Source organism: Phacochoerus africanus, chromosome X, assembly GCF_016906955.1.
Source record: "Phacochoerus africanus isolate WHEZ1 chromosome X, ROS_Pafr_v1, whole genome shotgun sequence".
Taxonomy (NCBI): Eukaryota; Metazoa; Chordata; class Mammalia; order Artiodactyla; family Suidae; genus Phacochoerus; species Phacochoerus africanus.
Window position 1 is genome coordinate 89,071,511 of NC_062560.1, and position 72,089 is coordinate 89,143,599.

The following is a 72,089-nucleotide window of genomic DNA, read 5'->3' on the forward strand; positions in this document are numbered from 1 at the left end:
TGAGAATTGAGTTGCCATAGAAGATTGGCTCCTTGAGGGAGATTATTTTAGCAGTAGAATCTTGTGCTTAGACCCATGCAGATTATCTCTGAGAGGTCTCCAGGAAGTAAACCAAGTAATCAGAATTTGGGTAGTTTGAAGACTGACCTCATGGCTGGTTCGGCAGACTCTTCACATCGGGGATGGGATATATTCCCTTGGTTTAATATAGACACTCTCGGTTCCTGGCTGAGAAGTGAACCACAAACCCTGATCATAGTCAGACATACAAACTCCGATCATAATCCTTCTTTCAGTATTTAGTATTGTTTGTTTTGCAGTTTCAGATATATGATCTTCATCATGGTTGTTGTTCTGTCAAACAATCTCACAAATGGCTAGATAGCAGAAGGAGCAGAAAAACCTGCTACAGAGGTTTAAACAATCACTGTGGGAAACTTGGAGGTTGGAACAACCATAGACAGAAACTTGATATATGACTGTGACAGCTCAAACAACAGTGAAAATCCAGAATGATTACACCTTAGATATTCATGGTCTATTCAAGGAAAACTGAGAACCCAAACTGTCTAGCCCCACACTCCTCCTGGACTCTGAGAACTAGATCTAGGCTTTACTGTCTCTGTTAATATAACTTTGTTATTACTTTGTCGTCATGAGCATCTCTTTATTTTCAGGGCTGTTCTGCCCAGGCAAGTGGCTTGATTGCTCATCATAAGAACTTTGGCAGGATACAGGGTTAATATTCAAAAGTGAATTACTTTCCTATATACCAGCAACGGACAAGTGGAATTTGAAATTAAACACACACATTATTTACATTGGTACCTCCAAAATGAAATACTTAGGTGTAAATCTAACTAAGAATATATATATATATATATATATATATACACACATACATATATATTCTTAGTTCCATATATATGTACACATATATATATGTAAAACTATAAAATTCTAATCAAAGAACATGGAGAGATATTCCATGTTCATGGAAGGAAAACTCAGTATTGTCAAGATGCTAGTTCTTCCTAACTTGATCTATAGATCCAATTCAATTTCAGTCAAAATCCCAAAAAATTATTTTGTGGATATTGATAAACTGATTCTAAAGTTTATCTATAGAGTCAGAAGACCCAGAATAGCCCAAACAATGTTGAAAAAGAACAGAGAACTGATACTACCAGACTTGAAGACCTACTATAAAAGCTACAGTAATCAGGAAGTTCCCACTGTGGTGCAGTGGAAACGAACCTGAGTAGTATCCATGAGGATGCAGATTCCATCCGTGCTTCACTCAGTGGGTCAGGGATCCTGCATTGCTGTGGCTGTGGTGTGGGCCAGCAGCTGTAGTTCTGATTCAACCCAGCCTGGAAACTTCCATATGCCACACCTGTGGCCCTAAAAAGAAAAAAAAAAAAAGCTACAGTAATCAAAACAGTGTGATATTGGCAAAATAATAGACAAATAGATCAGTGGAACAGCATAAGAAGTTCCAATATAGACCCACATAAAATAATCTTTGACAAAGGTGTAAAGGTAATGCAATGGAGAAAAAGGTACTCTTTTCAACAGATGATGCTGGAACAACTGGATATCCACATGCAAAAAAAATTAGTCTAGACACAGATCATATGCCCTTCATAAGAATTTCCCAAAAGACCTACCAGTGCTTCAGTTGAAAGCATCAACGAAGTTTGCACCCTAAGATTCTCTGGATTTCTTACCTCAATTCTTGCCTTGCTGCTCCATCACTCCTGGAGTGTTGTATCATGATTCTTACTCAATCCTAATCAAGTCTCCACACTGAAATCTCTACTTTAAACCAAACTTCCAATGTTATTGAATTCTAGTCTTACCTCTTCCCTTTGAGATGCTGCCAAATCTTTGTGGAGTAGATGTTCTCTCTTGCTGTGATAAGTACACTCAGTGTTCGTTTTATCAGCAGGTTGTACTGGTGATATTTGGGGATCTGATTTTATATATACAACATATTATTCAATATATCTAGATATAGATGAGGATATAGATGTAGATACATATACATACATACTCTGCATCCATCAAACACATGAAAAAATTATGTGTTAGATCATAGCTCATTGGGTCAAGTTCAATACATTTCTCTCCAATAGTAACCAAAATGATAAAGACTGGTTGGCAATTCTCAGTCCCATTCAGTCTCTTCACAACCCTCTTGCAGTCCATCATCTCTCTGGGTGATAAGTTATGCACTGGAGGCAGGTAGGTCACCCCAGGGTTGCCTTCCAGGCCCAGATCCTCAAAGGTCGGGAATTAATATATACATATTAGAATTATTCCATTTCAATTATAACAGGAGGGAGGGACGAATTGGGTAAATGCATTCAGACTAGGTACACCCAAGGGACAAACCAAGCAAATCGAAGTAGGGGAAGAAGGGAGGATACATAGTAGTCATCAACTCCCAGTGACTAAGAACTTGGTAAATATGTACTAGAACATCATTACCATATATTAAAATAAACATTACATGCATAGTACACATTCTCTATGTACTTCTGTCATTAACTATATCTCTATTTCTCAGCTGAAAAATATACTCAAGGGAATCCTTTTAAAAGAAAAACATTCTCTCAGACCCAATCATTTATGTGAATTCCTTTTGTAATACTATCTCTTAAGTATAAACAAACATAAAACTAAATATGGACTCTGCTCTTCATAAAGCTCCTATGCAAATTCAAAGTAAATTTACAAGTTATGCACAAATTAAAAAGTTAATGTGATACATGCTGTTGGTTGAGACAAAACTGCCTTTAGAAACCTGAATATGCTCTTGACCTCCAACATGTTTGTTTGTATTCCTTGTGAGGACTCTCCTTTCCCATCACTTTCCATTTTCAAACTACTAGAAAAATCTTCATTTGTATAGCAAGCCATGAAGTAGGAGGTTCACCTCATTTGTTTTCTCACTAGCTCATGACAATTAAAGTAGTATTACCTTGTGCCAACTTGGTTTTAAAAACAGACTCAAAAAAGTCATAATTATGTGGCAGTTATCATTCAGTGATCCAGATACTACAGAAATATGCTTAAAACTGAATGTAAAACATACTTGTAAGAAAGCTCAGACTGTCATTGGATTCCAGTTGGAAAAACACTGTCCTTGTATAGTGTGTGTAAAAAAGATTTGTTTAAGTTTGATGATTTTTGCCAGCTTCTTCTTAATACTTTCTGGTGCTATTACCTGAGTACCTGTATTTATAATGCAGCACTTGACTCTTGCTTCATTTGGACAATAAGGTCTCTTGTTTGTGGGGACTAAGCTATGGCCTATTCCTTCTCACTTGTCCCAGGCCTTTGGGCATTGGCGCATTGTGAACCACTGGTCAAAACCATCATTACTCTCACTTCCACGATCTTTAAATTAAATGAAAGAAGACAGACATACTCAACATTTAGAGTAACCAAATAACTGAAGCAAGACAATATATAAATTTTAAGGAGTGGTTGAGGAGTTGTTTTCCTTATAGGTTGAATAAATAGGACAAGGCACAGAGTTTAAGACTGAGGCTCCTGTGACAACTCCCCACTTCTCCCAACCCCCTTTATCCTCCTCTTCCTGCTACGTTCTCTCTTCTTCCTTTCCGCTTACTTCAGATCTGTGCTTCCCTCAAAGTTGATTGTAATGTTTTGCCATAAAGCTAAGTATATTTAATGTTTTTATTGAGGGACTATGACCTTATCATTTTATATGAGAATGTGTTTCCTTTTATAAAATAGTAGTAAGTTTAAAAAATTGTCTTTATTTGGCAAAATAAGTAATTGGCAATCTTGTGTTTTCCTCTGACTTATTTTTCAAAAACTTATCTTTTAAGAAAGATCTAGAACCACTTGTCAGAAGACGGAGAAAAGAGAAAGGGATAGGAAGAAAAGCATGTAACACCTATAAGTTGATTTAAGTTGAACATGTATATCATAATATATCTTCTATGAGATCATTGGCAGGAATGCCTGTCTCATTTGGGAGTCAGGGAAGACTTCACAGAGGAGGTAACGTTTGAGCTGGGGCTTTAAGGATTAGCAGTGGAGAAATGGCAGGGCATTCCAAGCAGAATACATAATGCGAACAAGAGCACAGAGCACAAAAGAGCACTACGTGTCCAGCAACTCTAACCAGCCTGGTGTCTGTTGCGCAGAGTTCTCTGGGTTAGGTGATCAAGGGTGAAGCGGAGACTATTTTTCCTACTTGGCCCACTTCCCCTGCAGCTCACTGCACAGTGCTGGGCACACACCCCGCAGGAGCTCAAGAAATACTTGTTGAATTGGGACGGGGTGATCGAGTGCGCTGGGAACCAGAGCCTCCGAATTCTTTCTCACGCACCCTCAGTATGACCTTGGCCAAGTCCCTTTTCTCAGGGCTGCGGCTTGCTGCTTAGTAATCAGCCGAGGGTGAGAAAGCGGGGGTGGAGGTTGGCCTGCGGCACCGAGCCCTTCCAGCGCCTAGAATCCCTGATTTGACGCGTGGAGCGGGGCGGGGCTGGGCGGGAGGCGCGGGCTGCGGCGAACCGAGATTCAGTTCCTCCTCCGCGCCAGCAGGGGGCACAGGGAGCAGCTTCTCGCCGCCCTTCCCCTCCCTGCGGGCGCCCGGCGGACTGCAGCAGTCGCGAGCCGCGAGCGCAGTGGGCGGGCCGGGCGGCGGCGGCGGCGCGGCGCGGCGCGGCGCTGCGCTGACTGGGTTGGGTCGGGCGGCGGCGGCGACGGCTGAGGCGGCTGCAGAGGCCACCGAGGCGCTGACTGGGTGGCCGGCGGGCCCCTGTGGCGTCGAGCAGCCCCTTCGTGCCGCCTGGCACTCCCGGGGCAGCGGTGGGCCGCGGCGCGCAGCCTGCCAGTGAGCTGCAGCGGGCACACCCCGGCGCAGCGGCGACTGCCGACAGGTTAGAGTGGGGGCAGGGACAGGCGCGGGAGCAGCCCGTGGCCGGAGTAGGAGCCCGAGCCAGGCCATCTCCAACCATGTCCGACGAGGCGTCAGCCACCACGTCGTACGAGAAGTTTCTAACCCCCGAGGAGCCCTTCCCGCTTCTGGGACCCCCTCGCGGGGTGGGCACCTGCCCGAGCGAGGAGCCGGGCTGCCTGGACATCAGCGACTTCGGCTGCCAGCTCTCCTCTTGCCATCGCACGGACCCTCTCCACCGCTTCCACACCAACAGGTACGAAGCTCCGCCGGGGCCAGGGGCTGATGGCCCACACCCCTGCCTCCCGGGTGTCCCCCATCCTGGCCCTCCGCCTCGGGTCTGCGCTTCCAGTCGTCCCCTCCCCCACCTTCCTCCGCCCTGCGCTCATTCCCGGGCTCCTTCCCTCTCCCTCTTTCACCTCTGCCCTCCGATTTTCCTTTTGGCCGGCATTTTACTCTCTCTTTACCCCCCTATTCATCTTCTGACCCAGCGACATCTCCCTCCCCCTTCCCGCTCCATCTGGACCCTGAGGATCTCAGGTCCCCACCCTGGATTTTTAGATGCTTCCCTGTTTCCATCAATCCGCCAAAGTTTAACCCCTTCCATTTCCGGTACGTATAGAGTGGGTTTCGGATGGCTTAGAATCAATGCAGGGATCTTCTGAGAGGTGGCATTTTAAAAGCTAGAATCTTCCATTTCGCAATTTTTAACCTGTCTCATAGCCCTATTTCTCATAGCCCCCCCCCCCATTTTTTAGTGAAGCTCTAGGAAACCTGACGACTCTTTTTTTCCTCTCCTCTATGAACTCTTTGCCCTAGCGCTTTGGGCTCTGCCAAGATGTATAAGCTTAAATCTGGAAGATTCCTTCCTGAAGCATATCCTTTGGTTTGCTCCCCCAGTGGAGGGATGGAGCTAAGCTTAGGATGGGCTTGTTTATACAGATTTATTCAGAGGATGCATCCCCTAACTGGTTTTTATTGGAAGGTACAGTGTTCTGGAGAATTCTCTCATGCAGACATTTAAATGTGTGTCAAATGTGGGGGATTTGAAGATGTTTTACACATAGACACAAACCGTGATATAGGTGCATATTACACACACACACACACACACACACACACACACACACGCCTGGGAGGTTGTGTGGAGAACAAGGGAGGAGGGAGGAGAAGAGGAATTCAGCTATAGAAAATACTGGAATTGAGTTAAGGAGTCTAGTTCTGATTTCTGATCCAGTTTACAATATGACCATGAACAAATCCCTCCACATTCTAATGTCTTTTGCATGCCCCCTCCTCCACGCCTTAAATCAGTCTACAGATTTACTGAGTTTATACCAAACCAAGTAGAGGGAATATATAAAATATGATTCTTACCTAAAAGGAAGTTACAGTCTGGAAGCAAGGTGTTACAATTAATCATAGAGAGCGTCACTATAAAACATTTAAAACGGAAGTGATAGTAAATTTGCTACAACTATTCCAAATCCTCATTGCAAAAATGAGGGAACTGAGGCCCACAAAGAAAAGACTGAGTTCAAGGTCATAAAACCGAGTTAGGCAAAGCCAGGATTACTTCTTTGAAGCCAGTGATGAAACTTGGAACGGAACTAATGGCTCCAGTGTTATAAATGGTTGTTATAGTTTCTTAGACTAACTCACAGAAGCTTTTTTAACCCTTGATGTGACTATAACATGAACACAATGTATTTATGAAATCAAGTGTGCTTAAGATAGTTGGAATTGGGAAATAAAAGAATATTTATGCACATATTTGATATTTAGGTTTTGCAGCATTGGGGTAAATAAACACAGGGAAGTTAATGTTCGCAGAAATAGCCTGCACTGACGATGAGGGCAAGGGAGTGGGGACAGGCTGAGGGTAAGCACTGCCAAAATATGTGGGGGGGATGGGAGGTGAAGCACGGCGAATAAATACATATCTTACAGCTTGTCCTGTTCTCTCTCCTCCTCCCCATTTTTCGTTGTGTTTTTCTAACCCTTTTCTCACAAACCTTGGTGCGGTCAAGGTTGTTTCCAAAATGAGGTGGTGAAGATAGAGGGGGAGGTTCAGCCCCAGTTTTCCCAAGTCAAGCATTATTTTTTCTAGTTACTGCCTGCTTTTTAAAAAACCTCCCTCTCCTTCAAGCTTTTCACAAGGCTTGGAGGTCTGATGTGTCCTGCTCTGTACCCTTTTCAGCAGAGATTATGGGAAGCAGAATTAACAATACTTAAAGGCAGATGATGTTTCCTCCCTAGGCTACTTTGCTTTTTAAATCTTTCCTCCTTCTGGAATGTTCTGCCTTCTTACCCCCTTCTCAAGATGGCGTTTGAGAAGACCATATGCTTCCAGTCATTCCTTTTCAGGAAGAAGCAGACAGCTAAATCATGTATATGGGCAAAGTTTAGATTAGGGAGTTCTTTTATTTTGGAGTTGTATGTGTCACTTTTTTCTTCACATCGCATCATTTTCCAAATCAAGCAACAGTCGGATCTGAATAGCAGAGTACTGATATCCTGCCTTGGGTTTAATCATTATAAAACAAGTTTTCATTGAAAGTAGAAAGCTTGTCGGAGGGTAGGTACTTGATTTACCTTTATATTTTGCTTCTTCCTTGTTGCCTGGTAACAAAACTGTGAAGATTGTTTAAATAATACCGTTGATAAGGTGCTTGTGATGATGAGTTTTTTGACTGCTTATATACTGGTCTCTGGGCTGTATATGCAGTCTTCATTAACCAAGAGCGTCAAGGCACTCTTGCTTTTTTTAAAATTTAGTTTTATTGAAGTATAGTTGATTTACAATGTTGTGTTAATTTCTGTTGTGCAGCAAAGTGATTCAGCCATACATAGACACATATCCATTCCCAAATAGGTTATCACAGAACATTAAGTAGATTTCCCTGTGCTATACAGCAGGTCCCCGTTGATCATCCATTCCATATACAAAAGTGAAGGCACTGTTACTTACGATCCCTAAATTTGAATGTTCGTGTTGTGTTCAGATTAGAATCACCCAGATTGGTGACGTAGATTGGTGTGTCACCCATCTAGGTTCAATAGAAAATAAATTACATGAACATAGCCAGCTTCATAAGAATTCACACTTTTCTAGGAGTATCTTTTAGGGTTTTATGACCAAGTTGGATTTGTATAGAATTTGGGGGAGGGGTAAAATAAATTTCAATAAGCCAAAAAATGTAATTATTGTTAACAGAAACATCAATATGGAATATATATATATTTTAAGGCTTTTTTGGTTCATCAGAGACAGGGTTTTTCTGATATACTTGTGGGTTTTCTCTTAGCATTTGTCCACTGTAACCTCCACTGTCATAAAAAAGGATATCATTTAGCAAGTTGAAAAATGTATAATGATATTAGTAGGTCCTATAATTAAGTTGTGAGATAATGGGGGTTAATATGAACTACTCAGTGTGTTGTTCTCTTTATCTTTCATGAGTACATCAGTACTTTGACACTGAACAATTGTGAAAAGCATGTGGGAGGACAGTGCCTCACTTTTGTACACCCTATTGGCAGGATACAAAATGAACTGCATATTGTATAAAACAGTTACTCAGTTTTGTGACTTCCGAGCCCCATTTTCAATCAGTATTAACTACAAAAAGCCCAAGACTACCATGCGCTTTTTGTTCCACCCACAGTTTTCCTATCTTGATAGAGAATTAGAGGTACAGAAGAGCTGTGAGTTGCAGGTAGAAGAACCTGCAACTTTCATGAAGTGAGATGGGTTACTGGGGGAGGGGAAATTTGGTTTGGGGACCTGTGACAAATTGAGAATGGGGATCAGGCTTTGGAGAACTGTCCTGGCTACATCTCTAGATTTGGGGATAATCAGAACAGAAATACCAGTAGTGTGGTAGAAGCAGAACTGTGGGTTACGAAGGTTGAGAGAATAGAAGAAACATTTCAATAAATTTAGTAGGGAAAGGAAGGAGAGATGTGGTAATTTGAAAAAAAAAAGTGAAGGCCTCTTCATTTTTTTTTTTTGCCTTGTTTAGTTTTTATTTCCCAAGAATAGATATTTTAAGCTTTTTTTTTTTTTTTTGCTATTTCTTGGGCTGCTCCCGCAGCATATGGAGGTTCCCAGGCTAGGGGTTGAATGGGAGCTGCAGCCACTGGCCTACGCCAGAGCCACAGCAACCCTGGATCCGAGCTGCGTCTGCAACCTACACCACAGCTCATGGCAACGCCGGATCATTAACCCACTGAGCAAGGGCAGGGACCGAACCCACAACCTCATGGTTCCTAGTTGGATTCGTTAACCACTGCACCACAAAGGGAACTCCAGATATTTTAGCATCATAGAAGCAGCCCACAGAAAAGGGAGAAATTGAAATTACGAGAGCAGGGGGGATGACAGGAAATGGATGGCATTTACTCAGAAGCCCAAATGAAAGAATTAGCCTTAGAAATGACCTGGAATGTTGTTTACTTCCCAGACTGTAGAGGGGTAAGAGGGATGTAATGATCCCAAGACAATTGAGGTCTCTGGGAAGAGAGTTGGAAATTTGAATGGCATAGGGGGGTTGTGTCTGCTCTCTAATTTGGGGCCTTGATGGTCAGTTGGGCTCCAGAGGAGTAGCAGAGGTCAGGGTGGCTGTATGGGGATTCTGGCAGGGAGTCAGTGATGAATTACAAGTGATAATAGGGAACTGTTACCTGAGAATGAATGGCATGGATTTGGAATTGCTTTCATTAACTTGACTGTAGGACTTTATTCCACAGTGCTCATTGCCTGGATTCTCATCCTGAAGGGTAATGAATGGTTAGGTCTACCTGAGAGAGAAAGGGCTGCAGAAGAGTGTATAAGTGTGCACATGCTTTTATTAATTTTACGAAAATACCTTCAAAAGCCCTTCATATGTGTATTCTTGCTGAAAAGCCTTGCAGATAAATGTTCTTGGCCTTCCTTTTTTTTTTTTTAATTAAAATTTGGGCAGCAAGCCTAGTTCTTGAGTTAAACCCCATTTTGTGGATTCTTTTCAACATTTTTCTTTTAAGATATGGAAAGTCTTCTCTGAATAATTTCATGGTTATAGCTAGGATCTTAATGTTAGGTAGTTTTCTCTTAGTGGAATAAGATGTACAGCTTTTGTAAATTTGAAGAATTCAGTGATGAGCACACATATACAGTGGTCTTGCATAACACATTTGAAACCAACAGAACAGCCTAAAAGAATCACTTAGGGAGTTCCCTGGCGGCCTAGCAGTTAAGGATTTGGGGTTGTCATTGCCATGGCTCAAGTTAGATCCTTGGCCCGGGAACTTCCAAATGCTGTAGATGTGGCCAAAACAAAAACAAAACCAAAAATCCACTTAAATCTCTATTATAAAAGCTCATTATAGAAAATTGTGGGCATATACAAAACTATAAAGACCACTTATTATCTTTTTCACTGAAGATAACAGCTGTCAATATTTTGATGTTACTTTTAAAGTTCTTTCTACACACATATATAATTTTAAAAGTCAAGATCAGTCTCTGTATAATTTCTGACCAAGTTATTTGCAGTTATATTTTGTTTTCTTTTTTAGTAGTCTGAAAAGTATGATTTTTCAGTAATCTGAAAATATGATTTTTTAATGATTCTAAAAACACCATTATTCAAATATTAATATATCATTTAATTATTCCCAATGTTCTGGGGCATTTGCTTTCCCTTTTTTTTTTTTTTTTTTTGCTATTGCAGTATTGTTTAGACATGTTTGTACATACATCTTTTTCCCAAATTTCTATTTGGGGAAAGGAATAGATTCTTAGAAAGGCAATTACTGGATCCAAAGGCATGAACCTTTTTAAAGCTCTTTATACAAAAACTACTAAATTGCTTTTCAGAAAGATTATGCCAATGCCAGTTTAACGTTCCCACCAGCAGTGGATGAAAGCACTTCCTACTTTGTTTTTAATCCATGTTGTCTTACAATAATGATAAAACATTTGCTTATTAGAAAAAATTCTATTACAGAATTTTTTAACTCTAAAAGTTTTTCTATTTTGTAAATGATTGTTTCAAGCATGAGGCCAGTTTCCTTGCTGTTGTTAATTTTTAAAAAGAAGAAAAAAGAACAAAGAGCTAAGGCTTCTAAGAATACCCAGAACCTTGTTATATCTGTTATAAAGTTATATATTTGGAAAACTGAAGAACATCCTGATTTTGCCCTAAGGTAAGAACACAAAACGAAGCCTATTCCTGATTCCTTTGTCAGTGATTTAATCATTAGATTGTTAAATATGGCGTAGTTCTTTTAAAAAGAGTCATCATTACTCATGAAAAAGAAGCACGTTTCTACTGAATTTTTGGAAGCTGAAAAGAAATTCTCATTAAATGCTTTTTCTGGTGCATGACCAGGATTTGGCACATTGAAGATACTGACTAAATGTTGAGTGTGTGAAAGCACAGAACTTGTAATTGCTGTTCACAGCTTTATATTGCCTTATTGCATGACCTAGGCAATTTGGTTAATTCTACTAAGTTTGTTGATTTTTTAAAAACAAGGATACTGCTTACCTAGCAAACATGTGATGAAACTAAGTAATATTACAGGTATTCTAAGATGCTTCAGATGAGTTTTAGATTTTTTCCTTTTTGTAAAGTTTGTTGACATCTACTTTTATATGTACTGAACTATAATAGTTTAGAGTGTGTGTGCGTTTCAATGCTTTAAAATACTCTACCTTTAGCACAAAGGTAAAAGGTGCCATAAAATTGTCAGGTTGCCAAATTTTGTAAAGCAAGAACTTTGGAATTAAGATTGGCTATATAAAATAAGAAGGGAAGTTAGAAAATGAAACAAGCAATTCAAGAAAAACCTGGATTTAATGAAGGATGAGAAACAACCTAATAATAGGTAAATAACAGGCTTTTCTTCAGGAAGTCATTATTTCAGTACCTTATTAGTGTTGGGCATACTAAATCATTGTTTAAGGATTAATTCTCTAGGCTACTGCCAAAGCAATGAAGATTATCTTGTTAATAATATCACGCTAGTGGAAATTTATAAAAGAAGACAGATTTGTAGATTTCAAGACCAAAAAAAAAAGAAAAATATATAACCCTGCAACAAGTAATACAGATAAAATGTTAATATTCTTAATAAAGAACTCTTATAAAATCAACAAGGAAAATATTAACACATCATAAAATGCTATAGCAAAATAGCTAATACATATTTTTAGTTTTGTTCTTGCCAGTAATCAAAGAAAATGAAATTAGTATAAAAGTGTTTTTCTCCTATCAGGTTAAAAAAAAAATTTAATGAGAATGCCAGTGCTTTTAAGGTGTAGTGAAATGAACACTTTTATATACTGCTTTGGGGAGTATAAATTGGTGCAGCCTTTTAGAAAGGTACTTGGGTTAAGTATACCATCACTCTTAGAAGTATTCATATTCTTTGACTCAGTAATTTACTTTCAAGTAATCTGTCCTGAGAGATTATATGTTTGGATCAATAATTATAAACAGAAAGGTTCATCTCATTATTATTTGTAATACCCCCAAAATTGGAAATAGACTAAGTATATGTTATTGAAGGAATAATGTTAAATATATTATGATACATTTAATCAATGGAATACTATACAAGCGTTAAAATGTTCTCAAGTAATATACTTGGGTAAATGTTCAGTATATAATGTTAGATGAATAAAAGCAGGAGGCTAAAATATATATGTATATTTCATATATATGTATACACACAGAATGCTGATTCTGTGAAAAAATAAATATATGCATGTAGAAAAAAGTACCAAAATACTATAGATTAGTTACTGCTGGTTAGTGAAATTTGTGGTCATTTTAATCTTCATCACTCCTTTTTTCCAACATCTTTGCAATGATCCTGCGTATCAATGATATGTAGAAGTTATTTAAATATAAGAAACATTTTGAGCTTCTGCCCTTTGTACTTTGTTGGTGCTTTGCTCTGCTTCGCAATGGCTACCCTCTTCCTTTAATGATAATAATAGCTGTCATGTATTGAGCACATTTTATATCTGCTGAATCTTCATGCATTCTCATATAATGTTCACAGTAACTGCATTTTAAAGCTGAGGTCCCATGGAGTTCCCACTGTGGTGCAGTGGGTTCATGATCTGGCTTGTCTCTGTGGAGGCACTGGTTCGATCCCGGCTCCTGACCTGGCATGGTGGGTTAAATAAGGATCCAGCATTGCTGCAGCTGTGGTGTAGGTCAAAGCTCCAGTTTGGATTTGATTTCTGGCCCTAGGTACTTCCATATGCCAAGGCTGTGGCTGAAAAAGGGGGAAAAAAAGATGAGGACTCAGGCTTAGAGAGGGTGTGTTTTGCTTAAGATCAAACAGCAAGTAAGTGAAAGAGCAAGAATTTGAACTCAGTCTGGCTTCAGTCAGTCAAATATGCAAATATAAAAGTAGAGAATAGTGTAATGAACTCCATATACCCAGCATGCAGCTTCAACAATTAATACATCACTGTGCTTTATCTATACCCCTACTGATTCCTCAACCTCTTATTATTTTAAGGCAAATTGTGGACATATTTTATGCATAAATATTTTAGCATATATCCTTAAAAATAAGGGCTCTTTTGAAAATAATCACAATATCATTATATTTAAAAATATATTCATATTCCTATAAATGTCATAAATATCCTATCAGTATCTTAAAATCGTGTATTTTGTAGTTTCCATTGTGATTTATTTTGTGTGTTGCTTTTAAGGTGGAACTTAACTTCCTGTGGAACAAGTGTGGCCAGCTCAGAATGCAGTGAGGAGCTGTTTTCATCGGTTTCTGTTGGAGATCAAGATGATTGCTATTCCCTATTAGATGACCAAGACTTCACATCTTTTGATTTATTCCCTGAGGGGAGTGTCTGCAGTGATGTCTCTTCTTCTATTAGCACATACTGGGATTGGTCAGATAGCGAATTTGAATGGCAGGTAGGTTTTTGTTTTCCTTATATTGCCATTGTTACTCCATAAGTAGAAATATGAATTTCTGTTTTGGTATTTTCATCTCCCTCAACGTAAATTTCTCTAGTGTTTAGCTAGTCCAAGAGATTCTCTGACAGCATTAAGAGTTATATGAAATATGTGTCTTTTATTTTTGCTAATGAACCTTTTAAGGCTTCTCATGCTATAGATACCTTTTGTACATTTTCATGTAATTTAGTACTTGTATAAAGTTGCTGTTACATATCATCAGTACCTTTTTGTTCATGAATCCAATCAAATTTACTCTTCACTAATAAATAGCCTTCATGTTCTTATAAGCATATACCTTTACACAGGGTCACATTATACATCTAAGATCACAAACCACTGTTATCATAAATAATTTTTCATTATGATCAGAAATATAATTTCTCATTTTATAATCTTATTTTCATCACATGTAGAGATATTTTTCACCCAGTTTTTTTTTCTTCCGTGGCATGTATACCACGTAAAATGGATTTGTGGCAAATTGCACTCATCATAAGGCAGCATTTCCAGACAGTCTTTCAGAAAATAAAGATCATGTTATTGCAACATCCGTTTTCTGATTGTAAAGGAAAACAACATTTGAAGCTAAAATATACAGTAACTGTTACTGTATACAAAAATATACAGTAACTGTTGTATTCAACCAATACTTGAATACCTACTATGTTTGAAAGCCATCTAAATATTTGAAGTTGTTTTCTAAAAGAGGAATCAAATATTTTATTTCAGTTTTTATTAAAATATCAAACAATACAGAATGACACAAATTAAAAATAAATCTCCAAGTCCCACTCTGCTGTGATTACCATTGGTAAGAGCTTGTGCAGATAAAAGTAGGTTTGCACAGTATTAAAAAGACACACAAAAATGGGAACATACTTCAACCACTGTTTGGCCCTCTGTTTTTTTCAACTAATACATCCCATTCTTTGTGATAGTTGCATCATAACTTAATTAATTCCCTATAATGAATATTTAGATTGGTTTCAGTTTTTTCTTGTTATAAACAATGCTATACTGAAAATTAAGAGGTTTTTAAAGTAGAAAAAATAATCCGTCTATTTTTATATTTTATATTATTTCAAATGCTTCTATTTCATATATAGTTATAAATAGGATTTAGATAAAAATTATCAAAAAATTTTTAAGTTGAGATAAAGTGCACCATTTTAATAATTTCAATATGTGTAATTCAGTAATTTTTAATATACTTACAGTGTTGTACAGCCAACACCACTATCTAATTCCAGGACATTTCTACCATGCCAAAAGAAGCCCATATCAGTTAGCAGATAGTACCAGTCCCCCCATCCCCATCACCTGGCAACCACTAATTTACTTTATGGATTTGCCTTTCTGAACATTTCATATAAACGTACTCATATAATATGTGGCCTTTTGTGGCTGGAGTCTTTCACCTAGCATAATGTCTTTAAGGTTCCTCCATGTTATAGCATGTAACAGTATTTCATTCCTATCTTAAGTCAGCTTAAGCTGCCATAACAAATACTGTAGACCGGGTGGTTTAAGCAACAAACACTTATTTCTCACAGTTCTGGACCCCAAAAGTCCAAGATCACAATGCCATCCTGCTCAGGTTGTGGTGTGTACCCTCTTCCCGGTTGGCAAATGGCTGCCTTTTGCTGTATGCTCACATAGAGATGAGGCAGTGACCTCTGGTCTCTTGGTCTGCTTATACGGTCATCAGTCCAATCATGGAGGTTCTACTCTCATACTTCATATAAACCTAATTACCTCCCAGAACCCCACGTCCAAATATCATCACACTGGGGATTAGGGATTTAAGATGTGGATTTGGGAGGTGACAAACATTTAGTCCATAGCAAGTTTTTTATGGTTGAATATTCTATTTTATGGAAAAATCACATTTTATTTATTCATTCATCAGCTGATGGGTTTATGTTCATTTGGGGGCTGTTACAAATAATACTGCTATTAACAATCAGGTAGGTTTTCATATGGATGTATATTATTATATACACTGGAGTTTCTGGGTCATGTGAGAACTTTACGTTTAATTTTTGAGGAAGTGCCAAAGTGGCTGTACCATTTTACATTTCCACTAGCAATATATCAAAGTTCCAGCTTCTCCACATCATTGTCTTTTTTATTATAGCCATCCTATTATGTGTAAAGTGATAATTCATTGGTTTTGATTTGCATTTCCCTAGTGACTAACGATGTTGATCCTCTTTTCATGTCCACTTGTATATCTTTTTTGGGAAAATGTCTATTCAAATCCTCTATTCATTTTTGAAGTGTTGTCTTTTATTGTTGAATTATAAGAATACTTTAAATATGATGGCTACTAGACTCTTATCATATATGTGATTTGGAAAAACATTTCCCATTTGTCTTTTCACTGATAGTGCCTGTTCACTTGATAGTGTCCTTTAATACACAGAAGTTTCAATTTTCAAGACGTCCAAATGATTTTTTTTCTTGGAATGTTTTGCTTATAATGTCATATTTTAAAAACCATTGATTGATCCAGGGTCATGTAGTTTTTCATCTGTTTCCCTCTTAGCGTTTTAGAGTTTATTTTCCTACATCTAGGTCTTTGACCCTTTTGAGTTACTTTTTGTACACGGTATAAGGTAGGAATCTAAATTCATTCTTTTTGCATGGAGATATCCAGTCGTCCCAACACCACTTGTTGAAAAGCTATATTTTTTTCCTCATCTAACGGTCTCAGTACACTTGTGGAAATGAATTGGTCATAGACATGTGTAGGTTTAGTTCTGGACTCTCAGTTCTATTCCATAGATACATATGTGTGTCCTTAGGGCAGGATATCCTTATCCTTATGTTTTGTTTATTCTAGCTTTGTAGTAATATTTGAAATCAGGAAGTGTGAACCCTCCCACTTTGTTCTTCTTTATCAAGATTGTTTTGGCTATTTGAGGGCCTCATTTTTAGAATCAGGTTGTCCATTTCTGCAAAAAGGGTAGTTGAAATTTTGATGGGGATTGCATTGAATCTATAGATGAATTTGGGGAATATTGCTATCTTAACAGGATTATTAAATATTCCAGTCCATGAACATGGGATGGAATGTCTTTATTTATTTAGGCCTTCTTTAATTTCTTTTAATGTTGTTTTATAGTTTTCAGTGTTTAAGTATTATAGCTCCTTGGTTCAGTTTAATTCCTAAACATTTTATTCTCTTGATACAGCTGTAAATGGATTTATTTTCTTAATTTCATTTTTGGATTATTCATTGCTAGTGTATAGAAATACAGTTGTTTCATATAATGATTTTATATCTTGCAACTTTGCTGAACTCCTTTATTATAAGCTTTCATAGATTTTTTTTCTTCCTTTTTTTTTTTTTTTGCTGTTTCTAGGGCCGTTTCCACAGCATATGGAGGTTCCCAGGCTAGGGGTCTAATTGGAGCTGTAGCCACTGGCCTTTGCCAGAGCCACAGCAATGCAGGATCTGAGCCACGTCTGCAACCTACACCACAGCTCACGGCAACGCCTGATCCTTAACCCACTGAGCAAGGCCAGGGATCGAACCCTCAACCTCATGGTTCCTAGTTGGATTCAATCACTGTGCCATGACAGGAACTCCAGATTATGTCATTAGTGAATAGAGGTAGTTTTCCTTCTTCCTTTCCAATCTGAATAGTTTTTTTTTTCCTTGCTCAGTTGCCCTGACTAGATTTCCAGTACAGTGTGAAATAGAAGTGGCAAAAGCAGGCATCCTTGTTTTTCTTTTCCTGATCTTGGGGGATAAGCTTTCAGTCTTTCACCATTGAGTGTGTTAGCTGTAGATTATTCATAAACGCCCTTGATTATCATATAAAGGCATTTCCCTTTTATTTCAGCTTTGTTCAATGTTTTTATCTGAAAGGGTGTTAGCTTTTGTCAAATGCTTTTTCTGCATTTGTTGAGATGATCATGCAGTTTCTTTCCTTCATTCTATTAGTATGATGAATTACATTGATTGATTTTTGTATGTTGACCCACCCTTGTATTCCTGGGATTAATCCTAATTGGTCATGGTATATAATCTTTTTAATGTGCTGCTGGATTTGGCTTATTAGTATTTTGTTGAGGACTTTTGCATCTGTATTCATAAGGGATATTGGTCTGTAATTTTCCTTTCTTGTGATATTGTAGTATCATTTTGGCCTCATAGAATGAGTCAGTGTTCCCTTTTCTTCTGGATAAGACAGTATAATAAAATTTCCTCATTTAACATATAAACTTTTTCATGACCTTCAAATTACTCATTTAATGAGTATATAATATTCCTGGTACTAGATGTTCCAGAACCTATGAAGACATTCCCCTATTTACATCTGTTTAATTTTTTTCTATTATATATAACACAGCAGTGAGCATCTTTGTGTGGGTACCTTTTTATTCTTCAGTGCCTCACTATTTTAAAGTTCACATTTTGTATTTAAAATCAGACTATAAGGATTCTTAATAAAGTGTAATCGGATGGAGTTCTGCTCATTCTGAGAAATATTTTTTTCTGCTTATTTCATGTGACTTATTTAGAGTTCTTATCCATAGTGTTGCAAAGTCGCAGGCGGTTTTTAACTTTAATTGCTGACTTCTTCACTCATTTTATGTGTAGAGTGGAAAACTATCCCCAACCACTCACCATTAATGCACATGACTGACTACAACATTGAAACAAAAATAAGGCCTGCCTTAGTAATGTGTTTTCCCGCTTCTGAAATTGGAGTGTGGGTACTCTGTTGCCATGGATATTTGCTATTTAAGTATGCTGAAAGGTTTCAAATGCTCTCTTGTCTTTGTGGGGTATCATAATGATGAACAGTAAATTATCCCAGAAGGTAATTACAAATTATGTGTTAGAATTAATATAGGCTAAAAATTGTTGACTGTAGTTTAAAAATTCATATTATCTCTGTTGTGATTAAAATATGTATCTGTTTAAATCTTTCTTTTAAACAGATGTTTTGGTTACTACTAAAGTAAATATAAATGATTCATATATTCTCTGGGAAAAGAAATGCTAACTACTTGATAAGGCAGGATTTTAACCTTGGAATGAAATAGCATTTTAGCATTTGAAGTAGCATCAAAGCATTTTGCTTTGCTGATAGTTTCCTTTGCTTGCAGTCCTTTTATTATTAAAGATATATTTGACTAGTCTTAGAGCCTGAGAAATTATTTTATTGTTGAGCAGGAAAGCATAGAAAATTTAAAGAGTGAGTAATTCAGCTGTCATGCTTGAAACCTAGAGGTGCAATTTGAAATTGCACATCAGCTGTTATAGAAATGAGCTTTCTCATAAAATTTTGCTGCATACTGCAGAAAATATGGCAGAGGTTTGATTTAATTCTCCTTACTTGCACAATTACTGATTATAATATAAATATAGCAAATATTGTTGTCCATGAAAAATATGAGAGGAGAATTATTAAGCATTTTTATCCTGAAATATATTATCAGTTATAAAATGGAAAATCACTGATCTAATAAATACACAGGAGCCCTTATAATTAATTCTCCTGTACATCTGCAGCTCTAATCCAATATCTCCAATTGACTACTTGGCATTTCCACTTGAATGACCTTATTATTTAATGCTAACCCATTATCTGATGCTGAATCGTTGATCAGTAATGTAACTTCAAATTAGTGTTTTCATGGGGGAAAAAAAAAACACTGCTTTGTGACATGTCTTCTGGTGTATTGAAAAATGACTATTGTCATTTTAAAGGACACTTGTGCTTTTCTCATTATCACTACAAACTCTCCATTTTCCAAATTGCGTTCTTCTCTCATTCCAAACTACGTGGAGGGCAAGACGGCCCAACACAGTTCTGGACTATGTGGATTGGATTTGTTTTCTGCTTTGGATGCTGCCTGTAACCATGTGACCCTCCCTGGATATCATTTTTCCCTTATTTGTAAAATGAGGTGTTGGGCTAGAACTATAGAACATTGCTTCAGGTCTCTTGCTATAGAAAGTGAAGTCTTCAGGGCTTGTATGTTAACCTAGATGGGTTATGGTCAAATGGCATATGGTCATTTGACTGTTATCCATATCCATACAGTCTTGTAAATTGTACTTCATTTGAAATTTTCCTTATCTATTCTCATTATTCTTTCCATTTCTGCTTCTCTTAGTCCAGGCCTAGATCACAACAAGAGCTTCCTAATTCTGGTCTTTCCTCACTATTTTGTCCCCATACTAATTTTTTTGTTTTTTGTTTATTTCTTTTGGGGTTTTTTTTTTTTTTTTTGGCCCAAGGCATGAAATTCCTAGGCCAGGGATTGAACAGCAGCCACAGCAGTGACAGCACCAGACCCCTGACCATTAGCCTACCAGGGAACTCCCCCATACTGTTTTTTAACTCATCTTCCCTCAAGACCAGTTTCATCATTACCTCTACTTAGAAAATGTTTTTGGTCATATAACAGTTCTTTTTTTTTTTTTTTTTATTAAGCTTTCAAATTCCTAGCATTGATTTTCTGTTTTAATTATATTGGTTTCCTTAACCTCATCCTAGGTTTTTTCCCTCCACCTCTAGGTTTTTGTTTTTTTATTTTATTGTATTGGAGTTTAGTTGACTTAAAATGTTTTGTTGGTTTCAGATGTACAGCAAAGTGAATCAGTTTTATAGATTTTGTGTGTGTGTGAATGTGTGTGTGTGTGAGTGTGTGTGTGCATGTATCTCCATTCTCTTTTCCCATATAGGTTTTACAAACTACTGAATAGATTTCCCTGTACTATACAATAGGTTCTTGTTAATTATCTGTTTTATAAAGTAGTGTGTATTCTCCTTACCTGAATGCCTCTTCCTTTTCCCCATGCCATCATTCCAAGAGACTACCTTATGAAACTTAACCCAGCCGCTTTAGCAACATGTAGTATTCTCTAAGGGTTTATGATACCTTTTTTAAAGGTATAAAGCCATGGCAAAATATAGAAAAAGGGAGATACATCAATTTATTGTGTGTCACCTGTGTGCCAGACGTTACCTCATTTAAATATCTCAACAGTCCTTTGAGATGGATGACAGTAACTTACTGAAGATTCTGAGGCTCAAAGAAGCAAGCTAAATTCCACAAGATCACATGGCTAGTGAGCAGTGGGACTGGGATTTGAACTGTTTGGTATCTTTTAACTTCTCCCCAGGGAAAATATAGCCAAAGAACTGTTAATTGCCTGTTTTTTTACCACCCACCTCCCAACAAACACATAAACAATTAAAGGCTGGAATTAAAGTGCTTAACATATAGTATGGCATTTAGCAGATATTCCCTAAAGGTTTAAATGAAGTTTTTTCTTAAATATTGAGAGTATAGATATTTTGAGAGTTCCTTTCTCTACTTAATTTATCAAGGGAGCTTGCAGTAAGGTGAGGCCTTTCATCTGGTAAGGAGTATCTTGTTTTGTTATAGGAACCCCAGGGAGATCTTTAACATTAGTAATGTTGTGATTTGAAGTTTTTCAAAGGGAAAATAGCAAAATATTTTATTGACATTAAAGGCTGGAAAAGAGATCGCCTTCATTCATATGTGTGCATTGGCAATCATTCTTTTATGACGTTGACTAGATGACATTTGTGCTAAGGGTGAACAATTCAAGCAGTGTTAGTTAATGCGATTTTAAAGGAAATAATACAGATTGTTGGATGTCACATATGCACTTGGATTCATCAATGACTGTCAAAATGAAAATGCAGTTTTTAATAGTAATAGCTGATTTAGATAACTTCGGTCTAAACATGGTCACTTTGCATAGTGATCAACCCCATTTTGTGGCTTCAGTCATCTCTTCTAATGCAGTTGACTCCCCAGTGCCCACCCCTTTGTAGTTCTCTAAGCTTTAATCTTGCAACTTTAACTCACTGCTAGGTATTTCCATTGGTGCCTTGTCATCTCAAACCTGTATTCATTATTTGCTATGTTGTTTAATTACAGGTTTGTGCTATTGTATTATCTTTCCAAGTAGAATATAAAGTTCTTGGAGTTCCCGTCGTGGCTCAGTGGTTAACGAATCTGACTAGGAACCATGAGTTGGCGGGTTCGATCCCTGGCCTTGCTTATTGGGTTAAGGATCTGGCGTTGCCGTGAGCTGTGGTGTAGGTTGCAGACGCAGCTCGGATCCCGCATTGCTGTGGCTCTGGCATAGGCCAGTGGCTACAGCTCCAATTAGACCCCTAGCCTGGGAACCTCCATATGCCGCAGGAGTGGCCCTAGAAAAGACAGAAAGACAAAAAAAAAAAGAATATAAAGTTCTTGTGTAAGGACCATGACTTATACTCCTTTGAAATCCTTATACCTATCATAGTGCTATGGATACAATAGGAGACCAAGTACATGTGATTGCAATAATCTTCATGGCTAAAGTGGCTTTTCTTTTTTGGTAACTTCAAAAACCTAGTAATCATCTAGAGTTCAGATATAATTGCAAAGTCAGTAGAACCAAAACAACAATAAAAGGTACTGTTTTGTACCTTGTAAAAACAAAAGCAGAGTTCCCGTTGTGGTGCAGTGGTTAACGAATCCAACTAGGAACCATGAGGTTGCGGGTTCAATCCCTGCCCTTGCTCAGTGGGTTAATGATCCGGCGTTGCCGTGAGCTGTGGTATGGGTTGCAGACGCGGCTCGGATCCTGCGTTGCTGTGGCTCTGGCATGGGCCGGTGGCTACAGCTCCGATTGGACCCCTAGCCTGGGAACCTCCATGTGCCACGGGAGTGGCCCAAGAAATACCAAAAAAAAAAAAAAAAAGCATTATTTTTGAAAATTGTTATGTATTCCTTGTAGAAGAAAATATTTTATTTTTTTATGAATGACTTAAAATTAAATCCATCCTGGCAATGAATATGTTTATTACCTTCATTGTGGTGATGGTTTCACAGGTGTATGCATGTATCCAAAGTCATCAACTTGTATATATGAAGTATGTACGGTCCTTTGTATATCAGTTGTAACTCAATAAAGCTATAAAAAATTAAATCCATTCTAACTGGCTTTTAATAGGCAGTATAAAACTATAGCACATCTTTTTGCTGATTTGATTTTTTTGTGTGATAGCCTTGCTTGCTTTCTCCCTTATTGACATGTTGTCTCTTACCATTTTTTCTAGTTTTTTTTTAAATAATACTTCTGGTCCTTATGTGTTTTTCTTTATATTAACAACATATTTTAAACTATTTTAATTGTCTCGAGGTTATTAATACTGACTTGACAGGGGCCATGATTTATTTGTCCTTATATTGGCAGTATGTCTAGCACAGTGTATGACAAAAAGCCAGGTAGTGGCAAATCACTCAAGTCTCCTGAGATGGAGACAGGAGCTCCATGTTCATTATGCTGTGTTAGCCTTAGTGTACATTCGCATTACGAATTTAAAACCTTAATGATGATTGACTCAAGTTAGCATTTTAACAAGTCTTGATTGTGATTTTAAGCTTTTGGAAAATACCTCTCATTGAGTGAGTGACTATATATACAAAGAACATGTTGATGTTGTTACTTTGTCTAAAATAGGAGTGGATCAGAGTTAATGTCTTCTGTATTTGGCATTAGCCTTTTATTAATTTTTAATCAATACGAAACATGTTGTGGCATTAAATTTTACTTTTTAAAAATTTCACTTTCCCTACCCCCTTCTCTTTATTTTTATAAAGTTACCAGGCAGTGACATTGCCAGTGGAAGTGATGTACTTTCCGATGTCATACCCAGTATTCCAAGTTCACCGTGCCTGCTTCCTAAAAAGAAAAACAAGCACCGGAATTTAGATGAACTTCCTTGGAGTGCAATGACAAACGATGAGCAGGTAGAGATCTTGACATTCTTTTTTGTTTGTTTGTTTTTGGTCTTTTTAGGGCTGCACCTCTGGCATATGGAAGTTCCCAGGCTAGGGGTGGAATCAGAGCTATATAGCTGCCAGCCTACGCCACAGCCATAGTAACGCTGGATCCGAGCTATGCCTGTGACCTACACCACAGGTCACGGCAACGCCAGATCCTTAACCCAATGAGTGAGGCCAGGGATTGAACCTGCATCCTCATGGATACTAGGCAGGTTCGTTACCATTGAGCCATGACAGGAACTCCTCACCATTCTTAATTATAGGTGGAAAATATATGAAGCTTGATTTATTGCCTGTTTAAAGCTACTGGATAAATTTGGATTGCTTGGTAAATATGAATTTGAGCTTTAATTGTTTTGCACGGAACAAATACAATATTAAGTGCTTCTGATATTTAAAACATTGTAAATTACTCACTAAAAGATGAAAGGTTTTGGCATTGATCTTATTATAATTTTTCATCATATAGGTGGAATATATTGAGTATCTGAGTCGTAAAGTCAGTACTGAGATGGGTCTTCGGGAGCAACTTGATATTATTAAAATAATTGATCCTTCTGCTCAAATCTCCCCTACAGACAGTGAGTTTATTATTGAACTTAACTGTCTCACAGATGAAAAACTGAAGCAGGTATGTAAAGAAAATACAGATTGTACAGCTATTGAAAATACCATTGTTTTATGTCATGTATACTTGAATAGTCATATGTAAATACATAGATCATTAAGGTCAAAATCACTGCTGTGAAATGTAAATACATAGATAATTAAGGTCAAAATCACTGCTGTGAAATATTAGAACATGGGGTTTTAAGATGCTCTATGTACCTCTCACCTAGCAGTACCTTTCTGAGATCATGGGCATCTAAAACCTGCTTTTTAGTTGTGTAGATTTTGAAACATAATTTCACAATTTAAGGGGTGTTTATGCTAAGGTATAGATTTATTCTAACTCAGCTTAAAAAAGACCAATTGACAGAATCAAAATACTGATTTTTGAGAGCTGTGCTTGAGTGAACATCTGAGCTGGGGAATTTAAGTAGGCTTATGGAGTAATTGAGCCTGGCTAATTTTCCTTCTGCTATTCTGAAATACACATTTCTAGTATCTTCTAAATATAGTCTTTTTCTCTGGTACATAGCTGAATGTTCTACTTTGGTTTTGGTTTTTACAATTTTTTTGCATTTATCATTTGTGAAAAATTTCTCTCATTTTGGTATTTCTCTCAACAGACATAACTATAATTTTCTACATTCCAGCCCATTTTTCATTAGTATGGTAAATTGATTCCTTGCATTTGAAGACAGGTACTGTGGGCCCCTAGCTAAGATCTGAGAAACACCTTAATCTTAGATGTAATCAGCAATTTACTTAAATCAACTTAAGTGGTGGCCTTAAAAAAAAACCTTATCTCATCTATTTTTATTGTTAGTTTCTGTTTTTGAGTGGTATTTTCTTAAAATCCTAAATTCTGAAGACTAGTGGCCTTCCACTTACTGATTATACTTTATTTCCTTTAAAAAAATCTAGCTTCATAATCTGTATTCTAGAATTTTGAAAATTGTCAATTTTTCTGGTACTTGTTTGGGCATTTAGAGAGTCTTTATATTCTGCCTGTGTACATCTGTAGCAGTTTTGACAATCTTTAATATATGTACAGTATTCTTCTTTCCTCCAGTATTTTGAGGGCAGAACATTAGGGAACAACACTAACCAGTTTCTGTCTGTCCTTTCCAAGGTCAGAAACTATATCAAGGAGCATAGCCCTCGCCTACGGCCTGCAAGAGAGGCCTGGAAGAGAAGCAACTTTAGCTGTGCAAGCACCAGTGGAGTGAGCGGTGCCAGTGCCAGTGCCAGCAGCAGCAGTGCCAGCATGGTCAGTTCTGCAAGCAGCAGTGGGTCCAGTGTTGGAAACTCTGCTTCAAACTCCAGTGCCAACATGAGTCGAGCACACAGTGACAGCAACTTGTCTGCAAGTGCAGCAGAGCGGATTCGGGATTCAAAAGTAAAACGTCTAATCAATACAAAACTTTACCTTTCAATATTAACATTAGTATTCCTTCATATAAATTTCTTGGAGAGTTAAAATTATCCTGCTGTCTAGATGCCTGTGGGTTTTGGTTTTAATTGAACAAGCAGGATTCTCTGCTATTGAACAAAGCCCTCTAGGCTGAGTGCTTTGAAAAGCTGTTTTGACCCACAGCCATATCACCTTCAATTTTATCTGATTTTTGTGTCTGTTTTAAGTAAGATAAATTGATGGAAATAATGAGTGAGTCTCAAGATTGCAATACTGACTGCAACTTACTATTGAGCGGATCTTACTATGTTGCTGATGTTGCTGTCTATTCGCTCCTAAAAATGTTCCGTATATGTCTTTTGTGTGTAAGTGTTTTCTTAATGTTTTAATCTTGAATGTTTCTTCTTAACTCGTTTTAAAATGTAATAATGCTTTCTCTCATTTCTGTCTATTTTCACAGTTGAAAAAATTCTGTGTGATATTATTGGGAACATTAAAAAATAGGAAGTTTAAGTGTATAGGGAATGGTTCTGTGATGCTTAGCAGGGGAGTTTGGTTCTTTGCAGTGGCCACAGTCTAGAGCCAATGTATGGATATGATAAGAGTATCTCTATAACTCTTTGGGAACCCAGTGGTGACTAGAAGATAGACAGTGATTCCTTCCCTGGTTCTTACCGAAGTAGCAGAAACATTGCCAGTTTTCTTGGTTGCCAAGGGTTTCCTCTGGATATGTGGTCATTCATTTTTGGCATCCATTCACCAGTGACGAGGAATAGCGTACCCACTGAATTTCTAATGGGCTTTTAAGATGGTATTTGCTTAATATGAAAAAGACATGGTTCTTTCCTAGCCATTATAAAATTGCTAGTGCTTTTGGGTGCAAGGCCCCTTTAAAAGCATAAGTACTAGAGATTTTGGTGGAGTTCTCTGCATTTGTTCACTACGTGTTTATTACCCTGCACTGACACCAGTGTGCCTTAATTTGATATTTAAAAAGTCTTAGAAAATGATTGGTTATCCATAATTGGTCAGATGATCAAGGTTCAACCCTTCCCTCTCAGAAGAGTCACTCATCAAATACCATATATATAGAATCTTGAATCGTTTTCAAGTCTAAGCTTTTGGCTCACTTACTGGAACCAGGATGTACTGCAGAGGAATTTGAACATTCCTAATCTGAAAGTGTAGAATTTGATCCATAAAATACTTTGGGATGGATATGCCTGAACTGAACTTTACTGATTTAGAAATTTTTATTTTGACAGAAGCGATCCAAGCAGCGGAAGTTACAGCAGAAGGCCTTACGCAAGAGGCAGCTGAAAGAGCAAAGGCAGGCTCGGAAGGAGAGGCTCAGTGGGCTCTTCCTTAATGAAGAAGTGCTGTCCTTGAAAGTGACTGAGGAAGACCATGAAGCAGATGTAGATGTTCTGATGTAATAAGGGTGACTTTATCAGTGTTCTTTCTAAGCATTAAAGTATTCTATCCTTATTTGTTTACATGCATCTTGACCAAACTTTTGGTTAGAGCTGTGCTTATGTACCTTTAATAATTTAGGTCAGTGGTTCTCAGCAGCTGGTCCTTGAGTCAGCCGCTTCAGCATCACCTGAGAAGTTGTTAGGAATGCATATTCTTGGGCCCCACCCCAAGACCTAGTGAATCAGAAGTTCTGGCGGAGAGGCCTAGCATTGTGTTTTAACAGGCACCAGATTATTCTGCCACACACTCTAGTTTTAAGAACCACTGATTTAGTAAATGTTTTAACTATTTAAACTTTAGGGTGGTTAAATGGGCTTTTTCAGACTAGTACTTTTACAGTTTAGAAGATTTCAAGGTATTGCTGACAAATAGTGTATTATGTCAGTATACATGTGTGGAGATCATTATTCAGTTTCCTTCTTAATGTTACAATTACTTAGTTTTTTTAAAGGGCCATAGTGTAATTCTAAATTTCTAGTGGACATCTTTTTTTGCAGTTGTGGAGGTGAAGTGTGGATTGCTGTTTACAATAGTGCCTTCATTAAGTTTAGTTCTATCTGTTTTCATTCATTATTAACTCAAAAGTGTAAAAAAAAGGCCCTAATATCTTTCTTGTTTTGTTTTTCACTTTATGTGAATTCAGAATCTTTTCTGTAAGTGATGACTACTGAGAAAATGTTACTAGTAGCTGAATTTTAGACTTGATACTATGTTGATTAACATTCAAATGGAGAAATCAATTAAGCAAAACAACCAATTCTGCTTTTCCACTGCTTTTTGAAATTTTAGGCTGTGAAATTGTCTTAAAGGCAGAAGATATCTCTATTAAGTTCTTTTTGTAGGTCTTTTTATTTTCAGCACAGCTCTAATTTTAAAATAATTGCTATAACAGCTTTTGGCATGTGAATAGGTTAATGTTCAAAATTAACTAAAGAAAACCCTTACAGTTCTGCTAAACTCAATAAATCGCTAGATATACACTGAGCAGTGAGATGCAGAAAAAAAAAATTTAGCTTCTTGGCTACTAATAGAACTCTAATTTTAAATGTGAAATCATGGAGTCTTTTAAAGTATTTTCATGGAGTTTGTCATCATGAACATTAGAAGTAGTGTGATTCCTTTTATTTTCCCACACATCTTTAAACATTCACATGGATTAAAGAAAATGGAAACTGATACTACTGACAATCAAGCTGCTTTCTGACTTTCATAATTTTCTTTTTATTATGGAAACTTGGGAGGTAATCATGCTTTTGTAGGAGGAGTTGCAATCAATATTTTTTTAAACTCTGGAGTCAGATGTTGATAGATTCCTACTTTTTTTCACATTGTATCATATCAATTGTTAAAAAGATGAATAACTTAAACTCTTAATTCTCATTTGATATAAAGGCTTAACCTTTGCTTACAATCATGTGTTTTGAAATTTTGATTCCATTTTGGTTTCTAAGGTTAAAGAATTGAAACTGAGGGAAAGAAATTGATACATTGCAGCTTTGCTGAGGTCTGTGGTATGATTGTAACATTTCGAAGACTACTAAATTCATACTTTAAAATTTTTAAAGTATATATGTGTATATGGTTATCAGTTGGAGTAGTCCTTCTTACTTTCCTCTTACCCCCTCTTTGGTGCTCCTAACTAGCTTAGAAGGCCCAAAGAGAGCTTGGGGAAAGATCCCAAAATACTCTTAGGAAGATGGAAGGGGTCCACCTTGTTGTGTTTTCCCTTCAAAATCTAGGAAGAGTAAATGGAGAGAAAAGCAAATACAGCTGAATTCTCTACCTGCTCTTAGCAACAGCAAAATTCCAGAGAATGATTGCCTGTTCTCTTTACCTACTCTTCAAGGGAAACAGGCCACTTTTGGAGACCATAGAGCAGCATTTATCTATTAAATACTTGGTGATAACTTACTTGACAGTGATTAGTAAAAAAATCCTAAACAGGGTCATGATGTAATAAGACCAATTCCTCTACTCTCCCAATAGTCACGCAGTCTTATTACCCTAGATTTAACTTAAATCACTATTGAACAAGCTTACCAAAGTGCCACAAAGCCAGTCTTTAAAGTTTATAACGGTTTGAGTGTTTATAGTAAAGTGCGCCATGAAATTTTGGTAAATCTGGATGCACTGTCTTTATGGTACAGTAAATTAGAGATAGCTCATTAAGTTGGCTCAGAAGAGATTGAAAGAAAGAAAATAAAAAAATTTAAATAACTTGGGTTTCTTATGATCAAAGAGGGAGATTACAAAGTCTTCTATCCCCCCCTGCTGCAAAAAAAAAAAAAAAAACTAATAGCAAAAGACAAAAAATTCTCTTATCTTTGTTAATGTGCTATTTTTTTATTTTTGGTTTTAATGTCTCATGTAGATCAAGTTTGAATTACTTCTTTCTTAGAATAGGTAATACAGTCTGGTCTCTTTTCTGAGTTCATTTAAAACAAATCCAACTCAATATTTTTTACTTTTTAAATACAAACCCTAACAAATTATAAAAATGTGAGACTTGGAGTTCCCTTTGTGGCTCAGTGGGTTAAGGACCCTACCTTTTCTCTGTGAGGATGCAGGTTCAATCCCTGGCCTTCTGCTCAGTGGGTTAAGGATCTGGCATTGCCACAGCTGCAGCCTAGGTCACAGGTGCAGCTCAGATCCGGTGTTGCTGTGGCTGTGGTGTAGGCCTCAGCTGCAGCTCTGATTCAACCCCTAGCCTGGGAACTTCCATATGCTGCAAGTTTGGCCATTAAAAAAAATTGACATTGGAGCAAATGAGTCTTTCCTATTAAAAATAAGCCTTGTTAACTGAGGGCATGGTAAAATTCCCTCAGATTCATCCAGAAACATTTTATTAGAAATCTTATATGTATGTCAATTATCTCAACAAAACTGGGAAAAAGAGATCTTATAGAGGTCTGTCAGTCCCTACCCCAGTTTTTAAAAGTGTGACCCTTGAGTTTAAACAAAATGGTACGTGTTTATCTACAGTTTTGCAACCGAATTAAAGTCAGGCCATGTAGTCTAATGTATAATAGAGTGTAAGGGGCTAATTCATGCTGTCCCAAGAAGAACTGACAGTAAAATAACACTTTTTTTTCCCTTGAGATTTGTCTCATTTTTAGTTAGGCTGTGGCAGTTTTGCCCATTTTGTCAGTCCTTTTGGTTACTAACTAAATATTGCTAAATTAATCCCAGAAACTCGCTTGCAATTTGATGACTATGGATACAGTGAACATCTCATTTTATTCAGCTCTTAAAAGTACGAAAAACCCTCACGAAGGAAAAAATTCAAGAAACTACTTACAAAAGTATCCAGGTTCTGATTAGCTTTAAAAATTGTGAAACTTAAATCAAATGTCTTCATATTCAAGCCAAAAATGTTAGTACATGACAAATACAGACGTCTTGTTTCCAGGATTCTCTAGCAGTTCTCTGTTTGTGGCTTACTCTGTATAGCCTCATGTGCCTTAAAGGTGAACTCTATACTTTTCATCAGTGTCAGGCTTTTCCAAACTCAAATGTAAATGTTGTAATTTGTTTCTATAAAATGCCCCTGCTGTTGGATATCAGTAAGTAAAGGCATTAAATCGAACCAATCAATGAATAATAGAGTGTATAGCAAAACAAAAAACTTCACATCTTAAATTTCATTTGTGTAACTTTATTCTTGGCCCAGTTAGGTCACTGAAGAATACTGAAGTTTTATCTAAATTATAGCTTAATGTTTTCCTTTTATTTTTTCCCTGAAAAATGTCATAAACCAGAATACTTTTTAAACCCAGATAACTCTGGAGAGAGAATTTTCAAGGCAGAAATACTTCAAGAACAGAGATTATATGGCAAGTTGATTCTCTAGTTAACTTTATAGAGATTCTTTTGTATTCATTCGTGTAATAGCCGAACATGTCCCTTCCCTTTAACAAATTACCTTTTAGCACTTCTATCTATAAGAAAAATGTTTGCTCAGAATTGGGAAGGGGATTACTTGAAGTAGTTTATAGTTTGAGATGGTTGACAGGAATTTTCCAGCTATTTTCAAATCATAGTATTGATGTTGAGCACACTGACATTCAACATGTCTAAACTTACAGGTAAACTTAATCTTTAAAAGGACTATTAGGTAGAAAATAAGTATTTGTATACACATGTACTGTGGTAACTTTGGATTCATTTTAAGTCTGACAAAGTAAGATAAGTTTTATCTTTACAATGAAATTATGCTAAGTGGGCGAGAAGCATCCGAAAGGTATTTAGATCTAGGCATCCCTGTCAGCAAAGTATCTGAAATATTGCTCCTTAGATATGCTTAATTCTTATTTTTTTGGAAATAACTTACTTATTCCAAAAGGCTTAGAAAGAACTCTGAAAATTCCTCTAAGTAACTGGCTGTTAAGAGTAAGGAAATTGCATGGTATAGCCTAAGATTTGGGTTGACTCACTAAAATTTTATTTTTATATTTTTTATAATATTAAAATTGTTTTTCAGCCCCCCTCATAATTATAATTTAAATCAAGGTTATTAATGTTTTAATCTAGATCACATAATGGTAAATTAATTTTTAATTCGGTATTCATACTGAACTTGGAAAAACTGATTTGGTCTTCTCTGATTTCAGTATGTAATGCTTTTATTGTCAGATTTCTTTGTTACATCTTTGTGGTCAGTGGAACCTGTGAAAATCTGTGTTCTTTTTTTGTGGTGAGGGATGGGGGTACAAAAGAGGAGAATTGCTCTAATTATACATATGCATTTTGACTATATAAAGGTAGTTGTAGAATTAATATGTATAAATGACAAGTTAACACTTACCTATTCTGAATTGTTCTAAGGAACAGTGGCCTGAAGCCATGGCTTGTTTTGTGGAGCTGCTTGCTCTTTAAATAGTAGCTGACCAACTTGGATTTAAGTTGAGACTTTGGGGTTAGGTTATCTAGCAGAGGCTTTTAGGAATGGAGCAGACCATGTCTGTTCCTGTAGTGGATCAATTTAATTTCCTCTTTGATCATTCTAATTTAGATACAGCTATTATCCATTCTAAATCTTTACATTGGGAGTTTTATAGAACTGTTGTCAAAAGCTATTAATTATATGTAAAACATTTCACAGATGGTTAAAAATTTGTGTGTTTTTGTTTTTGTTTTTTTTAGTTTCAAAGGTTAGTTATGTAGCATCAATATCATAACCAAAGCAAGTAGGAAGTTGACTGGTTTGGAGAATCTTCAAGTAGTCTTAAATACTGTAATGTATCAGATTGTTAACCAGGATTTTTTTCCTGTATTTCTGCTAAATGTATTACTATATTAATGCACTTTTGTATATATAACTGTCTTCTGTACATTCTGTACTTACTACAGTGTATATAAAAGCTGTTTTTCCTGAAGCCGTGAGGGAAAAACAATAGCTGTAACACAAGTCATTTCTATTTTGAGTTCCTTCTTATACTTGAGAGTAAGTAGTTCAATAGTTAAATCTAAATGAGTATGTATGCTTATAATTAAAATGGCAATGTGGCAGAGCTGTCTTTTAAAACTCATTTTAAGAATGAAAAGTGTTTTCATTATTAAGAACTTGTAATATTTTAAATTGTCTCTTTTGATGTACCATGAATTTTTACAAACCCACTGCTGCTTACTACTTTATACTTCTGAATCCACTCCTTTTCATGTCCCATCCCAGAACATTTATCAACAGAGAAGAACTGCTCTCTTTTATTTTGCTCACAGTTTGGTTAAGCCTCTATAAACTTTTGCTTTATGAAAACCCTAATTTCCCAAATGCCATTGTCAAATCATTATTTTTTTTCCTGGAAAGATCAGATTTCTAGAGAGTTTAGCTTTCATAGTTAAATGAAAATTAGGTCAAATCCTTGTTTAAAAAATCAGATATATTTTCCTTACATATTGTTCTAGAGTTTTTCGGTTGTAATTATGTAAAAGAAATGTCTGTGAGCAGTTTTATGTATAGGTACAGCAGCAATTTAGCTTTTCAGCAGCAACTTTATCTCTTGCCACTAGAGGGAGGTCTGTGGTTGCTCTCTCCTTCAGAAACTGTCCTAGCTGCTTTTCTTTTGTTTTTAATTTCAGAGGTTGGAACTGACCTCATGCTCAAAATTCCTTTTGTGATATTAAATACTTTGATTTATTAGTCAAAGGTAAGTTAATTGAGCTTGTTTAATAAAGCCAATATTATTCCTGCTTTTCTGTAATCTTCAATTTTTAATAAATGTGACTTAGATATTGAGTGAAACATATACATAAGTGTGTGTGTTTTTCTTCCCTTAGGTACTCTAGAGCTGTATATGCTGTTCATTATGGTAACCACTAGCCACATGTACCTATTTAAATGAATTCAAATTACATTAAAATTTAATTCCTCGGTGCCATTAGCACCACTTCAAGTGCTACTAGTAGCATATATCAGGAGGCTTCTGTATTGGAAAATACAGGATACAGAACATTTCCATCATCACAGAAAGTTCTTGTGAATAGTACTAGTCTAGAGATTTGATGTTTTATGTAGTGACCACTATCATTATTTTACCAGTCCACAGTAATCAGTGACTCAAAACTGCTGCCCACAGTTACCTTATTAGGAGTGATTGGGATGGGAAGGAGAGTGAGTTTTTTACTTCACTAAAGCCACTATCTCAGTGGAGAAATTTATCAAATGTTGACTATTTCATTTTACTACGAATGTGACCTAATGTTTGAATAATGTGGAAATTGGGTGCCAATTTCTGTTTTTATTGTTGCAAAGAGTACTGCCATGGAGTTTTCTCAGTTCATCCTTCCCTGATGCAAAATCAATTTTAAGTGATAATACTTGGATGTAAACTTTTAAACACTCCATTAAAAAAAAAAAACCTGCTTATAAATAAGTGGAAGTATGAGTTTTAGAATCACCCCTCAGAGTATTTCCTTATTCTTGTGCTGTGAGAGCCTTAATGGAGTCACTGTTATTTGAGTCTGACAAGTGGGATGTTTCTATTATCTGTGTTTCTTAGTAATAGGTTGATAGATACTAATTTAGGTACAGTGTTACTTCCCTTTATAATGGGTAAATAACATTTTTAACATTCCAGGTTATTCATTTGGTTGCCAGGATCCTCTGTTACATGCTTATTCTTTTTTCTCAAAACCAGGAGATAACTGAATTGATATATTTTTCTGCTTTGTCTTTTAAAAATTTTCAAGTAGGACAGTAAAATTAATACCCACATAACCATATCTACTTCAACTCTTCTCTCATGGCCAATCTTATTTCTTTTATCCTCCCATCCACTCACCTTACTGCAACACCCCAGTGATACTAAAGCTCACAGGTGACATTTTTAAAGATTATATATCAGATTTCTTAAAAAAAAAAAAGTACTTCTATTATATACAAAACTGTGATATCATACCTCAATAAAAATAATTCCTTATCAATTATCTGGCTTACTTGTTTGAAATCAAAACCATAGCCATTGGTCTTACTAATTTCTGTTTTTTTTTTTTGTCTTCTTAGGGCCACACCCACAGTATATGGAGGTTGCCAGGCTAGGAGTTGAATTGGAGCTGCAGCTGCCTGCCTCCACCACAGCCCCAGCAATGTCAGATCCGAGCCGCGTCTGCGACCTACACTACAGCTCATGGCAATGCCAGATCCTTAACCCACTGAGCGAGGCCAGGGATCGAACCTGCGTCCTTATGGATGCTAGTCAGATTCATTTCTGCTGAGCCACGATGGGAACCCCAGTCTTATTAATTTCAAAGTCATCCTGCTTTAGTTAGCACTAAGGTAGAATAATTATTTTTATTGCTTGATAAGTCCTGATACTATATCTTGAGGAAATTTTCAGTGAAAATGAGATGTCTGTTGCTTTTAGGTAAAAACAAATCCCAGTTGTTTTCTTGCTACTTTGTGAATAAAGCCATGGAATAATTTGGATAGCAGGCAGAAGGGAAGGAACTAACTGTTCAAATAAATTGAACCAGGTATTTTCTGTCTCACCTACCTCTGGGTCGAAGAATTTTTTTTTCAGCCAAAATTGTACCACATGGTAAGGATATGAATACCTGGTATTTGTAAAGAATTATGTAAGGGTACTGTGGGAGACATAAGGTAGAGATTCTTAGCCTTTTATCCCTTAGAAATTAATTTTAGAAAACCTCTTTTTAAATTTATTTTTTACTTTTTTGTTTTTTATGGCCGCACCTGTGGCATATGGAAGTTCCCAGGCTAGGGGTTTGAATTGGAGCTGCAGCCGCCGGCCTACACCACAGCAATGTCAGATCTGAGCCACATCTGCGACCTACACCATAGCTCACGGTAATGCTGGATCCTTAACCCACTGAGGGAGGCCAGGGATTGAACCTGCATCCTCATGGATCCTAGTCACATTTGTTAACCAGTGAGCCACAAAGGGAACTCCAACCTCTTCTTTTTTAAAATGAAGTATAGTTGAATCTTTTTAAACAGATGTGACTGACACTGTTGGTTTTGATTTTGTATTTTCACTTACTGAAGTTTATATTTTCCAAATAAATTTGTAGAATTTTAGAGTATGAATGGACTTTAGGGATCATTTAGCTTGGTAGTTCTCAAACTTGAGTGTCATCAGAATCCCCTGGAGGGCTTGTTAAAATACAGATGGCCAGGCCCCACTCCTAGAGTTTCTGATTCAGTAGGCATTTTTATTGAGTTCCTAGGTGATACTGATGCTGGGCCAATGAACACATGGAGAACCATTGATGTAGCTCAATCCCCTTTTCTCCTTCATTTTGCAAATGTAGAAATTGACACTAAGAGCAAAGTGACTTCTTGGCTCCAAACTGGTCAGTGACAGCCATGTCAGAAGCCATATCTTGAGGTGCCTTATTCACAGCCCAAGTCCAGTGCTTTTCATATTGTGCATTTGTTTCTTTCAGATGAGTTGGCTCCAAATGATTCCTTCTGAATCTTTTTGGAACATTTGGATTTTCCTAGTAGTGGTAAATCTTTTATCTCCCCAGATTGGGAGTTTCTAAGAGTCTACAGATTAAAATTATTTTGCATGCTGATGTATTTTTCTGGGGAGGTCTGCATATCTTTTATCAAGTTCTTAAATAAGTTTTCTTCCCCCTAATGGCTAAGACTGTTCTTTTAGAGCAATTTTGGTATTTAGAAATAACCAAGGGTCATTTGAAGGGCTGTCTGGTGGCTAATGTGGGTGAGAAAGCTGGCTACTTTTAGTCATTGAGGTGTGATTTGAAAAGTAGTAAGACTGTTTTTCTTGTATGGCCTAAAAACTAGCTTTGATGTATATTAGAGGAGTTTCAGAAATATTTTGGGCAGTGACATATTTGGATGAAGTGTATGGTGATGACATGAAATGAGGATGTTATTAATTTGAATGTATTAGCTCTGCCTTATTGATTAAATTATCTTCATTACTTCATGATTGTAGCATGTATTTTAGAGAAAAATCTTCCACTAATGTTTTTTAAAAAACACTTTTTTTATCTTTTGTCTTTTTAGGGCCGCACCTGCGGCATATGGAGGTTCCCAGGCTAGGGGTCTAATCTGAGCTACAGCTGCCTGCCTATGCCACAGCAACACCAGATCCGAGCCGAGTTTTCGAACTACACCACAGCTCATGGCAACGCCAGGTCCTTAACCCACTGAGCAAGGCCAGGGATCAAACCCACCTCCTCATGGTTACTAGTCGGGTTCATTACCGCTGAGCCACAATGTGAACTCCTGGATTTTGTTTATTTATTTTTAACAGCTGCACCTGCGGCATATGGAAGTTCCCAGGCTAGGGGTTGAATTGGAGCTGCAGCTGCTGGCCACAGCCACAGCAACTCGGGGATCTGAGCCACATCTGTGACCTACACCATAGCTCACTGCAATGCCAAATCCTTAACCCCCTGAGCAAGGCAAGGGATCGAACCTGAGTCCTCATGGATACCAGTCAGGTTTGTTAACCACTGAGCCACGGCAGGAACTCCTTCCACTAATGTTTTAGAAATACTGGGTTAGACATCCTGGAATTGCTTATCAAATCTGAGATAACAGAACTGGATGGCAATCTGAAAAACTGAAAGAGATTTTTCTTTTGATTTAATGGTCAATTAACCAGTCTCTATTTTACAAATGAGAAGCTTGAGGCTAAGAGAGGTGTTAAGTGCTTCATCTAGGTCCTATAGTTGAATGATGACAAATTGAGGACTAGAATTCAAGTCTCTTGAGCTGAAGACTAGTGTTCTTTATATTGAATCACACTGCTTTGTATCATGCTGTTACTTTTCATAGTGTTTTGAGAAAAATCACCATAGGATGCTGGTATACAGCAGTGGTTAAAGTGTGGAGCCCACACCAGCAAATTCATATCACTTGACAACTTGTGAGAGGTGCAACTCTCAGGCCCCACCCCCAGACCTACTATAAATCACAAACTCAGGGTGGGGGCCTGGCAAGCCCTCCACCCCCCGAGGATTCTGATGCACACCTGAGTTTGAGAACCACTAATAATTTTCTACCCTGCTGAACAATAGAATCATCTGGGGAATTTCTAGAAAATAATGATGGTTAACCATCACTCCCCCTCACTTACCCAGACAAATTAGAATCTCAGACATGAGGCCTGGATGTCTGTTTTATAATGAACATTTTATTTGGGAATCATTTTAGGTTTATAGAAAAGTTGTAAAAATAGTACAAAGTTCCTGTAAACCTGTTACCCAGTGCCCTAAAGTTAATATCTTAATTATGGTACATTTGTCAAAATTAAGAAATTAACATTGGTACATAACTATTAACTAAACTACAGCTATACTCAGAGTTATTTCATCATTCATTATTCAGATTTCACTAGTTTTGACACTAATGTCTTTTATCTTCCAGAATCCAATCCAGGAGCCTTCATTGCACTGAATCATCATGTTCCCTTAGCTTCCCCTGGTCTATGAGTTTCTGTCTTTACTGGTTTTTCATTCTCTTGATGAATATAAGGAGAATTGGTGAGGTATTTTATAGAATGTCATCCTCAGTTTGGGTTTTTCTCATGGTTAGACTGGGGTTTTGAGATTTGGGGAGGATTACCACAAAAGTGAGGTACCATTCTCATCACATCATCTTGAAGAGTACATACTGTCAGCATAAATTAACACTAGTCAGGCTAAATTTATCAGTGTTTTCCAGGCTCTTAATTGCAAAGATACTATTTTTTCAGAAACTTCTCATACTCTTTTTTTTTTTTTCTTGAAGCAAGTCACTCAGTTCAGCTCACACTCAGTGGCAGAGGGCAAATGGGTTCTACCTCCTGGAGAGTGAAATATCTGCATATATTACTAGGAATTCTCTATGGAAGATTGACCTCTCCATTTATTTATGTATTCAGTCATTTATATCAGTTATGAATTAATGGATATTTATTTTTTACTTTGGGTTATGACCTAGTAATATTTATTTAGATGCTCAAATATTTACAGCTTTGGATGTTGGGAACTCTTAAGAGGTTAGCTCCAGTTCCCCTTTGAGCTACCCATATCCTTTTGTATTTTGACCACTTTATTTTTCTACAAGATGCTCCAGCCCTAGAATCAGCATTTCTCCAAGGAGCTGGGCACCTCTTTGTAAAAGCTCCTCAGGTGATTCTAGTGCAGAATGAAGTATGGGAACCACAGATACTGAGGGTCAACTGTAGTCTTCTATAAATCTCCTAATAATCTTGTGTTCTCAAAACATGTAGTCATCTTTGATTCATTCCTCCTCCTTTTCCTTTCATGTTTCAGACTTTACAAAAGCTGTTTTCTCCTCCTCAGTAACAAGAGCAGCATTTAAAAAACTTTAATGTACATGGGATCTTGTTACAATGGCAGACTCTGATCCCATGGGTCTGTGGTAAGAGCCTGAGGTTCTGTCTTTCTAGCAAATATTTAGGTGTGATATGCATGCTGCTGATACCATGAACTACATTTTGAGTAGTGAGCATCAGAACAAAGTTCAGACATCTCTACCTCCTGGAGAGATGGCCTGACCCCTCCATGGTTGGCCTGACCTCAGTCTACTTTCCAGCTTCATCTTCTGTGCAGTTTCTTCATTTATCCTACACTCAAATCAGCCAGTCTACTCGACATTCTGATGTGGCCCCCAAAGATCACAGCGATTCACTGCTTTGTGTTATACCCTTCCCTTGATGTGGGCTGGACCTAGTGACTTGCTTTAAGTGACAGAATACAGCAAAAGGGGTAAGATGTCACTTCTGTGATTAGTTTACAGAAGACTGACATCTGTCTGTCTTGTAATTTCTCCTGTCCTCTTGGTTGCTCATGCTGATGAAGCGAGCTGCCATCCTGTGACATGCTCTGCAGAGAGGCCCTCATAGTAAGGAACCAAGGGACTGAGGCCTTGGTAAAAATGCCCACGAGGAACTGAATCCTGCCAACCGTTGTGAGTGAGCTAGGAAGTGGATCCTTTCCAGTGGCGCCTCGAGAACAACTGCAGCCTTGTGAGAGAGCCTAATCTCAAGCATCTAAGTCATGTCCAGCTTCCTGACCCACAGAAACTATGAGATAATAAATGGCGTGTTGTTTTAAGCTGCTAGATTTTGAGGTAATTTGTTAGGCAGCAATAGATAACAAATACGTTATTTACTAAATATACAGTGGAATGACTTCCTGTTTCATCCTTGTTAATGTTGCAAAGGAAAACTCAGCTGCTGCTTCCTCATCTATGGATTCAGCAATATCTCCTGGATGCCTACTGTATGCTAGGCACTGTATTAAGCACTAGCAAATAAGTGGTAAATAAGCAGATACAGTCTCTGCGTTCACACAGTTTACATTATGTTGCTTTGGTTTTTAGAGTGGGAGCCAAGATGCATTTCATTCATTAAAGGAGAGCTTTTTTTTTTTAATGCCAGGAAAGTAGGAAAGAAGTATTCTAAGGGAGCTTTAGCCTGTATGCCATTCTTCCTTACAGTTAGCAGGATTTATTTGTCTCCCCCACCAGTCCTTGTTTTCATTTTTATAGCCCCATGGTTACTTGCACATGTGCAAAGAACTTTGCTAACTTAATATATGGAGTTCAAGTGGTGGTGCAGTGGGAATGAACCTGACCAGTATCCGTGAGGACGTGGATTCGATCCCTGGCCTTGCTCAGTGGGTTAAGGATCCAGTGTTGCCATGAACTTTGGTAGGTCGCAGATGCAGCTCGGATCCTGTGTTGCTGCAGCTATGGTGTAGGCTGGCAGCTACAGCTCTGATTCAATCCCTAGCCTGGGAACTTCTATATGCTGCATGTGCAGCCCTCAAAAGACAATAATAACAATAATATAAATAATAGCTCTGTTAATCTGAGATTAATGGAGATTTCAAATCAAATAGAGTCACTTACAAAATCCAAGTGCCACTGTTCATTTTCCCCTGCTTTTGAAAGAGAATATACTTATATATTTTTTGTCTTTTTAGGGCTGCATCCTCAGCATATGGAGGTTCCCAGGCTAGAGGTCGAATTGGAGCTGTAGCTGCTGGCCTACGCCACAGCCACAGCAACTCCAGATCTGAGCCATGTCTGTGACCTACACCACAGCTCAAGGCAAAACACTGGATCCCTAACTCACTGAGCGAGGCCAGGGATTGATCCTGCATCCTCATGGGTGCTAGTTATATTCATTTACTCTGAGCCACGATGGGAACTCCATGAAAGAGAACATTTGTTGAAATCACGAATATTGTTTGTCTCTTTGTAAAGCCCTGTTCCTTCCAACATGATTTAAGATCATGATAATACTACTTATTAAAGTTACAAGTTCTAGTCATTGCAAAATGAAGCAAAGCCATTTTACAGTCTGATGAAATTAAGAAATTTATTCTTTGATGTTGTAGTGACCTGTTATTGAAATTATCTTATTTTTAAATTTTATTCCATTAAAATAGTTCATAGTATTACATTCTTCAAAATTATCTGTAGAGGAGTTCCCATTGTGGCTCAGTGGTTAACGAATCCAACTAGGAACCATGAGGTTGCGGGTTCAATCCCTGGCCTTGCTCAGTGGGTTAAGGATCCGGCGTTGCCATGAGCTGTGGTGTAGGTCGAAGATGCAGCTCGGATCCCACGTTGCTGTGGCTCTGGCATAGGCCAGTGGCTACAGCTCCAATTAGACCCCTAGCCTGGGAACCTCCATGTGCCGCGGGAGCGGCCCTAGAAAAGACAAAAAGACAAAAAAAAAATTATCTGTAGATATTTGGTTTCACTTTATTTGCCCAATCCCCTATATGATAAAGATATGTCAAAATATAAGATGGTCATCATTTTAGGTTAACTGCACACAAATTTCCTAAATACTCTGACACTTGTGTCTGTTTTTAGCTAGTATAAACTCATAGCTTATAAATTTAGAGTTTCTAACTGCCTTGCAAGGGAAGAACTGTCAGTGAGCCTACTTATTTGTGATTAATTATTCTACTTAGTGACTCATCTATGATCACAGGATAACAAATATGTCTTGTTTGCTTAGTGGTATTAACTGCATTTATGTCATGTGCATTAAGAACACTGCCTTAAGATGGCGGAGGAATAGGGGGACACGCTCGCCCTCTCCCACAAACACAACAAAAAAAGCACATCTACAGAATAAATGACTCACACAGAACAGCAACCAATCGCTGGCAGAGGAACCTAAACTCCAATAACGGCAAGAAGTTCGTGACATTACTGGGCAGAACGGGAGAAAAGAGGAGAGTGAGAGAAGGTGAATCCGAGCGGGACGGGCACTCCTGAAAGGGAATTGCGGAGGAGAAAGGGATCCCGCACCCTGGAAAGTCACCTACACGGGGGAAAGATCAAACGAGCCGGAGGAATCTCCAGATGCAGAGAAGAGTGTAGCAGTAAGTTGGAGTACGGAAAAGCCGATCAAGAACCGAACGGACCATCTGAACTATGGGCACAGTCACCAAAAATTGAGACGCCTGGGTGGGGGCTGGGCACCGAGACCTCGGCTCCAGAGGTTAGTCCCCAGGCTGGGGGGGCGGGGTGGAGAGGAAACTGCTTGGGAGGTCTAGAAACCATTTGACAGGGCAGAGACTGCCTGGGAGACTAGAAAACAAAGCTGTCGCAGAGGAAGGGAGCAATACTCTAGGAGTGGGGAAGTGGAAAGCCGCATCAGAGGGAACCTGGGAGAAGAGCCTGCTCTGCGCCCGTGCTGGGGAGGGGAGAGAAGAAGGGGTGGGTCCCCATAGAATACCCCCCACGCCACAGCAAGCTTACAGGCCCTCTAGCTAGCTGAGAGCTGTGCTTCCCAGTGCATCCCCTCCCCCCACCCCCACCACCCCCTACGCTCTCCCGAACCTGGGGCTGCCTGCCATCCAGGAGGGCTGGCCTCAACAATTGCCTGAAGCTTACCACCGCAGGGGCTGTCCCTGCACAGGCCTGCTTGCCCTTTGGAGGGGCTACACTTCCACAGAGTAGCACCAAACACCACCAGCCCCCGATAAAAGGCCTGCAGCCCAGAAGAGCTAGAACAAGCCTAGCCAGGCCGTGAATAGATCTGCCTAATTCTCGGATGGTTTTTCTGAGTCGGGCTGCCCCGGGGAGGAGCCTCTTGGGTTTCCAATGGCCCTGCTACCCACCCAAGCCCCCAGGGAGTGCCAAGACCTAGTGGACCAGCTGCATAGGACTGCCAGCTCCAGGCAGGACCCCCTACAGCCCAGAAAAGCTGCAACAAGCCTGGCCGAGTCCGGAAAAGATCTCAGACAGTTTTTCTGAGTCGGGCTGCCCCAGGGAGGAGCCTCTTCGGTTTCCAATGGCCCTGCTACCTGCCCAATCCCCCAGGGGGTGCCCTAGTGGATCAGATGCATAGGACTGCCGGCTCCAGGCAGGACCCCCTGCAGCCCAGAAAAGCTGCAACAAGCCTGGCTAAGTTGGGAAAAGATCTCAGACGGTCTTTCTGAGTCGGGCTGCCCTGGGGAGCAGCCTCTTGGGTTTCCAGTGGCCCTGCTACCTTTCCAAGCCCCCCGGGGGGGGGGGCCCACTCCCGCGGAATAGCTGCTCAGCACCACCAGCACCCTAGAAGAGCCCCTGCAGCCCAGAAAAGCTGCAACAAGCTTGGCCAGACTGTGAAAAGACCCGCCTACATTCTCAGACCATCCTTCTGAGTTGGGCTGCCCTAGGGAAGAGCCTCTTAGGTTCTCAGTGACCCAGATAGCTGCTCGAGCCCACAGGGGGTGCTGCACTCCTGAGGAACAGCTGCCCAACACCGCCAACCCCCTGCAAGAACCCCACAGCCTAAAAACACCAGAGCAAGCTCTGCATGACCAAGTGAAATCTGCTACCATCGTGGTGTGGACCTCCCAGTCCTGTCTGCCCTCAGGAAGTCCTCCTTTGCTTCAAAGAAACACTGTTAGCCCCATCAACACTCCAGAAAAGCCACACTGCCTCAAAAAAGATTGACCAACAAAGCCAGCCCTCAGGAAATACTCCACAGCAGTGACAAGGCAAACACTGCCCAATAACGGAGAGTACAACTCCCTCAGGAGAAAGAAAACAACAAGCAAGATGAAGAAGCTGAGAAACCACCCCCAGTCAAACCAACAGGAGAACTCACCTAAAACAGTCAACAATGAAACAGATCTCTGCAGTCTGACAGACCTGGAGTTCAAAAGAGAAATAGCGAAAATACTGAAGGAATTAAGAGAAGATAGGAACAGTAATGCCGACACCCTCAGAAAGGAACTAGAAAATATAAGGAGGAGCCAAGAAAAACTAGAACATTCATTTGCAGAGATGCAAACTGAACTAAGGGCAGTAAAAACCAGAATGAATAATGCAGAAGAACGAATCAGTGATATGGAAGATAGAATAATGGAAATCACTCAATCCAGTCAACAGACAGAAAACCGAATCAAAAAACTGGAAAGCAATATAAGAGACCTATGGGATAATATAAAGTGGGCCAATCTACGCATAATAGGAATTCCAGAAGGAGTACAAAAAGATAAGGGGATGGAAAATATATTTGAAGAAATTATCGCTGGAAACTTCCCAAATCTAAAGGATACTGGGTTCAAGATACAAGAAGCACAGAGGGCCCCAAACAAATTGAACCCAAATAGACCCACATCAAGACACATCATAATAAAAATGGCAAAAGATAGTGATAAAGAGAGGATCCTAAAGGCAGCAAGAGAAAAACAGAATGTTACCTACAAGGGAACCCCCATAAGATTATCAGCTGATTTCTTTACAGAAACACTACAGGCCAGGAGGAAATGGCAAGAGATATTTAAAGTGCTAAAAGGAAAAAATATGCAACCTAGAATACTCTATCCAGCAAGAATATCATTTAAAATAGAAGGGGAAATAAAAATGTTTTCCAACAAACAAAAACTTAAAGAATACTGCAACACAAAACCCAGGTTAAAGGAAATATTGAAAGGGCTTCTCTAAACCAAAAAGAAAGGAAGGAAAGGGAAGAAAAAAGAAAAGAAAAAAAAAAGAAGAAGAGGAAGAACTAGGACTGAGGAAACCACAATCAGAGAGCAGTCACTCAAATAAGCCAGCATACAGATTTAATCATGAACATGCTTCAAACAAAATAAAATTAAAAAGGAAAAAATAAAAAAGAGTCATCAAAACCATAAAATGTGGGCAAGGGATGTTAGGAAATAAATAACCCTTTTTGTTTGTTTGTATGTTTCTCTTCTTAATTTTAATATAGTAATGAAGGGTTTGAACTTACAGGACCATCAGGCTAAAACACACACGTGGGAAGGGTTTAGCATACTTAAAAGGGCAACCACAAGCCAAAAACAAATATTACATTCGCAAAAAATGAAAAAAAACAACACTCAAGCAGATAATAACAGGAGATCATCCAACCAAAAAAAAAAAAAAAAAGAAAGGAAGAATGGAGAACCATAGAATCAACTGGAACACGAGGTTCAAATGGCAATACATAATCATCTATCAATTATCACCTTAAATGTCAATGGACTAAATGCCCCAATCAAAAGACACAGAGTGGCTGAGTGGATAAAAAGGCAAAAACCGGGAGTTCCCGTCGTGGCGCAGTGGTTAACGAATCCAACTAGGAACCATGAGGTTGCGTGTTCAGTCCCTGCCCTTGCTCAGTGGGTTGGCGATCCGGCGTTGCCATGAGCTGTGGTGTAGTTTGCAGACGCGGCTTGGATCCCGCGTTGCTGTGGCTCTGGCATAGGCCGGTGGCTACAGCTCCGATTCGACCCCTAGCCTGGGAACCTCCATATGCCGCGGGAGCGGCCCAGGAAATAGCAAAAACAACAACAACAAAAAGACAAAAAAGACAAAAAAAAAAAGGCAAAAACCCTCAATATGCTGCCTACCAGAAACTCACGTTAGGACAAAAGATACATATAGATTGAAAGTGAAAGGGTGGGGAAAAATATTTCATGCCAATAGACACGACAGAAAAGCAGGAATCGCAATGCTCATATCAGACAAAATAGACTTTAAAACAAAAGACATAAAGAAAGACAAAGAAGGACACTACTTAATGATTAAGGGATCCATCCAAGGAGAGGATGTTACTATCGTCAACATATATGCCCCAAATACAGGAGCACCCAGATACATACAACAAATATTAACAGACATAAAGGGAGATATTGATGAGAATACAATCATAGTAGGAGACCTTAATACCCCCCTCACATCAATGGACAGATCCTCTAGACAGAAAACCAATAAAGCAACAGAGATCCTAAAGGAAACAATAGAAAAGTTAGACTTCATTGATATCTTCAGGACACTACATCCAAAAAAAGCAGAATACACATTCTTCTCAAATGCCCATGGAACATTCTCAAGAATCAACCACATATTGGGAGACAAAGCTAATCTCAATAAATTTAGCAGCATAGAAATTATCTCAAGTATCTTCTCTGACCACAATGCCATGAAATTAGAAACCAACCATGGGAAAAGGAAAGAGAAAAAACCTACTACATGGAGACTAAACAACATGCTACTAAAAAAACAATGGGTCATTGAGGAAATCAAGAAGGAAATTAAAAACTACCTTGAAACAAATGATAATGAAGACACAACTTCTCAAAATCTACGGGATGCTGTGAAAGCAGTGCTCAGAGGGAAATTTATAGCGATACAGGCCTTTCTCAAAAAAGAAGAAAGATCCCAAATTGACAACTTAACCCTCCACTTAAATGAATTAGAAAAAGAAGAACAAAAAAGGCCTAAAGTCAGCAGAAGGAAGGAAATTATAAAGATCAAGGAAGAAATCAATAAAATAGAGACTCAAAAAACAATAGAGAAAATTAATAAAACCAAGAGCTGGTTCTTTGAAAAGGTAGACAAAATTGACAAACCCCTGGCCAGACTCACTCAAAAGAGGAGAGAAAGAACTCAAATAACCAAAATTATAAATGGAAAAGGAGAAATCACAATGGATGCTGTGGAAATACAAAAAAACCATAAGAGAATAGTATGAACAACTATACGGCAACAAATTTGACAATCTGGAAGAAATGGACAATTTTCTAGAATCTTACAGCCTGCCAAAACTGAATCAAGAAGAAACAAACCAACTGAACAGACTGATCACTAGAAATGAAATTGAAGAGGTCATAAAATCACTCCCTACAAATAAAAGTCCAGGACCAGATGGCTTCACAGGTGAATTTTATCAAACATATAAAGAGGAATTGGTGCCCATTCTCCTTAAACTCTTTCAAAAGGTTGAAGAAGAAGGAATACTCCCAAAGACATTCTATGATGCCACCATCACCCTCATTCCAAAACCAGACAGAGATACCACCAAAAAAGAAAACTATCGCCCAATATCATTGATGAATATAGATGCAAAAATTCTCAACAAAATCTTAGCCAACCGAATCCAACAACATACCAAAAAAATTAGACACCATGACCAGGTTGGGTTCATCCCAGATTCACAAGGATGGTTCAACATTCGCAAATCAATCAGCATCATACACCACATTAACAAAGAAAAAGTCAAAAATCATATGATCACCTCAATAGACGCAGAAAAAGCATCTGACAAAGTCCAACATCCATTCATGATCAAGACCCTCACCAAAGTGGGTATAGAGGGAACATTCCTGAATATAATCAAAGCCATTTATGATAAACCCACAGCAAATATAATACTCAATGGGGAAAAACTGAAAGCCTTCTCCCTCAAATCTGGAACAAGACAGGGATGCCCACTCTCACCACTGCTCTTCAACATCGTTTTGGAAGTCCTAGCCACAGCAATTAGACAAACGAAAGAAATAAAAGGCATCCATATAGGAAGAGAAGAGATCAAACTGTCACTGTATGCAGATGACATGATACTATACATAGAAAACCCTAAGGACTCAACCCCAAAACTACTTGAACTGATTAATAAATTCAGCAAAGTAGCAGGCTATAAGATGAACATTCAGAAGTCAGTTGCATTTCTGTATACCAGCAATGAAATATTAGAAAAGGAATACAAAAATATGATACCTTTTAAAATTGCACCTCACAAAATCAAATACCTTGGAATACACCTGACCAAGGAGGTAAAGGACCTATATGCTGAGAACTATAAAACTTTAATCAAAGAAATCAAAGAAGATGTAAAGAAATGGAAAGATATCCCATGTTCCTGGATTGGGAAAATCAATATTGTAAAAATGGCCATACTACCCAAAGCAATCTACAGATTCAATGCCATCCCTATCAAATTACCCATGACATTTTTCACAGAACTAGAACAAACAATCCAAACATTTCTATGGAGCAAAAAAAGAACCAGAATTGCCAAAGCAATCCTGAGAAACAAAAACCAAGCAGGAGGCATAACTCTCCCAGACTTCAAGAAATACTACAAAGCCACAGTCATCAAAACAGTGTGGTACTGGTATCAAAACAGACAGACAGACCAATGGAACAGAATAGAGAACCCGGAAATAAGCCCTGACACCTATGGTCAATTCATCTTTGACAAGGGAGGCAAGAACATCAAATGGGAAAAAGAAAGTCTATTCAGCAAGCATTGCTGGGAAACCTGGACAGCTGCATGCAAAGCAATGAAACTAGAACACACCCTCACACCATGCACCAAAATAAACTCCAAATGGCTGAAAGACCTAAATATACCACAGGACACCATCAAACTCCTAGAAGAAAACATAGGCAAAACACTCTCTGACATCAACATCATGAGTATTTTCTCAGGTCAGTCTCCCAAAGCAATAGAAATTTGAGCAAAAATAAACCCATGGGACCTCATCAAACTGAAAAGCTTTTGCGCAGCAAAGGAAACCCAAAAGAAAACAAAAAGACAACTTACAGAATGGGAGAAAACAGTTCCAAATGATGCAACCGACAAGGGCTTAATCTCTAGAATATATAAACAACTTATACAACCCAACAGCAAAAATCCAATCAATCAATGGAAAAATGGGCAAAAGACCTCAATAGATATTTCTCCAAAGAAGATATACAGATGGCCAACAAACACATGAAAAAATGCTCAACATCGCTGGTTATAAGAGAAATGCAAATCAAAACTACCATGAGATATTACTTCACACCAGTCAGAATGGCCATCATTAATAAATCCACAAATAACAAGTGCTGGAGGGGGTGTGGAGAAAAGGGAACCCTCCTACACTGTTGGTGGGAATGTAAACTGGTACAGCCACTATGGAGAACAGTTTGGAGGTACCTTAGAAATCTATCCATAGAACTTCCATATGACCCCGCAATCCCACTCTTGGGCATCTATCCGGACAAAACTCTACTTAAAAGAGACACGTGCACCCGCATGTTCATTGCAGCACTATTCACAATAGTCAAGACATGGAAACAACCCAAATGTCCATCAACAGAAGATTGGATTCGGAAGAAGTGGTATATATACACAATGGAATACTACTCAGCCTTGAAAAAGAATGACATAATGCCATTTGCAGCAACATGGATGGAGCTAGAGACTCTCATACTGAGTGAAATGAGCCAGAAAGACAAAGACAAATACCATATGATATCACTTATAACTGGAATCTAATATCCAGCACAAATGAACATCTCCTCAGAAAAGAAAATCATGGACTTGGAGAAGAGACTTGTGGCTGCCTGATGGGGGGGGGAGGGGGAGGGAGTGGGCGGGATCGGGAGCTTGGGCTTATCAGACACAACTTAGAATAGATTTACAAGGAGATCCTGCTGAGTAGCATTGAGAACCTTGTCTAGACACTCATGTTGCAACAGAAGAAAGGCTGGGGGAAAAATGTAATTGTAATGTATACATGTAAGGATAACCTGACCCCCCTGCTGTACAGTGGGAAAATAAAAAAAAAAAAAAACACTGCCTTGTCATCAGCATTCTATGAGTATATTTATTTATTTATTTATTTTTGTTGTTGTTGTTGTTGCTATTTCTTGGGCCGCTCCCGAGTCATATGGAGGTTCCCAGGCTAGGGGTCGAATTGGAGCTGTAGCCACTGGCCTATGGCAGAGCCACAGCAATGCGGGATCCGAGCCGTGTCTGCAACCTACACCACAGCTTACAGCAACGCCGGATCGTTAACCCACTGAGCAAGGGCAGGGACGGAACCCGCAACCTCATGGTTCCTAGTCGGATTCGTTAACCACTGCGCCACGACGGGAACTCCTTGTTGTTGTTGTTGTTGTTGTTGTTGCTGTTGTTGTTGTTGTTGTTGTGAGTATATTTAAATAAGAGAGTTATTAAAGGATTTATTTACACTGAGTATTTGTTTAAAACCTCTCCAAGAATTCAGATTAAGTTAATACTTTATTATATAATTTAAAAACACCATAATTTATAGAAGAGGGGTTTTGACACCTAGCTTCTACTTGATTTTTAAAAGAAATATGTTTTTAAGTTGAAATTTTCAAACTTTCCATCTACCTTTCCCCATGTTAACACGTTTCTTAATATTATCCTGATTTACTGCTGTATAGCAGAAATTAGCACAACATTGTAAATCAACTATATTTAAATTTTTAAAAAATGACACGTTAAAAAAAGTAGTTAAAGTTATCCTCACTTTTAGAATTAAATTGTCTGCCAGTTCTGATACTGACCATCTCATCCATGTCCATACCACCCTAATGCACCCGATCTCCTCTGATATCTGATCTTCTTGTTAAATTTTGTTAGTTAAGTCACTATTTGATATACATGTAAAACACCATAAAAAAGAATAAATAGACACACGGGGGGTGCTTGATTACCTAGCACTCCACATTGTATGGAGTTATGACATCATTGTTTACATAACTTTAGAAGAAATAACGTGTAAATTCTGATGGCCCGGTTTATATGTGTTCTTTGGTTCAGGATTGTACATAGCTAGTTGGTTTGCGTTCGGATGAACTCAGATAAAACCAAAAGGATACAATTTGCAAAATCCATACTCAGGGAAACACAACAGGACAAACAACCCAATTTCCTGAACAAAAAATTGCAAGGAAAAAAAGATGGAGGAAGAATCCTATCAATTAAAAGACATGAGAAATACGAACATATAACACTGACTGAATATTCAATGATTTCAAGTATCAAAGAATCGATTTTTCCTAGCATGATAATGATATTGTAGTTATCTTTAATTTTTTTTTTTGTCTTTTATGGCCGCACCTGTGGCATATGGAGGTTCCCAGGCTAGGGGTTAGATCAGAGCTGTAGCCACTGGTCTACACCACAGCCACAGCAACACCAGATCCAAGCCACGTCTGTGACCTACACCATAGCTCAGGGCATTGCCAGATCCTTAACTCACTGAGCAAGGCCAGGGGTCGAACCTGCATCCTCACGGATGCTAGTCAGATTTGCTTCCGCTGAGCCACGAAGGGAACTCCAGGTTATTTTTAATTTTTAAATTGTTTATGTTTTAGAGATAAATATTTTCATATGTATGGCTGAAATGATATGATATCTGGAATTTCCTTCAAAATAATCCAAGTGGGGGTAAAGATGAAAGAAAGTTGGCATGATTGGATAATTGTTGAAGCTAGGCAGGAGGTACGTGGGAGTTAATTATATTCTCTTGATTTTAAATATGTTTGAATTTTTTAATAATTAAAAGTTTTAAAGTATGAGGACCATATAAAAGCATTTTAAAAATAAAAAGTAGAGATTACCAACAGACTCTCTAAGTTTCTAAATGAACTGCTTTAGGAAAAAGAAAAATAATCCCAAAAGGAGGTCTGATATTCAAGAAGAAAGGGTAACTATGCTTAAGATCTGTGCATTTCACTGTGTGTCAGTTATCCCCAAAAAAGTGGAAAAAAGAATGGTGAGGCTCCAAAAGGAAAACATACTGATAAATCTAAAATATTAACAATAGAAAATAATATCTACTTTGTGGAGTTAAAAGCCAAAACTGAAATAGATTACAAACAGCACATATCCAAGTATGGGTGAAGGGTGGAAAAACTAGAACTCTTCAAAATTATTTGGCGGTATCCTACCTTAATCTGCAATTCCACTCTTAAATATATACCCTATAGAAAGGTGTGACCCTAAAAAGAAAAAAAATACTATGCAATCTTGATCATAATTGATCTATAATTATAACCACAATATGGATGAATTTCGCAAACATGATGTTGATCAAAATAAACCAAATACAAAGGAGTATAGAACATCTGTATAGTGGCCGAAATACAGGTGAAAATAACTTATGGCTAGAGCTAGGATAGTGGTTACCCTTATGGTCTGGGATGCCCGTAATGACTAGGAGAGTATCTGAGGAGGCCTTCTGGGGTACTGGTAATGAGTATTCTGTTTCTTGATACAGTGCTGATTAGTGAATGTGTTCAGGAGTCCCCGTGGTGGCTTGGCAGGTTAGGAACCCAACTAGTATCCATGATGATGGGGATTTGATCCCTGGCTTTACTCAGTGGGTTGCCACAAGCTACGGTATGGGTCACAGATGAAGCTTGGATCCAGTGTTGCAGTGGCTCTGCCATCGGCCAGCAGCTGCAGCTCTGATTTGACCCCTAACCTGGGAACTTCCATATGCTGCAAGTGAAGCACTAAAAAGAAAAAAAAATAATGTGTTCAGTTTGTAGAAATTTGGTGAGCTGTACACTAACGTGCAATGTTCTGTAAGTATGTTATATTTCAATAAATTGCTTTAAAATTAGCATTTAAGTTAGCAGGAGATAATCAGAGTCAAAACATTTTAAGGACGTTGTATAGACTACAAATTAAATTTGAATTTTAAAGATAACTACTAAAAATAAGAACAGGCTATAACTTAAAATCTGTAAAGAGAAAAAATAGAGTAAGAAAAAAATAAACTTTAATACAGAAGAAGGCAAGAAAAAAACAAAGAGAAAGTAGTACATAAGGAAATCACAAAATGGCTGAAAGAAATTGAACCATATTTTAAATAACAAAACAACTGATACTAAAAGACAGGGAGCTCCCATAGTGGCACAATGGAAACGAATCCGACTCATATCCATGAGTTTGATCCATGGCCTCCATCAGTGAGTCAGTGATCTGGGGTCACTGTGAGCTGTGGTGTAGTTCGCAGACACAGTTTGGATCCTGCATTGCTGTGGATGTGGCTGGCAGCTGTAGGTCTGATTCGACCACTAGCCTGGGAACTTTCATATGCCGCCAGGGCAGCCTTAAAAAGCCAAAAAAAAAAAAAAATGCGTGACCAGGTTTTTAAAGATAATCCAAGTGCTCTTTACAACAGATCTGTCTATGACATGAAGACCCACAAAGGTTGAAAGTCAAACAATAGGAGAGATATTGGACAAATACTAATCAAAAGAAAGATGATATAGCTGTATTAAGAAGATAGACTTGGGAGTTCCTGTCATGGCGCAGTGGAAATGAATCCGACTAGGAACCATGATGTTTCGGGTCCGATCCCTGGCCTTGCTCGGTGAGTTAAGGATCCAGTGTTGCCGTGAGCTGTGGTATAGGTTTAAGACTCGGCTCAGATCTGGCGTTGCTGTGGCTGTGGTGTAGGTTGACAGCTGTAGCTCTGATTAGACCCCTAGCCTTGGAACCTCCATATGCCTCAGGTTGGCCCTAAAAAGCAAAAAAATTAAAAAAAAGATAGGTTTGAGGGCAAATATCATTACTACAAACAAAGCGGTCACTAAGTCATGTTAAAAGTTTCAAGTCATGATAAGACTACAGAAATTCTAATTTTGAATATGCCCAACAATATAGCTTCAAAATACATAAGGCAAAATTTACAGAACTACAAGGACATACTGACAAATCAACACCATAGTGGGAGTTTTAAGCAATTTTATCTCGGTATTTTTTAGGCCAGGCAGATAAAAATTTAATAAAGATGTAGATTTGAACAACACAATTACCAAGCTTAACCTAATGGAATATATAGAACACTATGCCAAATTATTACAGAATTTTCAGCAAGCCAACATAACATTTTTTAATCTTTTAATTTTAATTTCCTTATTAGGGCTGCACCTGCAGCATATGGAAGTCCCCGGGCTAGGGGTTGAATTGGAGCTGCAGCTGCCAGCCTACACCACAGCCAAAGCAAGGAGGGATCCAAGTCACATCTTCAACCTACCCTGCAGCTTATGTAAATGCCGGATCCTTAACCCATTGAGCGAGGCCAGGGGTCAAACCCGAGTCCTCATGAATACTAGTCTGGTTAGTTACTGCCGAGCCACAATGGGAACTCCTGGAGACCCATTTTAGAGATAAAGAACCAGAGGCAAACAAAATATCTCCCAAGTTAAGTAAAAAATGATGGGGTAAATAAAATGAATTTCTCTTTTGCTTTGCAGTTCGCGTCTGTGAACTACGCTGCAGCTTATGGCAATGCCAGAGCCTTAAGCCACTGAGCGAGGCCAGGGATTGAACCCACAGCTTCGTGCATACTAGTCGGATTCTTAACCTGCTGAGCCACAACAGGAACTCCCCAACACAACATTTTCATGAAATTGGACCATATACCAGACAGTGTGAGAAAAAGAATGTATATATATATATGTATATATATATAAAATATATATGTGTGTGACTGGGTCGATATGCTGTACAACAGAAATTGACACAACACTGTAAATCAACTATAATATAAATAAAAACTTAAAAAATTCCTTTGAAGAATTTTTAAAAAATATCTTCTTCAGATCACTTTGACCACAATGTAGATAAATTAAGAAAATTTTTAAAAAAGATGATTAGGGAAAAAAACATGTTTCAAAGGTGGAAAATGCACTTTTATGCAACTCATGTCAGTGAAGAAATTCTGAAACTAAAAACCACAACTGATTGGAAGAGAATGGTATGCATCAAAACTCATGGTGTGCAACTAAATATTACTCTCAGGAAATTAATGCCTTAAATGCTTATATTAAAAAGAAGAAAAGCTTAAAATTATTTCACTAAGTGTATAATTCAGAGACAGAACAAGCTAATAAAACTAAAGAGAGTAGAAGGCAAGTAATAATTAAAAAATAGCAGATTTCCTTCCTTCTGCTGACTGGGAACTATGTCTAGTCACTTATGATGGAGCATGATAATGTGAGAAAATAGAATGTGTACATGTATGTATAACTGGGTCACTGTGCTGTAAGGTAGAAAAATTGTATTGGAGAAATAACTATTAAAAAATTTAGGCTAATAAAACAAGAAATGTCACACACAAAAATAGCAGAAGTGAACTAGAAAATGAAGCTGCACTAGATAGAATCATCTTTGACGACATCCCTGAATCTTTAGTTCACAATTTTCTCTCAATCTATCAGCAAACTCTGTTGGCTCTATCTGTAAAATTCATCCAGAATCTGACCACTTCTCACCAATGCCATTGTTACTACTGAGGTATAAGCCACCATCACATTTCTTTTCTTTTTTTCTTTCTTTTTGTCTTTTTGGGACTCACCTGAAACATATGGAAGTTCCCAGGCTAGGGGTTCAATTGGAACTGCAGCTGCCTGCCTATGCCACAGCCACAGCAATGCAGGATCCGAGCTGAGTCTTCGACCTACACCACAGCTCACGGCAATGCCAGATTCTTAACCCACTGAGTGAGGCCAGGGATCGAACCTGCAGCCTCATGGATACTAGTCGGGTTCTTTAACCCACTGAGCCACCACAAGAACTCCCACATTTCTTATCTTTAGACTTGTTCCTCGGACATGTTTTAGTTGGCCAGCATAGTGTCTATAAAACATATTTAAATGAGTTACAAACATTTTGAGATTGGAAGATTTCATTACAACTTTTTATTTTTGGCATTTCTTCAAAACCTGGGAAATCTGGCAGGCAAGCCCTGCATTCCCATCCAGCAACAGTCAGCTGGAGCTGAGTGTGGCCATCCCCTTTGGATGGGACATGTTCTTTCCCAGTTCCCACCTGGTTTGCTTCCTTCATTTATGTTACCTGCCTGGCTCTTTAGGCATGGGAGCATGCAACCCTTAATTTCTTTTCAAGTTTTATTATGGAAAAAAGTCAAGCGTATACAAAAGTAGAGGTAATCACAAGATGAACCCCCACGCACACACCATCCAGTATTAATAATTGTCATTCATAGCCAATCTTGTTACACCAATGGCCTCACCTATTCCACTACACCCCTACTCCTCCACCCCTGGATTATTCTGAAGCAAATCCAGACATCATATCATCTTATCAGTAAATATGTCAATATGTGTCTCTAGAAGATAGACCCTTTTTATAAACAGAACTATGGTATTACTCTCGCAGACAAAACATGACAAATTCTTTTTTTTCTTTTTTTTTCTTTTTTTTTTTGCTTTTTAGGTCCACACCTACAGCCTATGGAAGTTCCCAGGCTAGGAGTCCAATTGGAACTGCAGCTGCCGGCCTACACCACAGCCACAGCCACACTGGATCCTTAACCCACTGAGTGAGACCAGGTATCGAACCCGCATTGTCATGGTTACTAGTCAGGTTCTTAACCCACTGAGCCACAAGGGAACTCCCAACCAATTCTTTATTATTATCTAATATCCACTCTAACTTTTTTATTTCTTCTCCATGTTATTCATGCCATCTGATTTCCTTTCTCTTTCTTTGAGGAGAAATAAGAATGAGAAGGGTTGGTCCAGGAAAGCGGGACGGGAGTAGAAATATGAATAGGATATTCTGATCTCTAGAAGGTAACTGATGGAATGATTCCTTAAGTCTGTGTAATATCTTTATCCTTTTATACATTTCTGATTTTCAAAAAATATATTTAATTTCACTCGATACCTAGAACAACTTTGTGTACATGGGGCAGGGTTTTGCTCTTACAATTCTGTATGAAACAATATACATATGGTGGATTAAGTGGCTTGTTCAGATTACAGAGATTGTAATAGAGCTGTCACCAGAACCCAGAACACCTGACTCCCAGTCAGGCTCTTTCTGTTGTGCCGCATATGAAAGGTGACACGACAGGTTATAATATGATGATAGGAGACAGTGTAGAGTGATAGTGACCCTTTCCTGAGTGCTTACTCTTTGGCTAAAGGTTGTGCTAAGTACATATGTTATATTATTTATTCCTTGCATCAGTTCTCTTATTATTCCAGTCTCACAGAGAAGAATGCTGAAGGCATAGAGGTTAGGTAACTTTCCCAGGAAAAAACAGCTGGAACAAACAACTGCCAGGGTTAGGACTGGAAGCCAGATCACTCTAACACTAGCATCTCCATGCTTTACCACCTTTTTTTTGTCTTTTTTTTTTTTGCCTTTTCTAGGGCCGCACCTGCGGCATATGGAGGTTCCCAGGCTAGGGGTCCAATCGGAGCTGTAGCTGCTGGCCTACACTACAGCTACAGCAATGCAGGATCCGAGCTGCGTCTGCGACCTACACCACTGCTCACAGCAACGCCTGATCCTTAACCAACTGAGCAAGGCCAGGGATCGAACCTGCAACCTCTTCGTTCCTAGTCGGATTCGTTAACCACTGACCCACGACGGGAACTCCTTTACCACTGTTTTAAACTTGACCAAGCAAGGGCTTTGGAGTCAGACAGACTTGACTTCAAATCCTAGTTTTTATTCACTTTGTGACTGTGGGCAACAACTTCCTCATTTTTAAGTGGAAGTATTAGTACTTAACTCTTAGGATTAATGGGATGATCAAATAAGATCCTCCATTTTAATGATCCAGCACATCACATGGCACAGAGTAAAGGCTCAATAAATGAAAGCTACCAAAGGGGGGATGATTTATAATAGTGCTATATTCACCAATGTGTCCCAATGAAAGGAAATTTTATTCCCTTTCTAACCAGCCTCTTAGATTTAGTCCCATCATATGTTATCCTAGCAATATGTGGTCCATGATTAGTGTCTCCATACATTTATATATGTGAAATAAAAGGAAAGTATACTTTATACTTTGAAATGAATGGGCATTCTACATCTAAAGATTTTAATTGTCAAAAGCACAGTAGGTTTGGTATGGAAATTCCTAATCCGGTCTGCCACAAGCTGCATGGCCTTTTGTCTTTTCATCCTAAGAAAAGTGGTTCTTTTTTGCCTTTTCTAGGGCCTCACCCACAGCATATGGAGGTTCCCAGGCTAGGGGTCCAATCGGAGCTGTAGCCTCTGGCCCACACCACAGCCACAGCAACGCGGGATCCTTAATTCACTGAGCGAGGCCAGGGATTAAACCTGTGTCCTGATGGATGCTAGTCAGATTTGTTGCGAGGCCAGGGATTAAACCTGTGTCCTGATGGATGCTAGTCAGATTTGTTTCTGCTGAGTCACGATGGGAACTCCTTAAGAAAAGTTTTCGGATACTTGAAAACTAGTGCTGGGAGTTCCATCATGGCACAGCGGAAACGAATCCGACTAGGAACCATGAGGTTTCAGGTTCGATCCCTGGCCTTGCTCAGTTGGTTAAGGATCTGGTGTTGCCATGAGCTGTGGTGTAGGTTGCAAATTCGGCTAGGATCTGGTGTTGCTGTGGCTGTGGCGTAGGCCAGCAGCTGTAGCTCCAATAAGACCCCTGGCCTGGGAACTTCCATATGCCGAGGGTGTGGCCCTAAAGAGGACAAAAAGACAAAAAAAAAAAAAAAGAAAAAGAAAACTAGTGCTAAGTGATTCTAGGAAATCTTTTCTGGAGTTTCAGGGAAAGATATATGTTTAAGGAGTTCCCGTTGTGGCTCAGTAGGTTAAGAACATGACATAGTGTCCGTGAGGATGCAGGTTCAGTCCCTGGCCTGGCTCAGTGGGTTAAGGATCCTGTGTTTGCCGTCGCTGCAAGCTGTGGCTGTGTAGGACACAGAAGCAGCTCGGATTCAGTGTTGCTGTGTCTGTGCCATAGGCTGCCAGCTGCAGTTCTAATTTGACCCCTAGCTCCAGGAATTTCCATTTGCTGCAGGTGCAGCCACAAAAAGAATAAAAGAAGACATATGTTTGAGAAAGTCTTGGGATGGTGTGAAAATTTTACAAATCGGATCACATCTCATCACTTTGACCTACTCTTTTGCCTTCCTCTTTCACTTTTAAGGGCCCCTGTACCTACACTGGGTCCACCCTAATAATCCAGATCGTTTCCCTATTTTATTTATGTATTTATGTATGTATGTATGGATTAATTAATTAATTAATTAATCTTTTTAGGGCCACACTCAAGGCATACAGAAGTTCCCAGGCTAGGGGTCGAATCAGAGCCGCAGCTGCCAGTTTATGCCACAGCTGCAGTAACACCAGATCCAAGCTGCATCTGCAACCTACAGCACAACTCACAGCAACACCAGGTCCTTAACTCATTGAGCGAGGCCAGAGATCAAACCCGCATCCTCATGGCTAGTAGTTGGGTTGGTTACTGCTGAGCTACCGTGAAACTCCCACCTCCCTATTTTAAAGTCAGCTGCTTAACAACCTTAATTCTATCTTCTATGGTAATTCTTTTTTGGCATGTAATGTAGCATGTTCACAAGTTCCAGGGAATAGGACATAGCCTCTTTTGGAGGAGGTATTATTCTTCTTACCACGGATGCTGAATGTTAGAAAGGGAATTGGACCCTCTTACTAAAAGTGGAATAGATTAGGGGCAGTTGTGAAACTTCAGTGTTACTGACAGAAATGTGTAGGATTCAGATTTTTTTTTTTTTTCGGTAAAATGGCCTGCTATAAACCTGCTCTTGAATGGGAAGACAGGATATTTGTAAATATAACAATTCGTTCCCAATGATTTTCTAACTTTAACACAATTTCAATCCAAAGGGGGAAATGAGCAAGAAAACAAAAAATAGTCTACAAAGTAATAAGTAAACATTTATCTCACTACAAGTTAAACCAAGCTACAAAGCAGTAATCTTTAAGACTGGAATACTGGATCAAAAGTGAAATATCTATCAGTGGAACAGAGGAGGGAGGTTGGCAGTAGCTTTTAGCATATATAACATTAATAGATGTCAAATATGCGATCATAAAACAACGAGCAAAATGCTTGATGTTAAGTAAGGACTTCGGAACAACTGGATAGCAATGTGGGAAAAATGAACTTAGAACTACACATCTACTATAGGGCACAAGTGAGCTCAGCTGGGATTTTCACTGAGTTAAAATCAGGCAGGATCAAATCTAAAGAACGGAATAGACAGCTCTCCATAAGCACAATTATTCGATAAAGTATAATCCCTACTGTGGGGAAGAGGACAGACCATGTGCAGAACAAAAAGCACATAGAATATAAATCAATACCTGAAAAACAGGTAAACCAGTTTATGGGACAAGGAATTACAAATACCAAAAATTATGTTTTGTAACTATTGAATCAATCAAAAACGTATTTTCAAAGATTAAAACCCAATATTTGTGAGGCTAGGGGAAATACATATGTTGGAAGTAGTGATCATAAAAACCACAGTAGCCCACCCACCTACCTCATAACATTTCTGCTCCAGGGGACTATCATTTCTCCCCTTGAATAATGGAGAAAACTGTGACTCAGAGACGTGAGGTAACTAGTCCACCCTCACATAGCTAGTATAGGCAGAACCAGCTTAGTCAAACTTTGATGAAGTCCAAACCCAGTGCTGTGTTGCGTTTTCGTTTTTGCCTCACCCACAGCATGCTGAAGTTCCCAGGCCAGGGATTAAACCCTAGCCACAGAAATGACAACTTGGGATCCCTAACCCACTGAGCTACGAAGGAACTCCTGAACCTTGTGTTTTTAACCAAAACTCCTTCCACAGCAATATGTAACTAGAGGAAAGAAAAAAATTCTTACCCTCTGACGAATGTATTCCAGGTCCAGAAATTTAGCCTGAGGAAATAATTTAGAAGGAAAAAACCTCTCTCTATGTCCGTATCTACCTATGCACACAAAGATGTTTATTAATCCAACAAATAGCTCTCAATTGCCCATTATCTACCAGGAAAAAAAACTATATGCAAATTCCAGTACATGAATGCAGACATTAAAATGATCAATGTGAAGAATATGATCAAATGTGGAAAAATATTTATGAAATGATGTTAAGAAAAAGAAAAAAAAAACTGACCACACTATCGGATATCCTCTATGTAGAAACAACTGGTCACAGGGTGAGACTCAAGAGCTAAATTTAGAAAAGTTTTGCGACTTGGGTTGGGAATTGGGGGAAATTTCTAATAAGAACGTTTTCAGTGGGGGTAAAAAAAACCCTGTGGCTTGAACGCAGGCTAGTCGTCCGTATTGATTGCCTATAAATTGCAACTTTGCAAACAAAAGTGGTTGGTCTACGCGCCCCAAGGTTAGTCAATACAAGCGTTAGTCCTAGAGGGAACACCCCCTCCCTTGACTCGCCCGCCCTCCTCTTACCCGGGTTTCCTGGGAGCAGCCTGTGCTTCTCGAATGGAAAGCAATGGGATAACGGAGTGCACAGGCGGGAGGGCTCGGGCGACTGGCGGAGCCTTGCTTGCTGAGGGCGGTTCCAGTGGAAGCTCAGCTCAGCCGAGAGGAAGGAATCGTTTTCATTAACACCATCGCTACACCGATCCCTTTTCCGCTGAAGTTAAACCACTGCGATCTGAGACCCTCTAGCGGCCAAGGCTGGCACCCAGAGCCCCAGGCAAGATTCTAAGGGTGGGACTTGGGGGCGGGGGAGCTGTGGGTGGAAGGGGGGCAACTTGTTGTAGTCTATGTCCTTTTGAATTCGTGGGTCCAATTATGCCACTGATTAAGCGATTGCAAGACAAAGTTTTTAATCACTAATCTGTTTTTGAAAGGACTTAAAAAAAGTTCCTTCCTGAATACTTCTCAGTCAATACAGACTTGTGAGCCAGGACACTCTCCTGGGACACTGGCTTTGTCAGTCTCTGGCTCACCAGGCTTTCTTTTCTGATGAGGATTTGCTCATGTTTTCTATAGGAAGGAGTTTGATGATATTTGGCCACTAGATTTATGAAATATTTCCTTGGGTTAGCCAATTGGAATTTCACGTTGGAAAAGTTCTGCCGTAAACGCACAATTGTTTCTCATTTGACCTCAATTGGAGTAACTCAGCAGCTGGTGGGGGTCATTCTTTTTTTTTTTCTTTCTCTTTTTACAGCCATACCTGCGGCATATGGAAGTTCCCGGGGTAGGGATCCAATGGGAGCTGCCGCTGCCTGCCTAGCCACAGCCATAGCAACGCAGTATCCGAGTTGAGTCAGCGACCTACACTAGAGCTCACAGCAACGCTGGATCCCTAACCCACTCTGATACATAATGATTTTTATCCAGAAATACTGCATGAAGTTATGTGAAAGCAAATCCTTAACACATCAGAGTGCCCAAGAAATGGGGTTATTCTTCTTAGTGGAACTTTTTGATGAACTGAAGTTTAACAAGAAACCTATGTTTTGTGTATTTCCATCTTTTTTATTGAAAAAATTGTGAAAACATTCATTAGTCCATTTTCCTCTTATATTTAAATAATCCAGGAAATACAAGTTTCCCTTGTGACTCAGCAGGCTATGAATGCAACTAGTATCCGTGAGGTTTCAGGTTCGATCCCAGGACTCACTTAGTGGGTTAAGGATCCGGTGTTGCCAAGAACTGTGGACACGGTTCGGATTCTGTGGTGCTTTGGCTGTGGTGTAGGCCGGCAGTTGTAGCTTGGATTTCACCCCTAGCCTGGGAATTTCCAAATGCTGCAGGACCTTAAAAAAAAACAAAAAAGAATCCAGGAAAAAAATTCAGTGTTTTCTTCAATGATTATGTATACATCAAAGTGACAAAGACTTTGGTTTGAATTTTCTATTATAGCCACTTATCAGCTGTACGATTCAAGGCAGGTTACTTAACCTCTTTATGTCATTTAAATTTTTATTTTTATTTTTTCTCTTTTTATGGCTGCACCTGTGACATATGGAAGTTCCCCAGCCAGGGATCGAATCTGAGCTGCATCTACAGGCCTTTGTCACAGCCTTAGCAATGCCAGATCCAAGCTGCATTTGTGACCTATGCTGCAGCTTGCAGCAACACCGGATCCTTAACCCAGTGAGAGAGGTCAGGGATCGAACCCACAACCTCATAGACACCATGTCAGGTTCTTTACCCACTGAGCCACAATGAACACTCCTCCTTTGTGTCTTAGTTTCCTCATCTGTAGAATAGTTATCATCGCAATCCATGAATATTGCTCAGGACAGTATTCAGCACATCATAAGCCCTTGGGAAATCTTAGCTGTTGCCAGTTATCAATATTTTTTATTGTTAAATGTAAAGCAACATCCTCGGTGCAATGTGGGAACAAGACAATAGGCAGAAATGTCCAGTTCTTGCTGTGCAGGTAAAGGCTATAAGAATTGAATCTATGAAATGATCAAGTTTTAGCAAGTTGCCAGAGCTATGGAGGGTCTTGTCAAAAGGGTGATCCATACTTCAAGCCTAAAGGAACTTAGGGAAGGGAGGCAACAGGTGGGTAGGCGGGTCTGGGAAAGGGGGGAGCAGTGACTGCAGGAGAAAAAGGCAAATGAGAAGCAAGTAAGCACTGAATGATTCAGCAGCATGAGAAAGGGGCACAGGAACAGTACAAGCAAGGGTGTAGGGTCAGAAATGAGCATGGCCTGTTCTAGGGATCCGCTGTGAGGGTGCAGTGTCACAGACTCCTCATTCTGGAGATCAAATTTTCTTGCTGAGACCGTAACTGAAAGAGATGTAGGCAATTAGACTGAATGTGGGCTGACCCCCAGAACTACCTCTAAATGGTTATACAAAGCACAACCCAATGGAAGCAATGGTGGGGAAGAAAACCAGAAAAATTAAAATTTAAAAAACCACCTTTATTTTGGCCAGACCAATGGGATGCAGAAATTCCCAGGCCAGGGATCAAACCCATGCCATAGCTGTAACTAGAGCCACAGAGTGACAATGCTGGATCCTTAACCTACTGTGCCATCAGGGAACTCCAACAAACACTTTTAAAAAAATGGAAAAGAGGGTAAAAAGACTTTCCTGGGGATTTGCTTTTTCTTGTAATAAATATACAGTCCTGATAAACTAAAGTTCCCTTCAAATGGGATGCTATTTAATTGAGATAATGGTGTATGAAAGGAGGTATTAATAGAGTTATTAAAAATACCATTTGAATTTTGTCAGTGGATTGAAACTTTCTCCTGATTCACAGGGGAGGAAATAAGGAGGGGTAGGGCCAGGCTTTAGCGTGAGGTTAAAGGACATCTGTTTCTGGCCTTGACTTTGCTTGTTACACTTGATCCTCGACCTCATGACTTGTGAAGACAACTTTCTCATCTCTTCACATCCCACATGTTTCCTAGGATCACAGCTGGTAACCAGCTTCCTTCCTTTCTGTTTGGAATGAATGGACCGGTCACCCGCTTAAACAGAGTGTAAGCAGAGAGAGTTACGAGGCTGTAGGATGTGTTCGCCTAATGCAAGAACAGATTTGGCCATGGGGATGCCTGAAGTCTAAGCCTTTAGGTTAAACAAATAACAGAAGAACCAGCAACAATCCTGCAATATTCTATCTGATTCCCCTATTGGAACTGAGGTTTTGACATTGTAGGTGGGCTCATGGAAGTCTTTGGACATCCTTGGAAATTCCTTCAGGATTAAATGAAGACAGAACTACCCTGGGTGGTTTTTTGGTTTTGTTTTGTTTTTGAGGTGCTGGGGCTCCCTCTTGGTCCTGACTTTCCCTCTTGCCTCATGAACATTTCAGTCCTGGCGAGACCCCCTTGAAGTGATGATTCGAGTTCAAGGAATGTAGAGATGAGAGGAAAAGAGAAAGAGGAGCCCCTCTTGCTTTACCTTGTGAAGAGGACTATGCAAGGAGATATTAGGGACTGATGCACATATCAACCTGAGTTCTGTTTTTCCTTTCTTCTTTTTTGTGTAAAGCCCAGATGGCGAGGCCTCCTCCTTGTGCCCCACTGGCGACCTCCCAGAGCCACTACCCAGCTGCCAGTGCTCACTTACTCCCCAGTTCCCTATCCCCCAGCCCCAGCAACAGCTCAGGGCCCAGCCATGGACATGGATTTCTTTCTTCCCTGGGTCACCAAGGCCTCTTTTTTCCACTCCTCATTTCAAAACATCTTTTGCTTCATCTCTTTGTCTCCCTTGTTCAAGGGGAGCCGGTTGGACTATTCCTTGGTCTCTACTCTTATTTCCTTCCTAAACCAAGATCCTTGGGCCAAGAATAGAAAATCGTATTCCAGCTCTACAGTTCTCAGAGAGGCCCTAGTTTTTTTTTGGGGTGGCGGGGGAGGGGGAGCTGTGTTTCAGAAGGGTCCAGGTGTATCAATTATGCTGCCCATGACTGTATGCCGCCTCTTCAATCACTTGTGTCCCCTTGTTTGTAAAGCACAACAGAGTGTGCTTTCAGAAGGAGCCCTTTGTATTCCCAGAGCCTAAAAATATTTGCATGTAAATGTTCGGAATCCAGACAGACTCCTTAAGAGCCACACTTTGCATGGGGAGGCATACAGGCCATTGGGGTGCATTTGAAAATTAAATTTACACCATGGCGCTTTGGGTCCCTGCCTCACAGCCTTGCCATGACATCTGAGAAGGAGAGAGTGCGACATTGATCAAGGCAGAGCATAAATAACCACATTTCAAAATGAATACTAATTGCATAATGACAGTTTCCAAACTATTAGCCTACTTTACAAAAAAAGTTAATTCAACACAAGCCCAGAGCTGGCTGTGGCCTATGGGTTGGGCTGCCAGTTGGCAGGCACAGCTTTGCCAGGGGATTGAGGGAAACGAGGGTTATTGTAGTGGAAGCACACTTGGCTTTTTGTGAGGAGGGTACAGCCTGCATCACTCTCTCAAACCCCTGCTGTTCAGCGTTCAAGAGTGGACACTAGGATACTGCATGCCTTCAGGGGACGTTGCTTACTTTTCCTAGAGGTAAAATGGCCCAGTGCCGAGACTTGGGAAGGAGCCTTGAGTTTGTAGCCCCTTGAAGGAAAGAGTTCTGGGCAGATGGAGGTGATAAGCACAGAGGAGTTGAACCTGGGCTGGTGTGGGCTACCCCTGGGCTAGGAAATCCTGAGCCACACAGAGGCTGGCCTTCTCCAGGATGAACTGTGCATGCCACCCAGGGTGTGGGCCACTCCAGTTCTCTGGGCCTGGGTTTCCTCATCTGCAAAATGAAGGAGAGGACTAGATGACTGTGACAGCGCCCTCCAATTCAGACAGAACACCAAGGTCTCTTCCTCTAAGCCCAGTGTCCCTCAGAAGAAGAAAGGCACTCGGCTTGGAAGAGTGGCATGACAGGAGGGGATGGGTTCCCTGTTGTCGCCGTCCTTTCACTGCAGGGCTCGTGAACGACTGTCTTATTTACCAAGCTAATGTGGTCTTGTGTAGAAATACATTCAAGGAAAATGAGAACGTGCCTGCTAAGAAGAGGAGCTGTCTGAAGCAAGGGATTTTTCTCTTTGGGGATGTTCTGTTACCTCACCTGACTGGGAAGGAGCATCAGGAAAGCCTCAAATGAATCCCTGAATGATTATTTTGTGCAGTGTACTTAGGAAGAAGGGTTTGTGGTGCAGGTTATGCTATGACATGGTTTGCCTCTGGCAAGCATCCACTCAAGGTTTAAGAACCCCTATCTATGTACCACTCTATACCAATGCCTCCACCCCCATCAACAGGAGGCCCTGGGCTATAGGACTCAAAATTAGACAAGGTAGGATTTACCCATCAGGAAATACAGGAAAGCGCTCTGGTATTTCACACAATTATTTTACTTTCAGGTTTTCATCAATTCTAAGAGTCATACCAGCACCAAATGCCTGGGTGGGAAAAGAGTACACCTGTGTATGCTCACAGCATGCCCACCCTTAGACATAATACCTTACATTCAGAATTCAGGCAAATGTCTGATTGTTCTTTTTTTAAAAAAAATCAGATCAAACTCTTTTCCTATTAAAAAAGTACATTTACAAGAGTTCTCTCGCGGTTCAGTGGGTTAAGGATCAGCATTGTCACTGCTGTGGCTCTGGTTACTGCTGTGGCATGGGTTTGATCCCTAGCCCAGGAACTTCCACACGTTGGGCACAGCCAAAAAAAAAAATTTACGGTAATGTAATTCCTTGCTTAAAAGTTTTGGAGTTCCCTGGTGGCCTAGTGGTTAAGGACTGAGCATTGTCACCACTGTGGCTTGAGTTCAGTCTCTGGCCTGGGAAATTCCACATGCCATATGCCAAAAATATAAAAAAATAAATAAAAATAAAATAAAAGTAAAAATTCACTCTTCATGCTGTTCTTAAGGAAGAGCCTTGTGTTCTCAACTAAATAATTATTTCTAGTCCCTACCTTCTTTGAGGTCAGTTTTTTTCCTAAGTACTTGTAGTCCAGATAATGGCTGGGATTTTGATTCTCAGGCTTTTCCAAGTTAGACCTCAGGTTCTGACTAGATTTGTTTGAGACAAGATCCAGGTTACATAAATCTGGTTCTAATCAAAAAAGCTTTCTCCCCCCCACCCACCGCCAAATACATCACAACTTCTCCCTGCTTAATTTGACCATGAAAACTACTATTTGATCACATGTGTTCATCAGTGTGAACCAACTTTAGAAAGAGCACATTGAGAATTATTACTGTAAAATGCTAAAGCTCCTGTACTTCTCCTGAGATTGTGTTTTTAAAACTTGTCAGCCAAAATTGCCATCTATAAAGACCGTCTAGCGCAGGTAAATATATTTGCCCATAGTCAATTTCTAATGGTTTTTAACACATCAAAATAATTTCCCTATATTAGAATAATTTATTTCCAATCTATGCCTTAGGGATATTTGAAATGCACTTTAAGAGGAATACTCTTTGTGGGATTATTTTGCAGATTTTTTTGGCTGCCCTGAGGCACATGGAGTTCCAGGGCCAGCCATCAGATCCCAGCCGTAGTTGCGACCTACACGGAGCTCTGGCAACGCCAAACCTTTTAATCCACTGCACCTGCCCGGGGATTGAACCTGCATCTTGGCGCTGCAGAGACACCGCCAATCCCATTGCACTACAGCGGGAACTCTTGCGGGATTATTTTAAAAGATGTCTTCCTTTTATGGAGTTCCCATTGTAGGTCAGTGGTTAATGAACCCGACAAGGAACCATGAAGTTGCGGGTTCCATCCCTGGCCTCGCTCAGTGGGTTAAGGATCTGGTTTTGCCATGAGCTATAGTATAGGTCACAGACGTGGCTCGGATCCCTTGTTGCTGTGGCTCCATCATAGGCTGGCGACTGCAGCTCCAATTAGACCCCTAGCCTGGGAACCTCCATATGCCGTGGGTGCGGCCTTAAAAAAAATTAAATTAAAAAAAAATAAAGACCTCTTCCTTTTAAAAGGGGAATCTATTATCTGCAGAAACGTTTTGCATATTTCCTATGTCTCCATCCTACCATCCTCCCTTAAATCATCAGGCATCCGGAAGAATTAGGTATGTATTTTTTTTCCCCCTTTTAGGGCTGCACCTGTGGCATATGGAAGTCCCAGGCTAGGGGTAGAATCAGAGCTGCAGCTGCCAGCTTATGCCACAGCCACAGCCACACCAGATCCCAGTTGCATCTTCCACCTACACTATAGCTTGCAGGAATGCCTGATCCTTAACCCACTGAGCAAGGCCAGTGATCGAATCTGCATCCTCATGGACACTAGTTGTTTTCTTAATCCACTGAGCTACAGCGGGAACTACTAGATATGTTTTAAAAGTAGTGTGACTCTTGAAGACCTCATCCACTTATGGAAAAGGGTAGTTACTTTTTTGCTTCTCCCAGGCAGCCGAGATAAAAAAAACTGTTCTGTGTTTGGCAGACTGGATCTGAGAATTAACTGTGGGATTTGTGCACTGGGTACTGTTTGACTTTGAGTCTCAGGGTATAAAGGCTGTATGGGGTCCTGCAGCTTTGATTTGTACAGACCTTGCATTTCCAAGAGGACTTAAAACATTGAGGAACCTGATGTCTTGGCAAGAAGAGGGCAAAATGGGAAATACAGATGGTTGTTTTGAAATTACTGGGTGAGGCTGGCAATGGGCAGGCACAGGTGCATCTTGGGTGCCTCTCACTCCCAGCAGGGGCTGGGGCCTCCACAGTAGCATTAACCTCCCACATTTGATACAACCATCTCACTGACTTTTGGCATCCCTGGGTGTGAAGGGATGTTTTTGTGGTGTTGTCCAATACCACACAAATTATATGCTTTCTCATGAAATTAAAGCTTTCCTTAAAACTAGGAACACAGAACTGCTGCAAAACTTGTCTTCAATAAGCTCCCTTCTCCCCAACCCACCTCCTGTGAAAGGAAATTCTGGTGTCACTGTACAGAATCATTTCAGAGCATGACTGCGTTCATAAAATTACTGTACACTGCTACCAATTGATCCAAAGCATAAGTTCTACCGAAAAGAAAGTCATGTTTTTAAAAGAGTGGGCCTGGCCTCCTTCTCCCACCTACCCCCACACCCTTTTTGGTTTGTAGGGCTGCACCCATGGCATATGTAAGTTCCCAGGCTAGGGCTTGAATCAGAGCTACAGCTGCTGGCCTACACCACAGCCACAGCCACAGCAACGTGGCATCCGAGCCATGTCTGCGACCTACACCACAGCTCACGGCAACACCAAATCCTCAACCCACTGAGTGGGGCCAGGGTTTGAACCCACATCCTCATGGGTACTAGTTGTGTTCCTTACTGCTGGGCCATAATGGGAACTCCTGCTTTTTTTAACGCGGGCTTATTCTGGAACCGTGTTCAGGGAAACATCTTATGGATTTTTAAAAATATTTATTTATTTAGGGCCACACGTGTCATATGGAAGCTCCCAGGCTAGGGGTTGAATCAGAGCTGCAGCTGCTGGCCTACACCAGAGCCACAGCAATGCTAGATCTGAGCTGTGTCTGTGACCTACACCAGAGCTCACGGCAACGCCGGATCCTTAACCCACTGAGCGAGGCCAGGGATCGAATCTGCAACCTCATGTTTTTCTTTTTTTGAAGAACTCTTTTCTGACCTTAAGAGAGGCACCTTTGGTATCTTTAAGCCAACATGGTTCCTATTCCCCATCACCTCCACCAAATGGGAGGCAGTGAACGGAAATGGCTATTTGGCTGCCACCTTCCCTTGCAACCGTGAGCAGCCTCTTAGGAAGGTTCCCTTAAGAGTCCGTGGCTGTTGAGCTCCTTGAAGAGCTCATGTCCCTGCCTGGAAATACAGTCCTCTCACTCACTTGAGACCCACCCCCTCCCATCCCACCCATGCATGTGCTCCCCAAAGGGCAGGGTACAGATGAGGGTGGTGGGAGGAGAATCTGTGGTCAGCGTCAACCCACCACAGGCACCTGGAGAACTGTGTGCATGGCCTGTTACAGTGACTCAGAGCTATTACATTCTGAAAGGAAGCTTGTTCGACATTCTGTTTGAATTGCATTGCTTTAGCCATTCCCATGCATACCCTACTTATCCCATCGGACACCTCCAATCAATATGTTGTCAATTTGCGTCTTTATTTAAACTACAATGTGCCCTCCCCAAACAACAGGAGCTGATTTTGTTCATTTACTCAATTCATTTAACAGGTTTTGGATGAATTCCTTTGATGTGCTGTGTGCAATTTTATATCTGGCAGAAAGATACGTGGGGAAAAAATGCCATGCACACCGTGTTCAGAAAATGGGACCTGCGTAATGACCGTTGATGACAGGGGCCCACGCCACACCTACAGGGGCCAGAGCAAAGGGAGCCACAGGTGGTGGGGGTGGCACAGGCATCATGGGTGGCCTGGGTGGCAGAGGCTGTGGCCTGAGTGGCAGAGGTCGTGGCTCAGGTAGCACAAGTGGCTGGAGGGGCCTGGGTGGCATGACTGGCTGTGGCACCGCAGGAATGCATCCCCAGGCAGGCTCTAGGAGAGGGAGGGCATGATAGGGCCCTTCAAAGATTACCCCCACAGGGGGGCCCAAGGCAACGGGGGCCAGATTTCCGAACATGAGTGCCCTACGGTGCCTTCTCCACTTGGCCCTTCTGTTCTGAAACCAGACCTACAATCATAGGAAAAAAGACATTGGTTTCATATATTACACAGCGAATGTCATAAGAGAACACACAACATGCAAGTCTGCCACTGAGACTGTAAACTGCAGCAGGAGCTGTTTCCTTATTGCTAAAATATTTTAGGAAAGTAAACAGCACGTCTCCTCCCTCAACTAATCCTTAGTGAGCCAAGCCTAGTCTAGACTTTGGCACAATGATTTGTCCCGCCCCCTTTTTTTTGTATTCCTCAATGTTTTTTGTTTTTTTTTGTTTGTTTGTTTGTTTTTGCCAAGTCCTGGATGCGTGTCTAACTGATGAATGGCACTGGGTCCTTGCAGTTAATGCCCACGCCTGGGAACAGGGATAAATAAATGTTGGACTGGGAGTTCCTGTCGTGGCACAGTGGAAACGAATCTGACTAGTATCCATGAGGACACGGGTTCGATCCCCGGCCTCGCTCAGTGGGTTAAGGATCTGGCATTGCTGTGAGCTGTGGTGTAGGTCGCAGATGCGGCTCAGACTGATGTTGCTGTGGCTGTGGTGTAGGCAGGCAGCTGTAGTTCCGATTGGACCCCTAGCCTGGGAACCTTCATATGCCGCAGGTAAAAAAAAAAAAAAAAAAAAAAAAAAAAAAGAAAGAAAGAAACATTGGACCATTAGCAGTCCAGCTGCCTCCACCCCCTTCTCACCAGGGATAGTGTCATCCTGGTTGTGGGGGAAGCTGAGCACGGGATAAAGGTGGGCCCCATTGAAGTCACACTGAGGGCAACCATCCCCTCCTGGAAAAGTCCATCTTCCACTTGAAGTGACTAATCCATAGGGGCATGTTGCACCTTTAAGACAGAAGGTTTCTTTCAATGATGCTTAATGGATCATTCTTTCTCTGAAACCTCCCAAGACTTTTAACAGGTGGTAAGTCAAGGGAGGCCCCATCATAGGGGACTTTGTGGCTTGACTCACTGCGACATGAGGATTACTGAAGCCCCAGGCACTGCCTTGATATTTTAGCCATGAGCGTTAAGGAAAGTTTAGCTTAACTAAATCCAAATTCACTAAACCCCAAATCCTTTCCCCCAGATAATGTCAATTTTGCATGCTCCAACCTGCCTTGCCCTTCAAATGTTCTTGGGCTCAGGACAAGGTCAGCTCATTTGACTCTAGTTTCAGTTTCAGGATCCTGGAAAGGAGCCACCACTACCTAGAGTGATAGGGCACCCTAGACCCTGCCAGCTCCACTCCTTATCCAGACCCCAATGCCATCAATTATTCCTAAAGCGTGAAGGTCCAATTATGTTCAATCCTGTGGGGTCAGGGGTCACAGAAGAGGCTCCTCCCTAAAGGCTTGCCAACTTTAGCAAGCCAAAAACTAAAAAGCTGCCAGTTAGACTTCAGTGTGCTCTTAACATACTAGTTTATGG

General features: G+C 39.7%; 2 protein-coding genes across 3 annotated transcripts in view; one reads left to right on the top strand and one right to left on the bottom strand.

Moving 5' to 3' along the window:
* Positions 1 to 4,669: 4,669 nt before the first annotated feature.
* FAM199X (family with sequence similarity 199, X-linked) lies at positions 4,670 to 28,850 on the top strand. 2 transcript variants are annotated; one of them, XM_047764976.1, is made up of 6 exons: positions 4,670 to 5,195; positions 13,665 to 13,884; positions 23,581 to 23,730; positions 24,236 to 24,397; positions 25,505 to 25,771; positions 27,052 to 28,850. In XM_047764976.1, the coding sequence occupies exons 1-6, from the start codon at positions 4,999 to 5,001 to the stop codon at positions 27,220 to 27,222; spliced, it is 1,167 nt and encodes a 388-aa protein (XP_047620932.1). In that variant the 5' UTR covers positions 4,670 to 4,998; the 3' UTR covers positions 27,223 to 28,850. The 2 variants fall into 2 exon arrangements, with proteins under 2 accessions (XP_047620932.1, XP_047620934.1); XM_047764978.1 differs by having other exon boundaries at positions 4,711 to 5,195; positions 25,505 to 25,642.
* Positions 28,851 to 70,129: 41,279 nt separating this feature from the next.
* The window catches only part of ESX1 (ESX homeobox 1), a 5,768-nt gene continuing 3,808 nt past the window's right edge, over positions 70,130 to 72,089 (bottom strand). Inside the window, exon 4 of the mRNA XM_047764325.1 lies at positions 70,130 to 70,679. Within this exon, the coding sequence (XP_047620281.1) occupies positions 70,308 to 70,679 (372 nt within the window). The 3' untranslated portion in view covers positions 70,130 to 70,307. The remainder of the gene's footprint in view (positions 70,680 to 72,089) is intronic.

Bases quoted from the DNA above. Each gene is read 5' to 3' on its own strand.
- FAM199X (XM_047764976.1), top strand. From the start codon at position 4,999: ATGTCCGACGAGGCGTCAGCCACCACGTCGTACGAGAAGTTTCTAACC. The intron at 5,196-13,664 runs GTACGAAGCTCC...GTTGCTTTTAAG, and splicing joins CACCGCTTCCACACCAACAG to GTGGAACTTAACTTCCTGTG. The intron at 24,398-25,504 runs GTATGTAAAGAA...GTCCTTTCCAAG, and splicing joins CAGATGAAAAACTGAAGCAG to GTCAGAAACTATATCAAGGA.